Genomic DNA, 72,089 nt, shown 5'->3' on the forward strand with positions numbered 1-72,089 from the left:
CAGTTTGTACAACGCAACTGAAACCAGAGCATACTGGACCTATTTCCTCTCCATGACCCTGGATTCCTACATCAAGCTCTGAACCTTTTCACCTGGGTCATCGCAGCTAGCTAGCTGCTATCCAACTGAGTACTCCTGGCTAACGTCTGTCCCGAAGCAAGCCCCAATTAGCCTGGAGCTAGCCCATGCTAGGCCCATTCTCCTGGCTAGCTGAAAAGGCCCACCAGCCACTCCTGGGCTACAATACACGGACCCCTTCTACTGCCGGTACGGGCACGGAAACCCGCCGATCCTTCGCGACTGGACGTAATCTGCTCGAGGGGGTACTCATCTGGCCCCTAAGTCGCGACGTCCCCCGAATGCCCACCTACTAGCCTGCTAGCCGCGGCTTGCTAGCTGCTAGCCGCGGCCCGCTAGATATCTAGAGCATATTGGACTGTTAGCTGAATAGATCAATCGGCCAATTTCTTGGGCCACTATACCTATTTTGCCAATTGGACTTGGACGCCTCTGCTACTCAGAACCCTACTAATCCATCACAACTGGTCTATCGACCTCACCGCACGCGGAGGCTAAAACAGACTTCCTCCACCGCGACGTCCCTCTAAGGCCCTTCTGCTAGCTTGCTATCCCCGGCCTGCTAGCTCGCTAGCCCCAGCCTGCTAGCTGTCTGAATCGCCATGTCTCCAGCCAGCCCAACCACTCACTGGACCCCTATGATCACCCGGCTACGCATGCCTCTCCCTAATATCAATATGCCTCGTCCATTACTGTCCTGGTTAGGGATTAATGTCTTATTTCACTGTAGAGCCTCTAGCCCTGCTCAATATGCCTTAACCAAACATTTAGTTCCACCTCCCACATATGCGGTGACATCACCTGGTTTAAACGTCTCTAGAGACAATATCTCCCTCATCATTACTCAATGCCTAGGTTTACCTCCAATGTACTCACATCCTACCATACCTTTGTCTGTACATTATGCCTTGCATCTATTCTATCATGCACAGAAACCTGCTCCTTTTACTCTCTGTTCCGAACATACTAGATGAGTAGTTTTGATAGCCTTTAGCCATACTCTTATCCTACTCCTCCTTTGTTCCTTTGGTGATGTAGAAGTTAATCCAAGCCCTGCAGTGCCTAGCTCTACTCCTACTCCCCAGGTGCTCTCATTTGTTGATTTCTGTAACCGTAAAAGCCTTGGTTTCATGCATGTTAACATTAGAAGCCTCCTCCCTAAGCTTGTTTTATTCACTGCTGCCAACCTGGATGTCCTAGCCATGTCTGAGTCCTGGGTTAGGAAGACCACCAAAACCCCTGAAATTTCCATCCCTAACTATAGCATTTCCCAACAAGATAGAACTGCCAACGGGGGCGGTGTTGCAATCTACTGCAGAGGTAGCCTGCAGAGTTCTGTCTTACTAACCAGGTCTGTACCCAAACAATTTGAGCTTCTACTTTTAAAAATCCACCTTTCCAGAAATAAGTCTCTCACTGTTGCTATAGACCACTCTCTGCCCCAGCTGTGCCCTGGACACCATATGTGAATTGATTGCCCCCCCATCTATCTTCAGACCTCGTGATGCTAGGTGACCTAAACTGGGACATGCTTAACTTCTTCGAGATAGGGGGCGCTCTTTTAATTTTTGGATAAAAAACGTTCCCGTTTTAAACAAGATATTTTGTCACAAAAAGATGCTCGACTATGCATGTAATTGACATCTTTGGAAAGAAAAAACTCTGACGTTTCCAAAACTGCAAATATATTATATGTGAGTGCCACAGAACTAATGCTACAGGCGAAACCAAGATGAAGTTTCATACAGGAAATGCCCCAGATTCTGAAGGCGCTGTGTTCCAATGTCTCCTTATATGGCTGTGAATGCGCCAGGAATGAGCCTGCCCTTTGTGTCGTTTCTCCATGGTGTCTGCAGCATTGTGACGTATTTGTAGGCATATCATTGGAAGATTGACCATAAGAGACTACATTTACCAGGTGTCCGCCCGGTGTGCTGTGTCGAAATTATTGCGTAATCTTTAGGTCCATGCGCGTTCCATTTCTTCAGAAGAGAAAGTCAACTGCCACGATGGATTTATCGTCGATAGATATGTGAAAAACACCTTGAGGACTGATTCTTAACATCGGTTTGCCATGTTTCTGTCGATATTATGAAGTTAATTTGGAAAAAAGTTTGCGTTTTAATGACTTAATTTTCGTTTTTTTTCTTACCCAAACGTGATGAAGAAAACGGAGCAATTTGTCAACACAAATAATCTTTTTGTAAAAACTGAACATTTCCTATCTTTTTATTTATTTTACCTTTATTTAACCAGGCAAGTCAGTTAAGAACAAATTCTTATTTTCAATGATGGCCTAGGAACAGCGGGTTAACTGCCTGTTCAGGGGCAGAATGACAAATTTGTACCTTGTCAGCTCGGGGGTTTGAACTTGCAACCTTCCGGTTACTAGTCCAACGCTCTAACCACTAGGCTACCCTGCCGCCCTAACTGAGAGTCTCCTCATTGAAAACATCTGAAGTTCTTCAAAGGTAAATTATTTTATTTGAATGCTTTTCTGGTTTTTGTGAAAATGTTGCCTGCTGAATGCTAACGCTAAATGCTACGCTAAATGCTACGCTAGCTATCAATACTGTTACACAAATGCTTGTTTTGCTATGGTTGAGAAGCATATTTTGAAAATCTGAGATGACAGTGTTGTTAACAAAAGGCTAAGCTTGAGAGCTAGCATATTGATTTAATTTAATTTGCGATTTTCATGAATAGTTAACGTTGCGTTATGGTAATGGACTTGAGGCTGTAGTCACGATCCCGGATCCGGGATGGCTCGACGCAAGAAGTTAACACCCCGGCCATCCTACAATCTAAACTTGATGCGTTCAATCTCACACAAATGATCAATGAACCTACCAGGTACAACCTCAAATCGGTATAAACACGGGCACCCTCATAGATGTCATCCTAACTAATTCGCCCTCCAAATACACCTCTGCTGTTTTCAATCAAGATCTCAGAGATCACTGCCTCATTGCCTGCATCCGTAATGGGTCTGCGGTCAAACGACCACCCCTCATCACTGTCAAATGCTCCCTAAAACACTTCAGCGAGCAGGCCTTTCTATTCGACCTGGCCCGGGTATCCTGCAAGGATTTTGACCTCTTCCTGCCAGTAGAGGATGCCTGGTTATTCTTTAAAAGTGCCTTCCTCACCATCTTAAATAAGCATGCCCCATTCAAAAGATTTAGAACCAGGAACAGATATAGCCCTTGGTTCTCTCCAGACCTGACTGCCCTTGACCAGCACAAAAACATCCTGTGGCGTTCTGCATTAGCATCGAATATCCCCCGTGATATGCAACTTTTCAGGAAGTTAGGAACAAATATACACAGACAGTTAGGAAAGCTAAGGCTAGCTTTTTCAAACAGAAATTTGCATTCTGTAGTACTAACTCAAAAAAGTTCTGGGACACTGTAAAGTCCATGGAGAATAAGAACACCTCCTCCCAGCTGCCCACTGCACTGAAGAAAGGAAACACTGTCACCACTGATAAATCCACCATAATTGAGAATTTCAAGAAGCATTTTTCTACGGCTGGCCATGCTTTCCACCTGGCTACTCCTACCCCGATCAACAGCCCTCCACCCCCCACAGCAACTCGCCCAAGCCCCCCCATTTCTCCTTCACCCAAATCCAGATAGCTGATGTTCTGAAAGAGCTGCAAAATGTGGACCCCTACAAATTAGCCGGGCTAGACAATCTGGACCCTCTCTTTCTAAGATTATCTGCCGAAATTGTTGCAACCCCTATTACTAGCCTGTTCAACCTCTCTTTCGTATTGCCTGAGATTCCCAAAGATTGGAAAGCTGCCGCGGTCATTCCCCTCTTCAAAGGGGGAGACCCTCTAGACCCAAACTGCTACAGACCTATATCAATCCTACCGTGCCTTTCTAAGGTCTTCGAAAACCAAGTTAACAAACAGATTACCGACCATTTCGAATCCCACCATACCTTCTCTGCTATGCAATCTGGTTTCAGAGCTGGTCATGGGAGCACCTCAGCCACGCTCAAGGTCCTAAACAATATCATAACCGCCATCGATAAGAGACATTACTGTGCAGCCGCATTCAACGACCTGGCTAAGGCTTTCGACTCTGTCAATCACCACATTCTTATCGGCAGACTCAACAGCCTTGGTTTCTCATATGATTGCCTCGCCTGGTTCACCAACTACTTCTCTGATAGAGTTCAGTGTGTCAAAAGGAAGGGCCTGTTATCCGGACCTCTGGCAGTCTCTATGGGGGTGCCACAGGGTTCAATTCTCAGGCCGACACTTTTCTCTGTATACATCAATGATGTCTCTCTTGCTGCTGTTGATTCTCTGATCCACCTCGACGTAGACGACACCATTCTGTATACCTCTGGCCATTCTTTGTACACTGTGTTAACTAACCTCCAGACGAGCTTCAATGCCATACAACTCTCCTTCCGTGTCCTCCAACTGCTTTTAAATGCAAGTAAAACTAAATGCATGCTCTTCAACCGATCGCTGCCCGCACCTGCCCGCTCATCCATCATCACTACTCTGGACGGTTCTGACTTAAAATATGTGGACAACTACAAATACCTAGGTGCATGGTTAGACTGTAAACTCTCCTTCCAGACTCACATTAAGCATCTCCAATCCAAAATTAAAGCTAGAATCGGCTTCCTATTTCGCAACAAAGCATTCTTCTCTCATGCTGCTAAACATACCATCGTAAAACTGACCATCCTACCGATCCTCGACTTCGGCGATGTAATTTACAAAATAGCCTCCAACACTCTACTCAACAAATTGTATGCAGTCTATCACAGTGCCATCCGTTTTGTCACCAAAGCCCCATATACTACCCACCATTGCGACCTGTACGCTCCCGTTGGCTGGCCCTCGCTTCATACTCGTCGCCAAACCCACTGGCTCCAGGTCATCTACAAGTCTCTGCTAGGTAAAGCCCCGCCTTATCTCAGCTCACTGGTCACCATAGCAGCACCCACCCATAGCACGCGCTCCAGCAGGTATATCTCACAGGTCACCCCCAAAGCCAATCCCCCCTTTAGCCGCCTTTCCTTCCAGTTCTCTGCCGCCAATGTGTCACGACTCCCGCTGAAGTCGGTCCCTCTCCTTGTTCGGGCGGCGTTCGGTGGTCGACGTCACTGGTCTGCTAGCCATCGCCGCTCCACCTTTCATTTTCCAGTTGTTTTGTCTTGTTTTCCCACACACCTGGTTTACATCCCTCATTACTCTATGTGTATATTATCCTCTGTTCCCCCCATGGGGGAATATAATATATTATATATAATAATATATTATGTGTATATTATCCTCTGTCCCCCCATGGGAGAATATAATATATTATATATAATCATATATTATGTGTATATTATCCTCTGTCCCCACATGGGGGAATATAATATATTATATATAATCATATATTATGTGTATATTATCCTCTGTCCCCCCCGTGTCTGTGTATGGTTTTGTTAATTCGTTATGTGTGTGACGCTACAGGCTGGTTTTGCGCCAGGTATTGTTAACCCGTGGTTTTGTTATTTTGTACCATGTGGTGTGTTTTTGTGCGCTATCGCTTTTTGTTGCATCCGGCTGTTTTCCTCTGCCTGATTGAAGTGTGCCTGTTCACTCATCTCTGCTCTCACTGTGACACAATGACTGGAACGAACTGCAAAAATCACTGAAGCTGGAGACTCATATCTCCCTCACTAGCTTTAAGCACCAGCTGTCAGAGCAGCTCACAGATCACTGCACCTGTACACAGCCCATCTGTACATAGCCCATCAAACTACCTCATCCCCATACTGTATTTATTTATCTTGCTCCTTTGCACCCCAGTATCTCTACTTGCACATTCATTTTCTGCACATCTACCATTCCAGTGTTTAATTGCTATATTATATTTACTTCGCCACCATGGCCTATTTATTGCCTTACCTCCCTTATCTTACCTCATTTGAACATACTGCATATAGACCTTTTCTACTGTATTATTGACTGTATGTTTAGTTTATTCCATGTGTAACTCTGTGTTGTTGTATGTGTCGAACTGCTTTGCTTTATCTTGGCCAAGTCGCAGTTGCAAATGAGAACTTGTTCTCAACTAGCCTACCTGGTTAAATAAAGATGAAATAAATCAAATAAAAATAAATGTTTGAACAAGCCCCAGCCCAGCTCTACTAGTCTCTGCTCTACTAGCCCCAGCTCTACTAGCCCCAGCTCTACTAGCCCCAGCTCTACTAGCCCCAGCTCTACTAGCCCCAGCCCAGCTCTACTAGTCTCTGCTCTACTAGCCCCAGCTCTACTAGCCCCAGCTCTACTAGCCCCAGCTCTACTAGCCCCAGCTCTACTAGCCCCAGCTCTACTAGCCCCAGCTCGACTAGCCCCAGCTCGACTAGCCCCAGCTCGACTAGCCCCAGCTCTACTAACCCCAGCTCTACTAGCCCCAGCTCTACTAGTCTCTGCTCTACTAGCCCCAGCTCTACTAGCCCCAGCTCTACTAGCCCCAGCTCTACTAGCCCCAACTCGACTAGCCCCAGCTCTACTAGCCCCAACTCGACTAGCCCCAGCTCTACTAACCCCAGCTCTACTAACCCCAGCTCTACTAGCCACAGCTCTACTAGCCACAGCTCTACTACCCCAACTCTACTAGCCCCAGCTCTACTAGTCTCAGCCCCAGCTCTACTAGTCTCAGCCCCAGCTCTACTAGCCCCAACTCTACTAGCCCCAGCTCTACTAGCCCCAACTCTACTAGCCCCAGTTCTACTAGCCCCAACTCTACTAGCCCCAACTCTACTAGCCCCAACTCTACTAGCCCCAGCTCTACTAGCCCCTGCTCTACTAGCCCCAACTCTACTAGCCCCAACTCTACTAGCCCCAGTTCTACTAGCCCCAGCTCTACTACCCCATCTCTACTAGCCCCAACTCTACTACCCCAACTCTACTAGCCCCAGCTCTACTAGCTCCAACTCTACTAGCCCCAGCTCTCCGAGCCCCAGCTATCCTAGCCCCAGTTCTGCTAGCCCTCTCTCTCTTTCTCTCTCTCTTTTTTTCTCTCTTGCTCTCATATACACACTCACACTAGCGTAAACACAGATTTGTTTTGTATTGTGTTTATTTTCACAAACAACACAGAACAGATCCCAGAATGCAGCTCAAACCAAACCAGTTCAACAAAACTAACTCCTGAACATGTTTAAACACAATTCAAATCATTACACATGGAACCTGAACCCCCCAAAGTAAATATTGCCCTCATATTAGATCCAGGTGAAACACATCAGACTATGAAAATAGAAATAGACACACAGGCATCAGGGAAAGGCCACCTGATGGGACGAAGAGAACACACACACACGCACACACACACACACACACACACACACACACACACACACACACACACACACACACAGAGAAACAGGAGTTACACAACATAATGAACAATCCGTCAAACAAAACAATGTACACAGGTGCACATCTGGGACACACAGACAAGTACAACACACAGACAAGTACAACACACACACAAGTACAACACAAGCACACACACAGACACTGGAGTATGGTACATGACGTCATACAAAGCATCGTGACAGCATGGTGAGTCACAGCACCCTCGATCTTTCATCCTTCACTGTCCTCCTCTTCTCTCTCTCCTCTAGGCTGGCTGCTCTCTGTGGAGGAGTGTGTGTGTGAGAGAGAGAGAGAGAGACAGAGAGAGAGACAGAGAGAGAGAGAGAGAGAGAGAGAGACAGAGAGAGACAGAGAGAGAGAGAGAGAGAGAGAGAGAGAGAGACAGAGAGAGAGAGACAGAGAGAGACAGAGAGAGAGAGAGACAGACAGAGAGAGAGAGAGAGACAGAGAGAGAGACACAGAGACAGAGACAGAGAGAGAGAGAGACAGAGAGAGACACAGAGAGAGAGAGAGAGAGAGAAATTCAAAAAAAGAGATGTTAAATTCTACAACCACCTAAAGGGAAGCGATTCCCAAACCTTCCATAACAAAGCCATCACCTACAGAGAAATTAACATGGAGAAGAGCCCCCTAAGCAAGCTGGTTCTGGGGCTCTGTTCACAAACACAAACAGACCCCACAGAGCCCCATGACAGCAACACAATTAGACCCAACCAAATCATGAGTAAACAAAAGATAATTACTTGACACATTGGAAAGAATTTATAAAAAAACATAGCAAACTAGAATGCTATTTGGCCCTGAACAGAGAGTACACAGTGGCAGAATACCTGACCACTGTGACTGACCTTTGCTGAACCTTGCTATTGAAAAAGGCCACCGAAGGCAGCCCTAGCTCTCAAGAGAAGACAGGCTATGTGCACACTGCCCACAAAATGAGGTGGAAACTGAGCTGCACTTCCTAACCTCCTGCCAAATGTATGACCATATTAGAGACACATATTTCCCTCAGATTACACAGACCAAAAATTATTCAAAAACAAATTCACTTTTGAAAAATTGGGTAAAATACCACATTGTGACATCACAGCCGCAACATTTGTTACTTGATGCCACAGGAAAAGGGCAATCAGTGAAAAACAAACACCATTGTAAATAGAACCTAGAATTATGTTGATTTATTTTCCCTTTTGTACTTTAACTATTTGCCCATCATTACAACACTGTATATAGACGTTTATTTAATATCTATTTCACTTGCTTTGGCAATGTAAACATATGTTTCCCATGCTAATAAAGCCCTTAAATTGAATTGAAAGACATTAAAGTTCAGCCCACTAGACGTCACTGTGGAGAAAACACACACACACACACCTCTCTCTCTCTCTCTATCACCATATATTTCCCCCCCTCTCTCTCTCGCTCTCTCTCTCGCTCTCCCTCTCTCTCTCTCTCACATGCACAACCCTCCCCCTCTCACATAGGGTCGTAGGTGGCATCTTTCTTGAGGAAGCGCATGGTGAAGAAGCCCCCGGCCTGGACACACAACACCAGGATGATGCCTCCAATGAAACTGGACAGGTCAAAGCTGGCCTGAGAGAACTCTGACGGCTCTGCAGGAGACCCATCTGACACAGGGAAGATGGAGAGATATGGTGAGAGGGGGGAGAGAGAAGGGAGGGAGAGATATGGTGAAAGGGGAAGAGAGAGAGAGGGGAGAGAGAAAGAGAGCAAGAGAGAGAGAGGGTGAGATATGGTATGTGTGTGTGTGTGAGAGAGAGAGAGATGGTGAGAGGGTGGAAGAGAGGGGGAGAGTTACGGTGAGAGGGTGGAAGAGAGAGAGAGATATGGTGAGAGGGTGGAAGAGAGAGAGAGAGTTACGGTGAGAGGGTGGAAGAGAGAGAGAGAGTTACGGTGAGAGGGTGGAAGAGAGAGAGAGAGATATGGTGAGAGGGTGGAAGAGAGAGAGAGGGAGAGACATGGTGAGAGGGTGGAAGAGAGAGAGAGAGATATGGTGAGAGGGTGGAAGAGAGAGGGAGAGAGAGAGAGAGAGATGGTGAGAGGGTGGAGAGAAAGAGGGAGGGAGAGTTATGGTGAGAGAGAGGGAGAGATATGGTGAGAGGGTGGAGAGAGAGAGAGGGAGGAGAGAGAGAGGGAGAGTTATGGTGAGAGAGAGAGGGAGAGTTATGGTGAGAGAGAGAGGGAGAGTTATGGTGAGAGAGAGGGAGAGTTATGGTGAGAGAGAGGAGAGGGGACAAGATAAAGAGTGAGAGAGAGGGAGAGGGGGACAAGATAAAGAGAAAGTGAGAGAGCGGGGGAGGGGGACAAGATAAAGAGAAAGTGAGAGAGCGGGGGAGGGGGGACAAGATAAAGAGAAAGTGAGAGAGAGGGGGAGAGATTCATAATAATAGAAAGATCAATAAGGGATGGAGGGAGGGAGGAATGTTGAGGTTGAACTCACCTGAGTCCCCTTTCCCTTCTGCCTCGATCTCTATGACTGAAAACACGTAACAAACGTTAGTGTAATCCAGCAAACAGTTAGATTACATTCTCTATGTTCTGGAAAGTGTGTGTGCGTGTGTGCGTGTGTGTGCGTGCGTGCGTGCGTGCGTGCGCGTGTGTGTGTTACTCACCTGTACACATGTCTGGGTCACTTGTCACATTACAGTTCTGATAATCATCCTGATTGGACACACATCCAGTATCATTGCCTATGAGAGAGAGTGAGGGTGTGAGTGTGTGTGTGTGTGTGTGTGTGTGTGTGTGTGTGTGTGTGTTGGTCCGATCCTGACACACTAAATAATTTAATCATCTGGTAAAGACCTGGAGAGTTTTCTTACCTGCAGCTAGGGATCTAATTTCTATTATGTGTGTGTGTGTGTGTGTTTGTGTGTTTGTGTGTGTGTGTGTGTTTGTGTGTGTGTTTGTGTGTTTTTGTGTGTGTGTGTGTGTTTGTGTTTGTTTGTGTGTTTGTGTTTGTGTGTGTGTTTGTGTGTGTGTGTATGTGTGTGTTTGTGTGTGTTTGTGTGTGTTTGTGTGTGTGTGTATGTGTTTGTGTGTGTTTGTGTGTTTGTGTGTGTGTGTATGTGTGTGTTTGTGTGTGTGTGTGTGTGTTTGTGTTTGTGTGTCCTTTGTGGGCTTCATCAGGTGAGGGCAGTATAAAAGTACAGAGAGACTTTTTTAGAGGATATGTTTTCACTAAAACCCTTAGAATAGAAGCTAAGACTTCCTCTTATGCGTATTTCATCTGTTATTTCTCACCGTTCACGCAGACCCTCCAGACACAGCCAGTCAGGTTGAGGGTGGAGTCTCCAACGCACAGGTCACATGACTCAGCCTGGGCGCAGTCTATTGGAGGAGACAATTGTCAATCAATCAGCCACGGTAGACTAACACACGCCCTCTCAGGGATGACCTCTGCTTTCAAGATCAAACCTCATACCAGGAGCATCATTGAAGATTACTTGAACTTTTGTCACAAAAACCCTTTAGGCCCAATTTTTTTTAAATCATTCAACAAACACAACCAATATTAGATGGGACACAGATAAAAGCCAAATCAAAATGCAGAAAAAAATGTGTTTAGCCCACTGAGCTAATCTTTATTTTATTTATTTTACCTTTATTTAACCAGGCAAGTCAGTTAAGAACAAATTCTTATTTTCAATGACGGCCTAGGAACAGTGGGTTAACTGCCTGTTCAGGGGCAGAACGACAGATTTGTACCTTGTCAGCTCAGGGGTTTGAACTTGCAACCTTCCGGTTACTAGTCCAACGCTCTAACCACTAGGCTACCCTGCCGCCCCCCTCTCTAGGCATGTTGGGGGCTACAGTCCCTCAGGTATGAGCATTGTCGACTAAACTACCAATGCTACATTTGCTGACACATTTAATGTACTTTCAGATGACAAGTCATGAAGAAGAGGAGGCAAGGGAAGGAGTCAAGAAAAGGAGGAAACAACTGTAAAAGGAAGTGTGGCCAAAAAGAAGAGAGGGGTCCAAGTTGAGTGTCAGAAAGTCCATAGGGTGACAGACCACAAACATATACGACACACGCCTACCTGAAGAGTCCGACTGACAGGAAGTGGCGCTCACCACTGCAAAGACCAGCAATGCTGCACAGAGGGCCTTTAGCTCTAACCGTCGCATCTTGACCACTACAGACCAGTACAAACCACAAAAACCAGTTCAGACCAGTACAGACCAGTAGAGACAACAGACTAGTCGGAGAAAAGCGAAAAAAGTTGCTTCAGTTCCTCAGGTGGCTCCTAGTAGACGTCAACAAGGATCAGAAAATTCTAACGTTCTTCAAGGTTCTGGAAGGTTCTAGAGAGTTCCAAAAGGTTCCAAATGTAAGATGTAGTACTTTTCAGTTGGTTGTATATTGCTTCTCCTCGCAGAGGCCTCAAACTCCACCAAAAAATAAGAGATGGGTGTCTAGCTTTAGGAAAGAGCGGATGAGGTCGGAGAAAAGAGGTGCCTGCATTTGGGACAGGGAGAGACACAGGTGTAATTCAAGCCCTATTCTACCTGGTTACCTAGCAACCGCCATCCGCTTTGCCCCCAACCTGAAACACACACCACTGAGACAGTGACACCTGTTTACCTCAGAGCACTGACACTCTGACACACACATGCACACACTTAAACATGCATTCAAGCGCGCACAAAGGTACACAAACAAACACACACACACACACACACAGACACACACACACACACACAAGCTGATTAACATTCCCGACACAGATACTACAGATACTGAACAGACAGACTAGGACACGTACAGTGTGTTTTGTCAAATGCATATTTATTTGTGGAAATGTATGTGCTGTCAATTCCTATCTTTGCATAGATTTTTCGAACTGTATAAAGAACATACTGATTGACACACACAGCACATTGCAATGAATAATGCTTTATGTCACCTTCACCTCATAAAACCCTCTCTACTACATACACACACCCTACACCCTCTCTACTACATACACACACCCTACACCCTCTCTACTACATACACACACCCTACACCCTCTCTACGACATACACACACCGAACACAACCCAGCCTGCTCTCCTCCTCCCTACACAACCCAGCCTGCTCTCCTCCTCCCTACACAACCCAGCCTGCTCTCCTCCTCCCTACACAACCCATCCTGCTCTCCTCCTCCCTACACAACCCAGCCTGCTCTCCTCCCTACACAACCCAGCCTGCTCTCCTCCTCCCTACACAACCCAGCCTGCTATCCTCCTCCCTACACAACCCAGCCTGCTATCCTCCTCCCTACACAACCCAGCCTGTTCTCCTCCTCCCTACACAACCCAGCCTGCTCTCCTCCTCCCTACACAACCCAGCCTGCTCTCCTCCTCCCTACACAACCCAGCCTGTTCTCCTCCTCCCTACACAACCCAGCCTGCTCTCCTCCTCCCTACACAACCCAGCCTGCTCTCCTCCTCTCTGCTTCTGCTCTACATCATCGCCCTCCTCTCACACAAAACACACATGGATTTGTGCTGCAGAGTCAAAGTGTGTGTGTGTGTGTGTGTGTTCGGGGGAAGGACAGTGTGTGTGTGTATGTGTTGAGGGGAAGGGCAGTGTGTGTGTGTGTGTGTGTGTTAGATAACCGAGGAAAATCCGCAGTCACGGCACCACGAGCTGGAGCTTCCTGTTAACAGCTCATAAACGCCACCTGAGGGCAGCCAGTCGGTAATGAATAGATACGTCTCTTCTCTACAGTATCTTACTGGTAAATACACTATAAAACAACAGTTACCTTCTTCTGTCTAAAAGCCCATCAGGTGTAACAGGGGTGGTTCAGTCTTCTTCTGTCTAAAAGCCCATCAGGTGTAACAGGGGTAGTGTAACAGGGGTAGTGTAACAGGGGTGGTTCAGTCTTCCTCTGTCTAAAAGCCCATCAGGTGTAACAGGGATAGTGTAACAGGGGTGGTGTAACAGGGGTAGTGTAACAGGGGTAGTGTAACAGGGGTGGTTCAGTCTTCTTCTGTCTAAAAGCCCATCAGGTGTAACAGGGGTAGTGTAACAGGGGTGGTTCAGTCTTCTTCTGTCTAAAAGCCCATCAGGTGTAACAGGGGTGGTGTAACAGGGGTAGTGTAACAGGGGTGGTGTAACAGGGGTAGTGTAACAGGGGTGGTTCAGTCTTCCTCTGTCTAAAAGCCCATCAGGTGTAACAGGGGTAGTGTAACAGGGGTAGTGTAACAGGGGTGGTTCAGTCTTCCTCTGTCTAAAAGCCCATCAGGTGTAACAGGGGTGGTGTAACAGGGGTGGTGTAACAGGGGTGGTGTAACAGGGGTAGTGTAACAGGGGTGGTGTAACAGGGGTAGTGTAACAGGGGTGGTGTAACAGGGGTGGTGTAACGGGGTAGTGTAACAGGGGTGGTGTAACAGGGGTGGTGTAACAGGGGTAGTGTAACAGGGGTAGTGTAACAGGGGTGGTGTAACAGGGGTGGTGTAACAGGGGTGGTGTAACAGGGGTGGTGTAACAGGGGTAGTGTAACAGGGGTGGTGTAACAGGGGTGGTGTAACAGGGGTAGTGTAACAGGGGTGGTGTAACAGGGGTGGTGTAACAGGGGTAGTGTAACAGGGGTGGTGTAACAGGGTGGTGTAACAGGGGTGGTGTAACAGGGGTAGTGTAACAGGGGGGTGGTGTAACAGGGGTGGTGTAACAGGGGTAGTGTAACAGGGGTAGTGTAACAGGGGTAGTGTAACAGGGGTGGTGTAACAGGGGTGGTGTAACAGGGGTGGTGTAACAGGGGTAGTGTAACAGGGGTGGTGTAACAGGGGTGGTGTAACAGGGGTGGTGTAACAGGGTGGTGTAACAGGGGTGGTGTAACAGGGTAGTGTAACAGGGGGGTGTAACAGGGGTGGTGTAACAGGGGTGGTGTAACAGGGGTGGTGTAACAGGGGTGGTGTAACAGGGGTAGTGTAACAGGGGTAGTGTTACAGGGGTGGTGTAACAGGGGTGGTGTAACAGGGGTAGTGTAACAGGGGTGGTGTAACAGGGGTGGTGTAACAGGGGTAGTGTAACAGGGGTAGTGTAACAGGGGTGGTGTAACAGGGGTGGTGTAACAGGGGTGGTGTAACAGGGGTAGTGTAACAGGGGTGGTGTAACAGGGGTGGTGTAACAGGGGTGGTTCAGCGAACCACATTCACTGGATTTTTAGATTAATCTTGCCAGAAACCTGAATACTTGTGTTAGCTCCCCTAGTTGTTGCCTAGGCTTTAGCTCAGTGGGTTAGGTCTACTGTGATTTAGCACTTCATCCAATTATTGTTTTGTCCAAATGAATAAATAAAAACAAAGAGGGAGATGAATGAGGCAGCGTTTACTGCCTTTAACTAATTCTCTCTCTCTCCCTCTAACAGTTTTTCCCGGTAATGTGTAAATGACATAATGCTTTGTGAGGTATCGATCTTTTCTCTCCCAAAGAGAACCGGAAGTCAGTTTCCTTATATGGTTCTATGGCAACAACAGGACGAAGGTCTCCCTCTATGCGTAGTGCCGTGGCCTGTGCGTAACCACGGAGATACATTGCAGCAACCACTGCAGCCCACGCAAGCTGTGTTTTATTACCCGGGGAAACAGAGAATCCTCTCTACTACCTTCAGAAACTACTCAGACACCTTTGACTTTTTACACATTGTGTTACATTACAGCCTTATTCTAAAATGGATTCAAATAAAACAATTTCCTCTGTAATCTATACACAATACCCCATAATGACAAAGCAAAAACAGGTTTATAGACATAAAAAAAACAACTGAAATATGACAATTACATGACATCACTGCCAAAGATGCCTCAACAATAGCACTGAGTAAAGGGTTTGAATACTATTTCAGTTTAAAAAAATGTATACATTAACAAAAATTTCTAAAACCCTGTTTTCACTTTGTCATTATGGGGTATTGAGTGTAGATTGATCAGGGGAAAAAAGCAATTTAATCCATTTTAGAATAAGGCTGTAAAATGTGGAAAAAGTCAAGGGGTCTGTATATCTGTATATCATCCAGGACCGTGTTTCACCAATGTGTCGATCATTAATCTATCATCTGATATCCTACATCCTTAACCGATCAATAATCTATCATCTGATATCCTACATCCTTAACCGATCAATAATCTATCATCTGATATCCTACATCCTTAACCGATCAATAATCTATCATCTGATATCCTACATCCTTAACCGATCAATAATCTATCATCTGATATCCTACATCCTTAACCTATCAATAATCTATCATCTGATATCCTACATCCTTAACCGATCAATAATCTATCATCTGATATCCTACATCCTTAACCGATCAATAATCTATCATCTGATATCCTACATCCTGATATCCTAACCGATCAATAATCTATCATCTGATATCCTACATCCTTAACCTATCAATAATCTATCATCTGATATCCTACATCCTTAACCGATCAATAATCTATCATCTGATATCCTACATCCTTAACCAATCAATAATCTATCATCTGATATCCTACATCCTTAACCGATCAATAATCTATCATCTGATATCCTACATCCTTAACCAATCAATAATCTATCATCTGATATCCTACATCCTTAACCGATCAATAATCTATCATCTGATATCCTACATCCTTAACCAATCAGCTGATCATGATTTAAAATAGATAAATGACCTATTATTCTAATAGTAATAATAAATATTATACATTATACATTACTGATTTCATATCTTTCAAAAACCCTGGACATTGTAGGACTATATATATATATATATATATATATGCTAGCCTACTCACTTTTTTATCAAATAATAATGCATGATTCATCCGAGACAAACGGTGCTTAGCCAGTGACTCAGCTTGAGATTGAAGGGTCTATGTAGCCAGTGACTCAGCTTGAGATTGAAGGGTCTATGTAGCCAGTGACTCAGCTTGAGATTGAAGGGTCTATGTAGCCAGTGACTCAGCTTGAGATTGAAGGGTCTATGTAGCCAGTGACTCAGCTTGAGATTGAAGGGTCTATGTAGCCAGTGACTCAGCTTGAGATTGAAGGGTCTATGTAGCCAGTGACTCAGCTTGAGATTGAAGGGTCTATGTAGCCAGTGACTCAGCTTGAGATTGAAGGGTCTATGTAGCCAGTGACTCAGCTTGAGATTGAAGGGTCTATGTAGCCAGTGACTCAGCTTGAGATTGAAGGGTCTGTGTAGCCAGTGACTCAGCTTGAGATTGAAGGGTCTATGTAGCCAGTGACTCAGCTTGAGATTGAAGGGTCTATGTAGCCAGTGACTCAGCTTGGGACTGAAGGGTCTATGTAGCCAGTGACTCAGCTTGAGATTGAAGGGTCTATGTAGCCAGTGACTCAGCTTGGGACTGAAGGGTCTATGTAGCTAGTGACTCAGCTTGGGACTGAAGGGTCTATGTAGCCAGTGACTCAGCTTGGGACTGAAGGGTCTATGTAGCCAGTGACTCACCTTGGGACTGAAGGGTCTATGTAGCCTATTCATGCACCTTTTGCTTACTGAATGACATAAACACTTCAATTACACGTATGAGCTCCAATGTATTCGTATTGTATTATTTAATACCCACATAAAAACAATCAAACTATTGATTAAAACCATTTCTAGCATATAGCTGCGTTTCAGCACCTTGGACAGCTCCCCAAGGCGTAAGCCCTCTCTCCAAACCTAATTCATTCACATTGATCAGAATCTCTACTGTGGTGTGTGTGTGTGTGTGTATGTCGGAAAAAGTCTGCCGGGAATTATTTACGGGAAAGGTGCACACGAGGCAAGCCGCAGTGGGAGGGGCAGGAAGCTGTCGCATTTTTCTGAATGAAATTCCTCTACAGGAGTCCCCTATCACACCCCCCCGTCTCTCCTAGCACCTCATTGGCTGAAGCCCACCAACACTGACGTCAGTCAGACCTTCCTAGTGAAGGACCCTGCGTGCATCAGATCCAGCCAGTCATTCTGGCGTTCGCACCACCCGGAGAAACTGAGAATATGTTATTACTCTGATGGGGACAGTCAGACAAGCCTTTTCTGAGATATAACCAACCATCGATATACCGATACACCGAGACACAAGGACAGCATCACGGCATCACTGTCTCCTGAATACACTGTGAACAGAGCTGATTTGGAAGAATCGTGATCAAGGTATTTTTATCAATAGAAGGTAAGATATTTTGCAGTGTCTGTCTGTCTGTCTGTCTGTCTGTCTGTCTGTATGTGGTATGTAATGAGTAGATTTTGTAAACGTCAAATGATTTATCAGAGCCAGAGCATATTGACATGGTGTTTCAAGATGCTGGAAATCTGTTACAAAACACTCCCCACTGTACTATAGGAGAAGAGTGGAGAGGAGACACGAGAAGGGCTGCAGTCTTCTCCCCCTTCTCCCTGGAGTGTGCACTCCTTCACTCCCCCTCATGGATTAAAAAGCATTGGATGGACGTAGGCTAGACAGGGATTTTTCACCATATGTCTTACATTGCTTTCTATACCTTGTAAATCAATGAGGGGGGGGGGTGAACATTTCAGAGAGAAGAGTAGAGATCAGGCAATGGAATGGAATGGTCCCATAGAAATGGAATGAAATGGTCCCATAGCAATGGAATGGAATGGTCCCATAGCAATGGAATGGAATGGTCCCATAGAAATGGAATGGAATGGTCCCATAGAAATGGAATGGTCCCATAGCAATGGAATGGAATGGTCCCATAGCAATGGAATGGTCCCATAGCAATGGAATGGTCCCATAGCAATGGAATGGAATGGTCCCATAGAAATGGAATGGAATGGTCCCATATAAATGGAATGAAATGGTCCCAGAGCAATGCAATGGTCCCATAGCAATGGAATGGAATGGTCCCAGAGCAATGGAATGGAATGGTCCCATAGAAATGGAATGGAATGGTCCCAGAGCAATGCAATGGAATGGTCCCAGAGCAATGGAATGGAATGGTCCCATAGAAATGGAATGGTCCCAGAGCAATGTGAGGAGCACGCTGAGTCTCTCCTTTGAGAGAGCAGTTTGAGTTGGACCAGTAGTTCAAGTGCCCTTCCTCCTGTGTCATAAAGGCCCGGACCTATTGTGGCCGAAGACCCAGGAGAGGAAGCCACTGTAGACTATTGAGATGCAGCCCCAGCTCAGGGTTACTCACATGCAGGGAAGACAGAAGGAGAGGAAGAGCTGCTACTATTAGTACAGTAACAACGTGTATTAACATTTCTGTATCCTCTCTCTCTCTATCTGTCTGTCTCTCTTTCTCTCTCTCTCTCTGTCTCTCTCTGTCTCTCTCCTCTCTCTCTCTCTTAGGTGTGGTGTGTTTGACCCATAATGACCCAAAATGACTCTGACGTCTGGTTCGAGGAGTCTTCAGGTTCAGGGATGTCTTCACCTCTTTCCCTGCTGGACCAATCAGATCCCACGGCCGTGCCTGAGGCCTCTCCTCTCAGCCTATGGGGAGTGGCACTGTGCGTATCGGGAACTCTCATCGTGTCCGAAAACGCCATCGTAGTGGCTGCCATCTTGGCTACGCCTTCTCTCCGCGCTCCTGTCTTCCTACTCCTCGCAAGCCTGGCATTAGCCGACCTGCTGGCGGGCGTGGCCTTGATCCTCCACTTCCTCTTCCTGTTTTGTGTGGAGCCCACGGATTGGTCGGAGCTGATGACGTCAGGGTTGCTGGCGACATCACTGACGGCCTCCCTCCTCAGCCTGATGGGTGTGGCCCTGGATCGTTACCTGTCTCTAAGCCAAGCCCTCACCTACGGCTCCCGCCACTCGCGCCGCTGTGCCGCTGGTCTTCTGGCACTCGTCTGGCTGGGGTCTTGTCTGATTGGCTCGGGGCCGGTGCTGGGGTGGCACTGCCTCAATGACATCACATCCTGTTCCGTTGCGCGACCCCTGACCCGGACATACCTGTCGTTGCTCTGCGGCAGCTTCCTTCTGGTCGTCATGGTCACGCTGCAGCTGTACACCGGGATCTGCCGTGTCGCAAGGAGGCACGCCCACGCCATCGCCACGCAGAGACACTTCCTGCCTGACGACCAATCGTATGCCAGCAAGCACGGGGGCCGGGGTAAGGGACTCTCTCGGCTGTTGTTAGTCCTCGGAGTGTTCGTCAGCTGTTGGACGCCCTTCGCCCTCTACGGTTTGCTGGGCGACGCATCTAGCTCGCCCCTGTATACGTACGCTACGCTAGTGCCGGCGGCGGGGAACTCTCTGCTCAACCCTCTGCTGTATAGCCTGAGGAACAGAGACATACGACTGGTGCTACTGCATGCCTGCTGTCCTCACAGACACAACACACACAGGCCTGTTGATGTGTAGGATGGGGACACACACACACAGCTACATTGACTGCCCCATATACGTGAAAAATCAATAGAGAACATCATCATCACTTGCACTTCAGATAAGAAGCAATGAGAATGTACTGTTCCAGAAGACAGCCATCTTGGAATCAGCTGGAATCAAATGTGACGTACTGTATCATCTTAACATGTGCCTCATCCTCACCTAACATGTAGACCATCCAGTCTGATGCAATCACAGAGGTCCAACGTAATTCATCTGGATCCAACATACATGCTTTAGGAGCACGGGAAAGTGGGTCTATACAATGATACTATTATAAGATATTATATTATAAGCCTTTGGATGGTTTGTTGGGACTATATACTATGCTGCTGTCGGTGAACTCCAGAACACTTAGAAAGGGCACTGTCAAAGGCACTGTGACTATCTCTGAAAAGGTTTCAGTTTGCACAATGTTGTTTTTTTATCAAATGTACAAATGTTGTCTTTTTCTACTTCAAAATAAAAGCAAATTTATTTTGTATGCAAAAACTGAAGTAGGGTTTCCCTCATTTTACTCGCACACACACACGCACTCAACTGACTTAAAGGTCCAGTGCAGCCATTTTTATCTCAATATCAAATCATTTCTGGGTAACAATTAAGTACCTTCATCAGCAACGAGTGAGTTTCAATACACAATTAAGTACCTTCATCAGCAACGAGTGGGTTTCAATACACAATTAAGTACCTTCATCAGCAACGAGTGGGTTTGAAATGCGGGGAAGCTCATTTTCGACATATAAATTCACCTTTATAATAAAGCACCATTGTATTTTCAGACCGATGTAATATAACCTGCCATTTTTAATGTGATGAGTAGATCGGATAGTCTTAATTTAAGCTAATGTAACTGTTTGCGTGGCTCAACGTATATAGCGTAGAACCTGGGCGTTAGGCTATATCAGATACGATTCTTCTTTATTTTATGAATATATTTGGCGTAGTGGTCTAAGGCTCTGCATCTCAGTGCAAGAGGTGTCGCTACAATCCCTGGTTGGAATCCAGGCCATGATTGGGAGTCCCAGCGTCGTCTGGGTTTAGCCGGTATAGGCCTTCATTGTAAATAAGAATTTATTCTTAAAGGACTTGCCCAGTTAAAGAAAAGAGGCAATTCTACGACAAATGACAGCGTACCCTGTTGACGGCGTACCCTGATGACGGCGTACCCTGATGACAGCGTACCCTGATGACGGCGTACCCTGTTGACGGCGTACCCTGATGACGGCGTACCCTGATGACGGCGTACCCTGATGACGGCGTACCCTGATGACGGCGTACCCTGATGACGGCGTACCCTGTTGACATTGACAAACAGATCAATAAAGACAACTTCGTCCAGACACTATTAGAATATAAACTTCAGGAAATGATTGTCCAAAAACAAACTTTTAAGTGGCTGTAGGTAGGTTTCCACCCAAATGGTAATGATACCAAAGCTGTCATCAAGGCAAAGGGTGGCTACTTTGAAGAATCTCAAATATATTTGAATTTGTTGAACATTTTTTGGGTTACTACATGATTCCATATGTGTTATTTCATAGTTTATGTATTTGTTTTTATTCTACAATGTAGAAAATAGTTTTAAAGAAAAACCCTGGAATGAGTAGAACTTTTGACTGGTACTGTATATTAAACAGGAACATCTAAATATTCTGCACTGGGCCTTGAAGCACTTGAAGAATGTCCTACATCGCACTCAGTTCGTGCCAAGTTTCCACGTCACTCTTATTTCTGCCTGGACTCCTCTACTCCAGATGTTTCTGGGTCTCCCTGTTTCTTTCTGCCTGGACTCCTCTACTCCAGATGTTTCTGGGTCTGTTTCTTTCTGCCTGGACTCCTCTACTCCAGATGTTTCTGGGTCTCCCTCTGTTTCTTTCCGCTGGGGGTTCCATTTCAGGCACGTGATGCTGAAGGACAATTCTGAAAGGGTGTGTCCAATCCAACTCCACGTTCCTCTTTAGGAGGATCTCGAACATCTGGACTGAGAAAGAAAAACACATGGACAAAAACTGGACAGGAACTCACTGACACACAAACACTGTACTTCATCTTTATTATTCTGATAATCCTCACGGATAAAGTCGAGACAGACGGGACAAGCGGAAACATGTGGTTGGATAATAACATGTTCAGGTCTGATTGTGGCTTTACACTTTGGATTTAAAACAAACAGAAGGCACTTAAAACAGAAGACGATCAAGTTGTCTCAGACACAGATCTAAGATCAGTTACACATCATCCAATCCTATGGGGATGGGAACGAAAACAAACCTGACCCTAGATCAGTGTCCAAAGGTAACTTCATCCTCCTCGCACATAAACATGAAAAAGCAAAGGCACTTAAGGAGGGGCGGGACTAGGGCAAGAGAGGGATCACTTATTGGGCAGAGCATGTTTTGACTGACAGGGGGACATGGTTTTATTGAGCCAGAGCTGAATCAAAACATTTCAGAATGTTTAGAAAAGGGGGACATTCAGCTGAACCGATTTATAGATAAATACATTATATTTCTACCCCCCCCCCCCACCTGTTAATGAGTCCCTCCGTCACCTAGGTAACCATTCCCATGCCAACAATAGAGCGAAAGACAGGGGGAAAAAAACAAAAACTGCAATAAGAAAAACAACTTTTGGTGTGTCTTCTTTAGCACATCTATAACTATCATAAAGTAAAATATGATTCTTAACACAGTTCATCAGTTATACCATTATGGGACTGTTCGTCTGTATGTAAAGGATCAATATCTATACGGTATACTATGTTATCTGTGAGTATGATTCTCATTACCACACACACACACACACACTTTGGCCATGTGCCCTTCAGAAATAATTGGGTTTTTGATATTTGGACCGTTCTCCATACTGAAGTCATCGGCTATCAGTTAAGTTCAACAAAAAACATACAGGGAATGACTGGCACACGGGGGGAATGTGACTGGCACACGGGGGGAATGTGACTGGCACACGGGGAATGTGACTGGCACACGGGGGAATGTGACTGGCACTTGCACGGGGGGAATGTGACTGGCACACGGGGGAATGTGACTGGCACACGGGGGAATGTGACTGGCACACTGGGGGGAATGTGACTGGCACACGGGGGGATGACTGGCACACGGGGGGGATGGCACACGGGGGAATGTGGGGAATGTGACTGGCACACGGGGGGAATGTGACTGGCACACGGGGGGGAATGTGACTGGCACACGGGGGGGAATGTGACTGGCACACGGGGGGAAATGTGACTGGCACACGGGGGGGAATGTGACTGGCACACGGGGGGAATGTGACTGGCACACGGGGGGGAATGTGACTGGCACACGGGGGGGAATGTGACTGGCTTAGACAGAAGTGTGGAAGAGGACACACTTGTCTTTGGCCCTCTACTCCTCAGATCATTGGTTATAAAGAAGTAATGGCAAAAGAACATGATGCATTCTCTCTTGAGGAGGACTGAGGAAGACCACGATGGTGGTGGTGGTGAAGGAGGCCTCACTCGGACCAATCGTCATCGTCCAACTCCGAGGAGTCATCTTCGCTGTCGCTGCACTCCACAGCAATACGGCGAGACAAGATGGCCGCTACGTCGTTGCCATAGTTATCCTTCTTCTCCTGCTCTTTCTGTTCCTCCACTTTACGAAGGTTAAAACCTGCAAGAGAGAGCGGGGGGGTTTAGGGTGTGTTTATGTGTACTGGTATCTATCTATCTATCTATGTGTGTGTGTGTGTGTCGTACCTTGCCGGATAGCTGACAGCAAGTCATTGTGAGCGTCAGCGGGGGCTTCTGGCTGAACCTGGGTGGGCTTGAGAGGAGCCCCAATGGAGAAGGAGGGTGGGGAGGCCAGAAGAGGGGGAGGAGGGCCTGGAGGAGGCGGGGGAGGAGGAGGAGGAGGTGCGCCACCACCCTGGGGGAGAGAGGGGTGAGGAGGTGGAGAGATGGTGGTCTGGGAGAGAGGAGAAGTTGGGGCAGGGGAGGAGGGATAGGCAGAGGAGAAGAGAGGAGGGGAGCAGGGGGAGGAGTCAAATCCAGAGGGGGAGGGGGAGGGATCCCAAGCCAGAGGGGAGGGGGAGGTGGGGCAGGGGGAGGAGCCAGGTTGGGCCGGGAGCCACTGGAAGCAGAAGAGGTCATGGGAGGGGCTGGAGGAGGGTGTGTGGGGCTCAGAACGCTGGTGCGCTTCTGGGATGGTGCTCCGTACTGTCCGTCATACCTGCCAATGAGAACGCACGGGATGGATTAGGAACAGGGCACGGGATGGATTAGGAACAGGGCACGGGGTGGATTAGGAACAGGGCACGGGGTGGATTAGGAACAGGGCACGGGGTGGATTAGGAACAGGGCACGGGGTGGATTAGGAACAGGGCACGGGGTGGATTAGGAACAGGGCACGGGGTGGATTAGGAACAGGGCACGGGGTGGATTAGGAACAGGGCACGGGGTGGATTAAGAACAGGGCACGGGGTGGATTAAGAACAGGGCACGGGATGGATTAAGAACAGGGCACGGGATGGATTAGGAACAGGGCACGGGGTGGATTAGGAACAGGGCACTGGGTGGATTAGGAACAGGGCACGGGGTGGATTAAGAACAGGGCACGGGGTGGATTAAGAACAGGGCACGGGGTGGATTAGGAACAGGGCACGGGGTGGATTAGGAACAGGGCACGGGATGGATTAGGAACAGGGCACGGGGTTGATTAGGAACAGGGCACGGGGTGGATTAGGAACAGGGCACGGGGTGGATTAAGAACAGGGCACGGGGTGGATTAAGAACAGAGCACGGGGTGGATTAAGAACAGGGCACGGGGTGGATTAAGAACAGGGCACGGGGTGGATTAAGAACAGGGCACGGGGTGGATTAGGAACAGGGCACGGGGTGGATTAAGAACAGGGCACGGGATGGATTAGGAACAGGGCACGGGATGGATTAGGAACAGGGCACGGGATGGATTAGGAACAGGGCACGGGATGGATTAGGAACAGGGCACGGGATGGATTAGGAACAGGGCACGGGATGGATTAGGAACAGGGCACGGGATGGATTAGGAACAGGGCACGGGATGGATTAGGAACAGGATGGATTAGGAACAGGGCACGGGGTTCTCCAAAATGCTCTGTATCCAAACAATTCTGACCACTTGAGATGAAGGGTGTTGACTGGCGAGTAGACGCTAATGTTAGCCATGCTAAATTAGCATAAAATGTGTAAAAACTACAGTATTTGGTCAATTATGAAGTGCAAACACTGTTCCCCTCCATTCTCTACTTACGTCATGTCTGGGGGTGGTGGGGGCAGGAAGTCATCGGGAGCGGGTAGAGGGAGGGGGGAGCCGGGATCGAAGGCGTACGACCCTGTACTCTGGTCTAAACCATCAGGGGAATAACAGCCTTCTCCTGAACCAATACTGCCATTCAGACCCTCAAGAGATTCTCTAAAACACCAAGACACATGGGTGCACAGACAAAACAATAAACACAACAACAAAAAAAAAAGAGTATTTTTGATCAATGACAAGACACCACAATTAAACTGTTTAAAACCATTCTATAGGACAACCCTCTCCCCTACAGACTCAGAACCTGTTCTCACCACCTTCCGGAGACACCTGAAACCCCACCTCTTTCAGGAATACCTAGGATAGGATAAAGTAATCCTTCTCACCCCCCCCCTTAAAAGATTTAGATGCACTATTGTAAAGTGGCTGTTCCACTGGATGTCTTAAGGTGAATGCACCAATTTGTAAGTCGCTCTGGATAAGAGCGTCTGCTAAATGACTTAAATGTAAATGTAAATGTAACCTCCCTCCTTCATATTCTCTCTCTCTCCTTCTCCACTTCATATAGCCTCTCTCTCCCTGTTCTCATTCCCTCTCTCCCTGTTCTCATTCCCTCTCTCCCTGTTCTCATTCCCTCTCTCCCTGTTCTCATTCCCTCTCTCCCTGTTCTCATTCCCTCTCTCCCTGTTCGCATTCCCTCTCTCCCTGTTCTCATTCCCTCTCTCCCTGTTCTCATTCCCTCTCTCCCTGTTCTCATTCCCCCTCTCCCTGTTCTCATTCCCCCTCTCCCTGTTCTCATTCCCCTCTCCCTGTTCTCATTCCCCCTCTCCCTGTTCTCATTCCCTCTCCCTGTTCTCATTCCCTCTCTCCCTGTTCTCATTCCTCTCTCCCTGTTCTCATTCCCTCTCCCTGTTCTCATTCCCTCTCCCTGTTCTCATTCCCTCTCCCTGTTCTCATTCCCTCTCTCCCTGTTCTCATTCCCTCTCTCCCTGTTCGCATTCTCTCTCTCCCTGTTCGCATTCTCTCTCTCCCTGTTCGCATTCTCTCTCTCCCTGTTCGCATTCTCTCTCTCCCTGTTCGCATTCTCTCTCTCCCTGTTCGCATTCTCTCTCCCTGTTCTCATTCTCTCTCCATCTCTCACCCCATGTCATTCTTGGGTACCACAAACTCTTCCCCCATCTTGCGTCGTTCCCACTCATCCTTTCTGGTCTTGATCTTTCTGGGATTCAGAGTCCGCATATTTTGATTGTCCTTCTTCTCCTTCTACTCAGACAGAGAGAGAAAGAGAAAGAGAGAGAGAGAGAGAGAGAGGGGGGAGAAAGAGAGAGAGGGGAAAAGAGTAAAAAAGAAACAGAAAAGAGTGTTTAACTAAGCTAAGTACATTTCAATACTGTGTTTAAAGAAGTACATTTCCCAAAAGGCCAAAAACAAACTACTGTCAAATTGAAGTGTGTGTGTGTGTGTGTTACCCTGTGTTTGCGTCTCTCCTTCATGATGTCCTTGGTGTCCTGCAGCATCTTCTCCTTCCACAGCTCAAAGAAGTAAGACGGGTCGGTGTAGAACTTCAGAGCATCCTTCCCATCGTCCCTAATCATGACAACAGGCCAAATCAGTGTGTGTGTGTGTAGGGTCACTTAGGGCCCCCAACCCCCCCCAAAAAAAGAGTACGAATAGTAGAATAGACAAGGTGAAAGTTCGTCACTGAATTAGGCATGTCAGCTAAACATTTTAGAATGGTAGTCTAGCCAGCTACAGTGCCTTCAGAAAGTACACTACATACACAAAAGTATGTGGACACCCCTTCAAAATCAGTGGATTTAGCTATTTCAGCCACACACGTTACTGACCGGTGTATAAAATCGAGCATACCGCCATGCACTCTCCATAGACAAACAATGGCAGTAAAATGGCCCTTACTGAAGAGCTCACTGACTTTCAATGTGGTAACGTCATAGGATGCCACCTTTCCAACAAGTCAGTTCTTTACATTTCTGCCCTGCTAGAGCTGCCCCTGTCAACTGTAAGTGCTGAACGTCTAGGAGCAACAACGGCTCAGCAGTGAAGTGGTAGGCCACACAAGCTCACAGAACGGGACCGCCGAGTGCTGAAGAGCATTAACATTTTGTCCTTAGTGCCTCTGAAAGCAACGTCAGCACAAGCACTGTTAGTTGGGAGCTTCGTGAAATGGTTTTCCATGGCCGAGCAGCCTAAGATCAATGCCAACCTTGGCTGGAGGGGTGTAAAGCTCGTCCCCATTGGACTCTGGAGCAGTGGAAACGCGTTCTCTGGAGTGATGAATGACACTTCACAATCTGGCAGTCCGGCAGTCGAATCTGGGTTTGGCGGATTCCAGGAGAACACTACCCGCCCCAATGCATAGTGCCAACTGTAATGTTTGGTGGAGGGGGAATAATGGTCTGGGCTGTTTTTCATGGTTCGGGCTAGGCCCCTTAGTTGCAGTGAAGAGAAATCTTAACGCTACAGCACACAATGACATTCTAGACGATTCTGTGCTTCCAACTTTGTGGCAACAGTTTGGGGAAGGCCCTTTCCTGTTTCAGCATGACAATACCCCCATGCACAAAGTGAAGTCCATCCAGCAATGGTTTGTCGAGATCGGTGTGGAATAACTTGACTTGCCTGCACAGAGCCCTGAACTCAACCTCATCAAAGACCTTTGGGATGAATTGCACTCCGACTGTGAGCCAGGCCTCACATACATTTGGCCATGTAGTGACACAGACACATATACATATATATATATAAAATGAACTGAAAAAGTTAATGTGTTTGATACCATTCCATTCACCCCATTATTATGAGCCGTCCTCCCCTTAGCTGAGGTGTGTGTGTGTACCTGTACAGGCTGAGGTGTGTGTGTGTACCTGTACTGGCTGAGGTGTGTGTGTGTACCTGTACTGGCTGAGGTTGTTGAGTGGTGGAGGAGGATTGCAGGTCAGATAAGTCTCCTGTACAGGCTGAGGTGTGTGTGTGTGTACCTGTACTGGCTGAGGTGTGTGTGTGTACCTGTACTGGCTGAGGTGTGTGTGTGTACCTGTACTGGCTGAGGTGTGTGTGTGTACCTGTACTGGCTGAGGTTGTTGAGTGGTGGAGGAGGATTGCAGGTCAGATAAGTCTCCTGTACAGGCTGAGGTGTGTGTGTGTACCTGTACTGGCTGAGGTGTGTGTGTGTACCTGTACTGGCTGAGGTGTGTGTGTGTGTACCTGTACTGGCTGAGGTTGTTGAGTGGTGGAGGAGGATTGCAGGTCAGATAAGTCTCCTGTACAGGCTGAGGTGTGTGTGTGTACCTGTACTGGCTGAGGTGTGTGTGTGTACCTGTACTGGCTGAGGTGTGTGTGTGTACCTGTACTGGCTGAGGTGTGTGTGTGTGTACCTGTACTGGCTGAGGTTGTTGAGTGGTGGAGGAGGATTGCAGGTCAGATAAGTCTCCTGTACAGGCTGTGGTAGAGAGGGTCTACAGAATAACTGCTGGTCCTGAGTCAGATTACTATGAAAAGCTTTCTTCTGGGTGATGGCCTGCAGAGAGACTGGGAGAGAGGGATTGAGGGAGATAGAGAAGGAGAGAAGGAGACAGAGAGAGGGTTAGGGTTAGTATTTGTGAGACAGAAGCAAACGGTATCTGTTGCATTACATCTACTGAATTCTGACTTGAATACTAAACACAGGGCTGTTGTTATGTTTACTGGACATGGGTCGTGCCAGTTAGGAACTGAAAAATCACGTTCAATTAAGATTCCACATAGTTTTTTAGTCGCTTAAAACTGTCTGGGAAACCACCCTGTGGTTTATAATGAGGGAAGTGCATATTTCCCTTTCAAGACGGTAGGATACATATCTAGAGACATGGGCTCCGATACGATACGTTTTAGTTTGAAACGATTCGGTTTGATTAGAGGGACGAATCGATGCGATTCGGTTTGATTAGAGGGACGAATCGATGCGATTCGGTTTGATTAGAGGAACGAATCGATGCGGTTTGATTAGAGGGACGAATCGATGCGGTTTGATTAGAGGGACGAATCGATGCGATTCGGTTTGATTAGAGGGACGAATCGATGCGGTTTGATTAGAGGGACGAATCGATGCGGTTTGATTAGAGGGACGAATCGATGCGGTTTGATTAGAGGGACGAATCGATGCGATTCGGTTTGATTAGAGGGACGAATCGATGCGATTCGGTTTGATTAGAGGGACGAATCGATGCGATGCGGTTTGATTAGAGGGACGAATCGATGCGAGTCGGTTTGATTAGAGGGACGAATCGATGCGATTCGGTTTGATTAGAGGACGAATCGATGCGATTCGGTTTGATTAGAGGGACGAATCGATGCGGATTCGGTTTGATTAGAGGACGAATCGATGCGGATTCGGTTTGATTAGAGGGACGAATCGATGCGGTTTGATTAGAGGGACGAATCGATGCGGTCGGTTTGATTAGAGGGACGAATCGATGCGATTCGGTTTGATTAGAGGAACGATCGATGCGGTTTGATTAGCGGACGAATCGATGCGGTTTGATTAGAGGGACGAATCGATGCGGTTTGATTAGAGGGACGAATCGATGCGATTCGGTTTGATTAGAGGGACGAATCGATGCGATTTGATTAGAGGGACGAATCGATGCGGTTTGATTAGAGGGACGAATCGATGCGGTTTGATTAGAGGGACGAATCGATGCGATTCGGTTTGATTAGAGGGACGAATCGATGCGGTTTGATTAGAGGGACGAATCGATGTTCGGAGGGATTAGAGGGACGAATCGATGCGGTTCGGTTTGATTAGAGGGACGAATCGATGCGCGGTTTGATTAGAGGGACGAATCGATGCGGTTTGATTAGAGGAACGAATCGATGCGTCGGTTTGATTAGAGGGACGAATCGATGCGGTTTGATTAGAGGGCGAATCGATGCGGTTTGATTAGAGGGACGAATCGATGCGGTTTGATTAGAGGGACGAATCGATGCGGTTTGATTAGAGGGACGAATCGATCGATGCGGTTTGATTAGAGGGACGAATCGATGCGGTTTGATTAGAGGACGAATCGATGCGGTTTGATTAGAGGGACGAATCGATGCGGTTTGATTAGAGGGACGAATCGATGCGGTTTGATTAGAGGGACGAATCGATGCGGTTTGATTAGAGGGACGAATCGATGCGGTTTGATTGCGGTTTGATTAGAGGGACGAATCGATGCGGTTTGATTAGAGGGACGAATCGATGCGGTTTGATTAGAGGACGAATCGATGCGGTTTGATTAGAGGGACGAATCGATGCGGTTTGATTAGAGGGACGAATCGATGCGGTTTGATTAGAGGACGAATCGATGCGGTTTGACGGCCCCTGGGATGAATCGATGCGGTTTGATTAGAGGGACGAATCGATGCGGTTTGATTAGCAAAGGGACGAATCGATGCGGTTTGATTAGATTTCAATATTTTTGATTAGAGGGAGAATCGACGGTTTGATTAGAGGGAGATACCGATCGGTTTGATTAGAGGGCGAATCGGAAGGTTTGATTAGAGGGAATCGGGGTTTGATTAGAGGGACGAATCGATGCGGTTTGATTAGAGGGACTGGAAAATCGATGCGGTTTGATTGGAGGGAGAGTCGGTTTGATTAGAGGGACGAATACGAAAGGTTTGATTAGAGGACGAATCGATGCGGTTTGATTAGAGGGACAAAATCAGAATGCGGTTTGATTAGAGGGACAAAAGGCAGTTTGATTAGAGGGCCTCAAATCGATCGATGCTGTTTGATTAGAGGGACTAATCGATTCAATTAGAGGGCCAAATCGATGCATCGATGGGTTTGATTAGAGGGCTAATCGATGCGGTTTGATTAGAGGGACCTTTTAATCGATGCGGTTTGATTAGAGGGACGAATCGATGCGGTTTGATTAGAGGGACGAAGAGCGGTTTGATTAAGGGAAATCTGTTTGATTGTTCTTGCTGTTTGATTAGAGGGGCAATCTCGGTTTGATTAGAGGGTATAATCGATGTCGGTTTGATTAGAGGGACGAATCATTGCGGTTTGATTAGAGGACAATCGATCCATCGGTTTGATTAGAAAGAAACGATTTTGATTAGAGGACGAATTCGGTTTGATTAGATGGCATATTCCTTGGTTTGATTAGAGGGACGAATCGATGCGGTTTGATTGCCCAATTGCAATTTTGATTAGAGGGACTCGAATCGAAGCGGTTTGACAGAGGGAAAATTTCGGTTTGATTAGCATGGGACAATCGAGGGCATGCGGTTTGATTAGAGGGACGAATGATGCGATGCGGTTTGATTAGAGGACGTTAATCGATGGGTTTGATTAGAGGATAATGGAGCACGGGGTTTGATTAGAGGGACGAATCGATATCGGTTTGATTAGAGGGACGAATCGGTTTGTTTGATTAGAGGGACGATCGATTGGTTTGATTGCACGATCGATGGCGGTTTGATTAGAGGGAAATCGATGATTCGGTTTGAAGAGGAACGAATCGAAAGGTTTGATTAGAGGACTGATCGATGCGGTTCGATTAGAGGGACATCGAGGGTTGATTAGAGGGACGAAATCATTGCGGTTTGATTAGAGGGACGAAAATCGATGCGGTTTGATTAGAGGGATCATCATCGATGCGGTTTGATTAGAGGAGCCAAATGCGGTTTGATTAGAGTTCAAGGCATTTCGATGCGGTTTGATTAGAGGCTTAATCGATGGGATTTGATTAGAGGGACAGATCGATGCGTTTGATTAGAGGGACGAATCGATGCACAGTTTGATTAGAGGGAAAATAGGATGCGGTTTGATTAGAGGGACAATCGATGCGGTTTGATTAGAGGGACGAACCGGTGCGGTTTGATTAGAGGGACGAATCAATTTGCGGTTTGATTAGAGGGCTGAATCGATGCGGTTTGATTAGAGGGACAGTTTGATCAATTTGATTAGAGGACGAATCGAGCGGTTTGATTAGAGGGCTCAAACGACTTTGATTAGAGGGACGAATCATGCGGTTTGATTAGAGGGACGAATCCTGCGGTTTGATTAGAGGGACGAATCGATGCGGTTTGATTAGAGGGACACAGTGCGGTTTGATTAGAGGACGAATCGATGCAGTTTGATTCGATGCGGTTTGACTTTAGAGGGACAACCATGCGGTTTGATTAGAGGGGTAATCGATGCGGTTTGATTAGAGGGACAATCGATGCGGTTTGATTAGAGGGACAAATGCGGTTTTTGAGTTGAATCGATGTTTGATACTGAGAGGACTTAATCGATTTGATTAGAGGGACGAATCGATGCATTTGATTAGAGGGAAACAATGCGGTTTGATTAGAGGGCTCAATCGATGCGGTTTGATTAGGAGGGCGAATTGCGGTTTGATTAGAGGGACGAATCCGATGCGGTTTCTTAGAGGGACGAATCGAAACGGTTTGATTAGAGGGACGAATCGATGCGGTTTGATTAGAGGGACGAATCGATGCGGTTTGATTAGAGGACGAATCGATGCCCACGGTTTGGATTAGAGGGACAAATATGCGGTTTGAAAGAGGACGAATCGATGCGGTTTGATTTAGAGGGACGAATCAGATTCGGTTTATTAGAGGGAAAATTCGATGCGGTTTTGTTTCACTGCATCGATTACGGTTTGATTAGAACGAATCGATTGCTTTTTGATTAGAGGGACGAATTTATTCGGTTTGATTAGAATCCAAGGTTTATATTTTAAAAATCGATTTCAGTTGATTGGATGGGAAAATCTATTATTGGTTTGATTTGAGGGACGAATCGATGCCCACTTTTGATTAGAGGGACGAATCGATGCGGTTTGATTAGAGGGACGAATCGATGTTTCGGTTTGATTTAGAGGAAGAATCGATGCGATTTGATTAGAGGGACGAATCGATGCGGTTTGATTAGGAGGGACGAATCGATATCGGTTTGATTAGAGAGGGACGAATCGATTCGGTTTGATTAGAGGGACGAATCGATCCCGGTTTGATTAGAGGGACGAATCGATGCGGTTTCACTAGAGGGACGAATCGATCGGTTTGATTTGAACATTCGATGCGGTTTGATTAGAGGGACGAATCGATGTTTCGGTTTGATTAGAGCCCTCGAATCCACTTTTGACGGTTTGATTAGAGGGACGAATCGATGCGGTTTGATTAGAGGGACGAATCGATATCGGTTTGATTAGAGGGACGAATCGATACGGTTTGATTAGAGGGACGAATCGATGCGGTTTGATTAGAGGGACGAATCGATATCGGTTTGATTAGAGGGACAAATCGATTCGGTTTGATTAGAGGGACGAATCGATGCGGTTTGATTAGAGGGACGAATCGATGCGGTTTGATTAGAGGGACGAATCGATGCGGTTTGATTTTCGAATCGATGCGGTTTGATTAGAAGGACGAATCGATGCGGTTTGATTAGAGGGACGAATCGATGCGGTTTGATTAGAGGGACGAATCGATGCGATTTTTGATTAGAGGGACGAATCGATGCGGTTTGATTAGAGGGACGAATCGATGCGGTTTGATTAGAGGGACGAATCGATGCGGTTTGATTAGAGGGACGAATCGATGCGGTTTGATTAGAGGGACGAATCGCTGCGGTTTGATTTCATTTAATACCCGGTTTGATTAGGGGACGAATCGATGCGGTTTGATTAGAGGGACGAATCGATGTCGGTTTGATTAGTCTTTAATCGATGCGGTTTGATTAGAGGGACGAATCGATGCGGTTTGATTAGAGGGACGAATCGATGCGGTTTGATTAGAGGGACGAATCGATGCGGTTTGATTAGAGGGACGAATCGATGCGGTTTGATTAGAGGGACGAATCGATGCGGTTTGATTAGAGGGACGAATCGATGCGGTTTGATTAGAGGGACTAATCAATCGATGCGGTTTGATTAGAGGGATTAATCGATGCGGTTTGATTAGAGGGAAGAATCGATGCGATTTGATTAGAGGGACGAATCGATGCGGTTTGATTAGAGGGACGAATCGATATCGGTTTGATTAGAGGGACGAATCGATTCGGTTTGATTAGAGGGACGAATCGATGCGATTCGGTTTGATTAGAGGGACGAATCGATGCGGTTTAATTAGAGGGACGAATCGATGCGGTTTGATTAGAGGGACGAATCGATGCGGTTTGATTAGAGGGACGAATCGATGCGGTTTGATTAGAGGGACGAATCGATGCGGTTTGATTAGAGGGACGAATCGATGCGGTTTGATTAGAGGGACGAATCGATGCGGTTTGATTAGAGGGACGAATCGATATCGGTTTGATTAGAGGGACGAATCGATATCGGTTTGATTAGAGGGACGAATCGATGCGGTTTGATTAGAGGGACGAATCGATGCGGTTTGATTAGAGGGACGAATCGATGCGGTTTGATTAGAGGGACGAATCGATGCGGTTTGATTAGAGGGACGAATCGATGCGGTTTGATTAGAGGGACGAATCGATGCGGTTTGATTAGAAGGACGAATCGATGCGGTTTGATTAGAGGGACGAATCGATGCGGTTTGATTAGAGGGACGAATCGATGCGGTTTGATTAGAGGGACGAATCGATGCGGTTTGATTAGAGGGACGAATCGATGCGGTTTGATTAGAGGGACGAATCGATGCGGTTTGATTAGAGGGACGAATCGATACCGGTTTGATTAGAGGGACGAATCGCTACCGGTTTGATTAGAGGGACGAATCGATACCGGTTTGATTAGAGGGACGAATCGATGCGATTCGGTTTGATTAGAGGGACGAATCGATGCGATTCGGTTTGATTAGAGGGACGAATCGATGCGGTTTAATTAGAGGGACGAATCGATGCGGTTTGATTAGAGGGACGAATCGATGCGGTTTGATTAGAGGGACGAATCGATGCGGTTTGATTAGAGGGACGAATCGATGCGGTTTGATTAGAGGGACGAATCGATACCGGTTTGATTAGAGGGGAATCGAATCGATGCGGTTTGATTAGAGGACGAATCGATGCGGTTTGATTAGAGGGACGAATCGATGCGGTTTGATTAGAGGGACGAATCGATATCGGTTTGATTAGAGGGACGAATCGATGCGGTTTGATTAGAGGGACGAATCGATGCGGTTTAATTAGAGGGACGAATCGATGCGGTTTGATTAGAGGGACGAATCGATGCGGTTTGATTAGAGGGACGAATCGATGCGATGCGGTTTGATTAGAGGGACGAATCGATATCATGCGGTTTGATTAGAGGGACGAATCGATATCGGTTTGATTAGAGGGACGAATCGATATCGGTTTGATTAGAGGGACGAATCGATGCGGTTTGATTAGAGGGACGAATCGATGCGGTTTGATTAGAGGGACGAATCGATGCGGTTTGATTAGAGGGACGAATCGATGCGGTTTGATTAGAGGGACGAATCGATGCGGTTTGATTAGAGGGACGAATCGATGCGGTTTGATTAGAGGGACGAATCGATGCGGTTTGATTAGAGGGACGAATCGATGCGGTTTGATTAGAGGGACGAATCGATGCGGTTTGATTAGAGGGACGAATCGATGCGGTTTGATTAGAGGGACGAATCGATGCGGTTTGATTAGAGGGACGAATCGATACGGTTTGATTAGAGGGACGAATCGATGCGGTTTGATTAGAGGGACGAATCGATGCGGTTTGATTAGAGGGACGAATCGATGCGGTTTGATTAGAGGGACGAATCGATGCGGTTTGATTAGAGGGACGAATCGATGCGGTTTGATTAGAGGGACGAATCGATGCGATGCGGTTTGATTAGAGGGACGAATCGATATCGGTTTGATTAGAGGGACGAATCGATTCGGTTTGATTAGAGGGACGAATCGATGCGGTTTGATTAGAGGGACGAATCGATGCGGTTTGATTAGAGGGACGAATCGATGCGGTTTGATTAGAGGGACGAATCGATGCGGTTTGATTAGAGGGATCGAATCGATGCGGTTTGATTAGAGGGACGAATCGATGGTTTGATTGCGGTTTGATTAGAGGGACGAATCGATGCGGTTTGATTAGAGGGACGAATCGATGCGGTTTGATTAGAGGGACGAATCGATACCGGTTTGATTAGAGGGACGAATCGATGCGGGTTTGATTAGAGGGGACGAATCGATACGGTTTGATTAGAGGGACGAATCGATGCGGTTTGATTAGAGGGACGAATCGATGCGGTTTGATTAGAGGGACGAATCGATGCGGTTTGATTAGAGGGACGAATCGATGCGGTTTGATTAGAGGGACGAATCGATGCGGTTTGATTAGAGGGACGAATCGATGCGGTTTGATTAGAGGGACGAATCGATGCGGTTTGATTAGAGGGACGAATCGATGCGGTTTGATTAGAGGGACGAATCGATGCGATGCGGTTTGATTAGAGGGACGAATCGATGCGGTCGGTTTGATTAGAGGAACGAATCGATGCGGTTTGATTAGAGGGACGAATCGATGCGGTTTGATTAGAGGGACGAATCGATGCGGTTTGATTAGAGGGACGAATCGATGCGATTCGGTTTGATTAGAGGGACGAATCGATGCGATTCGGTTTGATTAGAGGGACGAATCGATGCGATTCGGTTTGATTAGAGGGACGAATCGATGCGGTTTGATTAGAGGGACGAATCGATGCGTTGTCGGTTTGATTAGAGGGACGAATCGATGCGGTTTGATTAGAGGGACGAATCGATGCGGTTTGATTAGAGGGACGAATCGATGCGATGCGGTTTGATTAGAGGGACGAATCGATGCGTGCGGTTTGATTAGAGGGACGAATCGATGGGTTTGATTGCGGTTTGATTAGAGGGACGAATCGATGCGGTTTGATTAGAGGGACGAATCGATGCGGTTTGATTAGAGGGACGAATCGATGCGGTTTGATTAGAGGGACGAATCGATGCGGTTTGATTAGAGGGACGAATCGATGCGGTTTGATTAGAGGGACGAATCGATGCGGTTTGATTAGAGGGACGAATCGATGCGGTTTGATTAGAGGGACGAATCGATGCGGTTTGATTAGAGGGACGAATCGATGCGGTTTGATTAGAGGGACGAATCGATGCGGTTTGATTAGAGGGACGAATCGATGCGGTTTTGATTAGAGGGACGAATCGATGCGGTTTGATTAGAGGGACAATCGATGCGGTTTGATTAGAGGGACGAATCGATGCGGTTTGATTAGAGGGACGAATCGATGCGGTTTGATTAGAGGGACGAATCGATGCGGTTTGATTAGAGGGACGAATCGATGCGAATCGGTGGTTTGATTAGAGGGACGAATCGATGCGGTTTGATTAGAGGGACGAATCGATGCGGTTTGATTAGAGGGACGAATCGATGCGGTTTGATTAGAGGGACGAATCGATGCGGTTTGATTAGAGGGACGAATCGATGCGATGGTTTGATTAGAGGGACGAATCGATGCGGTTTGATTAGAGGGACGAATCGATGCGGTTTGATTAGAGGGACGAATCGATGCGGTTTGATTAGAGGGACGAATCGATGCGGTTTGATTAGAGGGACGAATCGATGCGGTTTGATTAGAGGGACGAATCGATGCGGTTTGATTAGAGGGACGAATCGATGCGGTTTGATTAGAGGGACGAATCGATTTTCGGTTTGATTAGAGGACGAATCGATGCGGTTTGATTAGAGGGACGAATCGATGCGGTTTGATTAGAGGGACGAATCGATGTGCGGTTTGATTAGAGGGACGAATCGATGCGGTTTGATTAGAGGGACGAAATCGATGCGGTTTGATTAGAGGGACGAATCGATGCGGTTTGATTAGAGGGACGAATCGATGCGGTTTGATTAGAGGGACGAATCGATGCGGTTTGATTAGAGGGACGAATCGATGCGGTTTGATTAGAGGGACGAATCGATGCGGTTTGATTAGAGGGACGAATCGATGCGGTTTGATTAGAGGGACGAATCGATGCGGTTTGATTAGAGGGACGAATCGATGCGGTTTGATTAGAGGGACGAATCGATGCGGTTTGATTAGAGGGACGAATCGATGCGGTTTGATTAGAGGGACGAATCGATGCGATGGTTTGATTAGAGGGACGAATCGATGCGGTTTGATTAGAGGGACGAATCGATGCGGTTTGATTAGAGGCACGAATCGATGCGGTTTGATTAGAGGGACGAATCGATGCGGTTTGATTAGAGGGACGAATCGATGCGGTTTGATTAGAGGACGAATCGATGCGGTTTGATTAGAGGGACGAATCGATGCGGTTTGATTAGAGGGACGAATCGATGCGATTTGCGGTTTGATTAGAGGGACGAATCGATGCGGTTTGATTAGAGGGACGAATCGATGCGGTTTGATTAGAGGGACGAATCGATGCGATTCGGTTTGATTAGAGGGACGAATCGATGCGGTTTGATTAGAGGGACGAATCGATGCGGTTTGATTAGAGGGACGAATCGATGCGGTTTGATTAGAGGGACGAATCGATGCGGTTTGATTAGAGGGACGAATCGATGCGGTTTGATTAGAGGGACGAATCGATGCGGTTTGATTAGAGGGACGAATCGATGCGGTTTGATTAGAGGACGAATCGATGCGGTTTGATTAGAGGGACGAATCGATGCGGTTTGATTAGAGGGACGAATCGATGCGGTTTGATTAGAGGGACGAATCGATGCGGTTTGATTAGAGGGACGAATCGATGCGGTTTGATTAGAGGGACGAATCGATGCGGTTTGATTAGAGGGACGAATCGATGCGGTTTGATTAGAGGGACGAATCGATGCGGTTTGATTAGAGGGACGAATCGATGCGGTTTGATTAGAGGGACGAATCGATGCGGTTTGATTAGAGGGACGAATCGATGCGGTTTGATTAGAGGGAAGAATCGATGCGGTTTGATTAGAGGGACGAATCGATGCGGTTTGATTAGAGGGACGAATCGATGCGGTTTGATTAGAGGGACGAATCGATGCGGTTTGATTAGAGGGACGAATCGATATCGGTTTGATTAGAGGACGAATCGATGCGGTTTGATTAGAGGGACGAATCGATGCGGTTTGATTAGAGGGACGAATCGATGCGGTTTGATTAGAGGGACGAATCGATGCGGTTTGATTAGAGGGACGAAATCGATGCGGTTTGATTAGAGGACGAATCGATGCGATTCGGTTTGATTAGAGGGAAGAATCGATGCGATTTGATTAGAGGGACGAATCGATGCGGTTTGATTAGAGGGACGAATCGATGCGGTTTGATTAGAGGGACGAATCGATGCGGTTTGATTAGAGGGACGAATCGATGCGATGCGGTTTGATTAGAGGGACGAATCGATGCGGTTTGATTAGAGGGACGAATCGATTCGGTTTGATTAGAGGGACGAATCGATGCGACCGGTTTGATTAGAGGGACGAATCGATGCGGTTTGATTAGAGGGACGAATCGATGCGGTTTTGATTAGAGGGGTTTGATTAGAGGGACGAATCGATGCGGTTTGATTAGAGGGACGAATCGATGCGGTTTGATTAGAGGGCGAATCGATGCGGTTTGATTAGAGGGACGAATCGATGCGGTTTGATTAGAGGGACGAATCGATGCGGTTTGATTAGAGGGACGAATCGATGCGTTTGATTAGAGGGCGGTTTGATTAGAGGGACGAATCGATGCGGTTTGATTAGAGGGACGAATCGATGCGGTTTGATTAGAGGGACGAATCGATGCGGTTTGATTAGAGGGACGAATCGATGCGGTTTGATTAGAGGGACGAATCGATGCGGTTTGATTAGAGGGACGAATCGATGCGGTTTGATTAGAGGGACGAATCGATGCGGTTTGATTAGAGGGACGAATCGATGCGGTTTGATTAGAGGGACGAATCGATGCGGTTTGATTAGAGGGACGAATCGATGCGGTTTGATTAGAGGGACGAATCGATGCGGTTTGATTAGAGGGACGAATCGATGCGGTTTGATTAGAGGGACGAATCGATGCGGTTTGATTAGAGGGACGAATCGATGCGGTTTGATTAGAGGGACGAATCGATGCGGTTTGATTAGAGGGACGAATCGATGCGGTTTGATTAGAGGGACGAATCGATGCGGTTTGATTAGAGATCGGTTTGATTAGAGGACCTAATCGATGCGGTTTGATTAGAGGGACGAATCGATGCGGTTTGATTAGAGGGACGAATCGATGCGGTTTGATTAGAGGGACGAATCGATGCGGTTTGATTAGAGGGACGAATCGATGCGGTTTGATTAGAGGGACGAATCGATGCGGTTTGATTAGAGGGACGAATCGATGCGGTTTGATTAGAGGGACGAATCGATGCGTGCGGTTTGATTAGAGGGACGAATCGATCGGTTTGATTAGAGGGACGAATCGATGCGGTTTGATTAGAGGGACGAATCGATGCGGTTTGATTAGAGGGACGAATCGATGCGGTTTGATTAGAGGGACGAATCGATGCGGTTTGATTAGAGGGACGAATCGATGCGGTTTGATTAGAGGGACGAATCGATGCGCGGTTTGATTAGAGGGACGAATCGATGCGGTTTGATTAGAGGGACGAATCGATGCGGTTTGATTAGAGGGACGAATCGATGCGGTTTGATTAGAGGGACTAATCGATGCGGTTTGATTAGAGGGACGAATCGATGCGGTTTGATTAGAGGGACGAATCGATGCGGTTTGATTAGAGGGACGAATCGATGCGGTTTGATTAGAGGGACGAATCGATGCGGTTTGATTAGAGGGACGAATCGATGCGGTTTGATTAGAGGGACGAATCGATGCGGTTTGATTAGAGGGACGAATCGATGCGGTTTGATTAGAGGGACGAATCGATGCGGTTTGATTAGAGGGACGAATCGATGCGGTTTGATTAGAGGGACGAATCGATGCGGTTTGATTAGAGGGACGAATCGATGCGGTTTGATTAGAGGGACGAATCGATGCGGTTTGATTAGAGGGACGAATCGATGCGGTTTGATTAGAGGGACGAATCGATGCGGTTTGATTAGAGGGACGATTAATCGATGCGGTTTGATTAGAGGGACGAATCGATGTCGGTTTGATTAGAGGACGAATCGATGCGGTTTGATTAGAGGAAGAATCGATGCGGTTTGATTAGAGGGAAGAATCGATGCGGTTTGATTAGAGGGACGAATCGATGCGGTTTGATTAGAGGACGAATCGATGCGGTTTGATTAGAGGGACGAATCGATGCGGTTTGATTAGAGGACGAATCGATGCGGTTTGATTAGAGGGACGAATCGATGCGGTTTGATTAGAGGGACGAATCGATGCGGTTTGATTAGAGGGACGAATCGATGCGGTTTGATTAGAGGGACGAATCGATGCGGTTTGATTAGAGGGACGAATCGATGCGGTTTGATTAGAGGACGAATCGATGCGGTTTGATTAGAGGGACGATGCGATCGGTTTGATTAGAGGGACGAATCGATGCGGTTTGATTAGAGGGACGAATCGATGCGGTTTGATTAGAGGGACGAATCGATGCGGTTTGATTAGAGGGACGAATCGATGCGGTTTGATTAGAGGGGCGAATCGATGCGGTTTGATTAGAGGGACGAATCGATGCGCGGTTTGATTAGAGGGGACAAATCGATCGCGGTTTGATTAGAGGGACGAAATGCGGTTTGATTAGGGACGAATCGATGCGGTTTGATTAGAGGGACGAATCGATGCGGTTTGATTAGAGGGACGAATCGATGCGGTTTGATTAGAGGACGAATCGATGCGGTTTGATTAGAGGGACGAATCGATGCGGTTTGATTAGAGGGACGAATCGATGCGGTTTGATTAGAGGGACGAATCGATGCGGTTTGATTAGAGGGACGAATCGGCGGTTTGATTAGAGGGATCGATCGATTCGGTTTGATTAGAGGGACGAATCGATGCGATTCGGTTTGATTAGAGGGACGAATCGATGCGGTTTGATTAGAGGGACGAATCGATGCGGTTTGATTAGAGGGACGAATCGATGCGGTTTGATTAGAGGGACGAATCGATGCGGTTTGATTAGAGGGCGAATCGATGCGGTTTGATTAGAGGGGCGAATCGATGCGGTTTGATTAGAGGGACGAATCGATCGTCGGTTTGATTAGAGGGACGAATCGATGCGGTTTGATTAGAGGGACGAATCGATGCGGTTTGATTAGAGGGACTAATCGATGCGGCGGTTTGATTAGAGGGACGAATCGATGCGATTCGGTTTGATTAGAGGGACGAATCGATGCGGTTTGATTAGAGGGACGAATCGATGCGGTTTGATTAGAGGGACGAATCGATGCGGTTTGATTAGAGGGACGAATCGATGCGGTTTGATTAGAGGGACGAATCGATGCGGTTTGATTAGAGGGACGAATCGATGCGGTTTGATTAGAGGGACGAATCGATGCGGTTTGATTAGAGGGACGAATCGATGCGGTTTGATTAGAGGGACGAATCGATGCGGTTTGATTAGAGGGACGAATCGATGCGGCGGTTTGATTAGAGGGACGAATCGATGCGGTTTGATTAGAGGGACGAATCGATGCGGTTTGATTAGAGGGACGAATCGATGCGGTTTGATTAGAGGGACGAATCGATGCGGTTTGATTAGAGGGACGAATCGATGCGGTTTGATTAGAGGGACGAATCGATGCGGTTTGATTAGAGGGACGAATCGATGCGGTTTGATTAGAGGGACGAATCGATGCGGTTTGATTAGAGGGACGAATCGATGCGGTTTGATTAGAGGGACGAATCGATGCGGTTTGATTAGAGGGACGAATCGATACCGGTTTGATTAGAGGGACGAATCGATACCGGTTTGATTAGAGGGACGAATCGATGCGATTCGGTTTGATTAGAGGGAAGAATCGATGCGATTCGGTTTGATTAGAGGGAAGAATCGATGCGATTTGATTAGAGGGACGAATCGATTCGGTTTGATTAGAGGGACGAATCGATTCGGTTTGATTAGAGGGACGAATCGATGCGGTTTGATTAGAGGGACGAATCGATGCGGTTTGATTAGAGGGACGAATCGATGCGGTTTGATTAGAGGGACGAATCGATGCGGTTTGATTAGAGGGACGAATCGATGCGGTTTGATTAGAGGGACGAATCGATGCGGTTTGATTAGAGGGACGAATCGATGCGGTTTGATTAGAGGGACGAATCGATATCGGTTTGATTAGAGGGACGAATCGATGCGGTTTGATTAGAGGGACGAATCGATGCGGTTTGATTAGAGGGACGAATCGATGCGGTTTGATTAGAGGACGAATCGATGAGGGGTTTGATTAGAGGGACGAATCGATGCGGTTTGATTAGAGGGACGAATCGATGCGGTTTGATTAGAGGGACGAATCGATGCGGTTTGATTAGAGGGACGAATCGATGCGGTTTGATTAGAGGGACGAATCGATGCGGTTTGATTAGAGGGACGAATCGATGCGATGCGGTTTGATTAGAGGGACGAATCGATGCGGTTTGATTAGAGGGACGAATCGATTCGGTTTGATTAGAGGGACGAATCGATGCGATTCGGTTTGATTAGAGGGACGAATCGATGCGGTTTGATTAGAGGGACGAATCGATGCGGTTTGATTAGAGGGACGAATCGATGCGGTTTGATTAGAGGGACGAATCGATGCGGTTTGATTAGAGGGACGAATCGATGCGGTTTGATTAGAGGGACGAATCGATGCGGTTTGATTAGAGGGACGAATCGATGCGGTTTGATTAGAGGGACGAATCGATGCGGTTTGATTAGAGGGACGAATCGATGCGGTTTGATTAGAGGGACGAATCGATGCGGTTTGATTAGAGGGACGAATCGATGCGGTTTGATTAGAGGGACGAATCGATGCGGTTTGATTAGAGGGACGAATCGATGCGGTTTGATTAGAGGGACGAATCGATGCGGTTTGATTAGAGGGACGAATCGATGCGGTTTGATTAGAGGGACGAATCGATGCGGTTTGATTAGAGGGACGAATCGAATCGATGCGGTTTGATTAGAGGGACGAATCGATGCGGTTTGATTAGAGGGACGAATCGATGCGGTTTGATTAGAGGGACGAATCGATGCGGTTTGATTAGAGGGAAGAATCGATGCGGTTTGATTAGAGGGACGAATCGATGCGATTTGATTAGAGGGACGAATCGATGCGGTTTGATTAGAGGGACGAATCGATGCGAGGGCGGTTTGATTAGAGGGACGAATCGATGCGATGCGGTTTGATTAGAGGGACGAATCGATGCGATTCGGTTTGATTAGAGGGACGAATCGATGCGGTTTGATTAGAGGGACTAATCGATGCGGTTTGATTAGAGGGACGAATCGATGCGGTTTGATTAGAGGGACGAATCGATGCGGTTTGATTAGAGGGACGAATCGATGCGGTTTGATTAGAGGGACGAATCGATGCGGTTTGATTAGAGGGACGAATCGATGCGGTTTGATTAGAGGGACGAATCGATGCGCGGTTTGATTAGAGGGACGAATCGATGCGGTTTGATTAGAGGGACGAATCGATGCGGTTTGATTAGAGGGACGAATCGATGCGGTTTGATTAGAGGGACGAATCGATGCGATTTTGATTAGAGGGACGAATCGATGCGGTTTGATTAGAGGGACAAATCGATGCGATTTCGGTTTGATTAGAGGGACGATCGATGCGGTTTGATTAGAGGGACGAATCGATGCGGTTTGATTAGAGGGCGAATCGATGCGGTTTGATTAGAGGGACGAATCGATGCGGTTTGATTAGAGGGACGAATCGATGCGGTTTGATTAGAGGGACGAATCGATGCGGTTTGATTAGAGGGACGAATCGATGCGGTTTGATTAGAGGGACGAATCGATGCGGTTTGATTAGAGGGACGAATCGATGCGGTTTGATTAGAGGGACGAATGCGGTTTCGACGAATCGATACCGGTTTGATTAGAGGGACGAATCGATGCGGTTTGATTAGAGGGACGAATCGATGCGGTTTGATTAGAGGGAACGAATCGATGCGGTTTGATTAGAGGGACGAATCGATGCGGTTTGATTAGAGGGACGAATCGATGCGGTTTGATTAGAGGGACGAATCGTTTGCGAGGGACGAATCGGCGGTTTGATTAGAGGGACGAATCGATGCGGTTTGATTAGAGGGACGAATCGATATCGGTTTGATTAGAGGGACGAATCGATGCGGTTTGATTAGAGGGACGAATCGATGCGGTTTGATTAGAGGGACGAATCGATGCGGTTTGATTAGAGGGACGAATCGATGCGGTTTGATTAGAGGGACGAATCGATGCGGTTTGATTAGAGGGACGAATCGATTAGAGGACGAATCGGTTTGATTAGAGGGACGAATCGATGCGATTCGGTTTGATTAGAGGGACGAATCGATGCGGTTTGATTAGAGGGACGAATCGATGCGGTTTGATTAGAGGACGAATCGATGCGGTTTGATTAGAGGACGAATCGATGCGATTCGGTTTGATTAGAGGGACGAATCGATGCGATTCGGTTTGATTAGAGGGACGAATCGATGCGGTTTGATTAGAGGGACGAATCGATGCGATTCGGTTTGATTAGAGGGACGAATCGATGCGGTTTGATTAGAGGGACGAATCGATGCGGTTTGATTAGAGGGACGAATCGATGCGGTTTGATTAGAGGGACGAATCGATGCGGTTTGATTAGAGGGACGAATCGATGCGGTTTGATTAGAGGGACGAATCGATGCGGTTTGATTAGAGGGACGAATCGATGCGGTTTGATTAGAGGGACGAATCGATGCGGTTTGATTAGAGGGACGAATCGATGCGGTTTGATTAGAGGGACGAATCGATGCGGTTTGATTAGAGGGACGAATCGATGCGGTTTGATTAGAGGGACGAATCGATTCGGTTTGATTAGAGGGACGAATCGATTCGGTTTGATTAGAGGGACGAATCGATGCGATTCGGTTTGATTAGAGGGACGAATCGATGCGCGGTTTGATTAGAGGGACGAATCGATGCGGTTTGATTAGAGGGACGAATCGATGCGGTTTGATTAGAGGGACGAATCGATGCGGTTTGATTAGAGGGACGAATCGATGCGGTTTGATTAGAGGGACGAATCGATGCGGTTTGATTAGAGGGACGAATCGATGCGGTTTGATTAGAGGGACGAATCGATGCGGTTTGATTAGAGGGACGAATCGATGCGGTTTGATTAGAGGGACGAATCGATGCGGTTTGATTAGAGGGACGAATCGATGCGGTTTGATTAGAGGGACGAATCGATGCGGTTTGATTAGAGGGACGAATCGATGCGGTTTGATTAGAGGGACGAATCGATGCGGTTTGATTAGAGGGACGAATCGATACCGGTTTGATTAGAGGGACGAATCGATGCGGTTTGATTAGAGGGACGAATCGATGCGATTCGGTTTGATTAGAGGGAAGAATCGATGCGATTTGATTAGAGGGACGAATCGATTCGGTTTGATTAGAGGGACGAATCGATTCGGTTTGATTAGAGGGACGAATCGATGCGGTTTGATTAGAGGGACGAATCGATGCGATTCGGTTTGATTAGAGGGACGAATCGATGCGGTTTGATTAGAGGGACGAATCGATGCGGTTTGATTAGAGGGACGAATCGATGCGGTTTGATTAGAGGGACGAATCGATGCGGTTTGATTAGAGGGACGAATTGCGGTTTGATTAGAGGGACGAATCGATGCGATTCGGTTTGATTAGAGGGACGAATCGATGCGGTCGGTTTGATTAGAGGGACGAATCGATGCGGTTTGATTAGAGGGACGAATCGATGCGGTTTGATTAGAGGGACGAATCGATGCGGTTTGATTAGAGGGACGAATCGATGCGGTTTGATTAGAGGGACGAATCGATGCGGTTTGATTAGAGGGACGAATCGATGCGGTTTGATTAGAGGGACGAATCGATGCGGTTTGATTAGAGGGACGAATCGATGCGGTTTGATTAGAGGGACGAATCGATGCGGTTTGATTAGAGGGACGAATCGATGCGGTTTGATTAGAGGGACGAATCGATGCGATTTGATTAGAGGGACGAATCGATGCGATGCGGTTTGATTAGAGGGACGAATCGATACCGGTTTGATTAGAGGGACGAATCGATGCGGTTTGATTAGAGGGACGAATCGATGCGGTTTGATTAGAGGGACGAATCGATGCGGTTTGATTAGAGGGACGAATCGATGCGGTTTGATTAGAGGGACGAATCGATGCGGTTTGATTAGAGGGACGAATCGATGCGGTTTGATTAGAGGGACGAATCGATGCGGTTTGATTAGAGGGACGAATCGATGCGGTTTGATTAGAGGGACGAATCGATGCGGTTTGATTAGAGGGACGAATCGATGCGGTTTGATTAGAGGGACGAATCGATGCGGTTTGATTAGAGGGACGAATCGATGCGGTTTGATTAGAGGGACGAATCGATCGCGGTTTGATTAGAGGGACGAATCGATGCGGTTTGATTAGAGGGACGAATCGATGCGGTTTGATTAGAGGGACGAATCGATGCGGTTTGATTAGAGGGACGAATCGATGCGGTTTGATTAGAGGGACGAATCGATGCGGTTTGATTAGAGGGACGAATCGATGCGGTTTGATTAGAGGGACGAATCGATGCGGTTTGATTAGAGGGACGAATCGATGCGGTTTGATTAGAGGGACGAATCGATGCGGTTTGATTAGAGGGACGAATCGATGCGGTTTGATTAGAGGGACGAATCGATGCGGTTTGATTAGAGGGACGAATCGATGCGGTTTGATTAGAGGGACGAATCGATGCGGTTTGATTAGAGGGACGAATCGATGCGGTTTGATTAGAGGGACGAATCGATGCGATTTCGGTTTGATTAGAGGGAAGAATCGATGCGATTTGATTAGAGGACGAATCATTCGGTTTGATTAGAGGGACGAATCGATGCGGTTTGATTAGAGGGACGAATCGATGCGGTTTGATTAGAGGGACGAATCGATGCGGTTTGATTAGAGGGACGAATCGATGCGGTTTGATTAGAGGGACGAATCGATGCGATTCGGTTTGATTAGAGGGACGAATCGATGCGGTTTGATTAGAGGGACGAATCGATGCGGTTTGATTAGAGGGACGAATCGATGCGGTTTGATTAGAGGGACGAATCGATGCGGTTTGATTAGAGGGACGAATCGATGCGGTTTGATTAGAGGGACGAATCGATGCGATTCGGTTTGATTAGAGGGACGAATCGATGCGGTTTGATTAGAGGGACGAATCGATGCGGTTTGATTAGAGGGACGAATCGATGCGGTTTGATTAGAGGGACGAATCGATGCGGTTTGATTAGAGGGACGAATCGATGCGGTTTGATTAGAGGACGAATCGATGCGGTTTGATTAGAGGGACGAATCGATGCGGTTTGATTAGAGGGACGAATCGATGCGGTTTGATTAGAGGGACGAATCGATGCGGTTTGATTAGAGGGACGAATCGATGCGAATCGATGCGATCGATGCGGTTTGATTAGAGGGACGAATCGATGCGGTTTGATTAGAGGGACGAATCGATGCGGTTTGATTAGAGGGACGAATCGATCGGTTTGATTAGAGGGACGAATCGATGCGGTTTGATTAGAGGGACGAATCGATTCGGTTTGATTAGAGGGACGAATCGATTCGGTTTGATTAGAGGGACGAATCGATGCGATTCGGTTTGATTAGAGGGACGAATCGATGCGATTCGGTTTGATTAGAGGGACGAATCGATGCCATTCGGTTTGATTAGAGGGACGAATCGATGCGGTTTGATTAGAGGGACGAATCGATGCGATTTGATTAGAGGGACGAATCGATGCGGTTTGATTAGAGGGACGAATCGATGCGGTTTGATTAGAGGGACGAATCGATGCGATTTGATTAGAGGGACGAATCTATGCGATGCGGTTTGATTAGAGGGACGAATCGATGCGGTTTGATTAGAGGGACGAATCGATACCGGTTTGATTAGAGGGACGAATCGATGCGGTTTGATTAGAGGGACGAATCGATGCGGTTTGATTAGAGGGACGAATCGATGCGGTTTGATTAGAGGGACGAATCGATGCGGTTTGATTAGAGGGACGAATCGATGCGGTTTGATTAGAGGGACGAATCGATGCGGTTTGATTAGAGGGACGAATCGATGCGGTTTGATTAGAGGGACGAATCGATGCGATTCGGTTTGATTAGAGGGACGAATCGATGCGGTTTGATTAGAGGGACGAATCGATGCGGTTTGATTAGAGGGACGAATCGATGCGGTTTGATTAGAGGGACGAATCGATGCGGTTTGATTAGAGGGACGAATCGATGCGGTTTGATTAGAGGGACGAATCGATGCGGTTTGATTAGAGGGACGAATCGATGCGGTTTGATTAGAGGGACGAATCGATGCGGTTTGATTAGAGGGACGAATCGATGCGGTTTGATTAGAGGGACGAATCGATGCGGTTTGATTAGAGGGACGAATCGATGCGGTTTGATTAGAGGGACGAATCGATGCGGTTTGATTAGAGGGACGAATCGATGCGGTTTGATTAGAGGGACGAATCGATGCGATTTGATTAGAGGGACGAATCGATGCGATTTGATTAGAGGGACGAAATGCGATGCGGTTTGATTAGAGGGACGAATCGATGCGGTTTGATTAGAGGGACGAATCGATGCGGTTTGATTAGAGGGACGAATCGATGCGGTTTGATTAGAGGGACGAATCGATGCGGTTTGATTAGAGGGACGAATCGATGCGATTCGGTTTGATTAGAGGGACGAATCGATGCGATTCGGTTTGATTAGAGGGACGAATCGATGCGATTCGGTTTGATTAGAGGGACGAATCGATGCGTTCGGTTTGATTAGAGGGACGAATCGATGCGATTCGGTTTGATTAGAGGGACGAATCGATGCGATTTGATTAGAGGGACGAATCGATGCGGTTTGATTAGAGGGACGAATCGATGCGGTTTGATTAGAGGGACGAATCGATGCGGTTTGATTAGAGGGACGAATCGATGCGGTTTGATTAGAGGGACGAATCGATGCGGTTTGATTAGAGGGACGAATCGATGCGGTTTGATTAGAGGGACGAATCGATGCGATGCGGTTTGATTAGAGGGACGAATCGATGCGATTTGATTAGAGGGACGAATCTATGCGATGCGGTTTGATTAGAGGGACGAATCGATAGCGGTTTGATTAGAGGGACGAATCGATACCGGTTTGATTAGAGGGACGAATCGATACTGGTTTGATTAGAGGGACGAATCGATACTGGTTTGATTAGAGGGACGAATCGATGCGGTTTGATTAGAGGGACGAATCGATGCGGTTTGATTAGAGGGACGAATCGATGCGGTTTGATTAGAGGGACGAATCGATGCGGTTTGATTAGAGGGACGAATCGATGCGATTCGGTTTGATTAGAGGGACGAATCGATGCGATTCGGTTTGATTAGAGGGACGAATCGATGCGGTTTGATTAGAGGGACGAATCGATGCGGTTTGATTAGAGGGACGAATCGATGCGATGCGGTTTGATTAGAGGGACGAATCGATGCGATGCGGTTTGATTAGAGGGACGAATCGATGCGATGCGGTTTGATTAGAGGGACGAATCGATGCGGTTTGATTAGAGGGACGAATCGATGCGGTTTGATTAGAGGGACGAATCGATGCGATTCGGTTTGATTAGAGGGACGAATCGATGCGATTCGGTTTGATTAGAGGGACGAATCGATGCGATTCGGTTTGATTAGAGGGACGAATCGATGCGGTTTGATTAGAGGGACGAATCGATGCGGTTTGATTAGAGGGACGAATCGATGCGATTCGGTTTGATTAGAGGAACGAATCGATGCGGTTTGATTAGAGGGACGAAATCGATGCGGTTTGATTAGAGGAACGAATCGATGCGGTTTGATTAGAGGGACGAATCGATGCGGTTTGATTAGAGGGACGAATCGATGCGGTTTGATTAGAGGGACGAAGAGGGATAATCGCGGTTTGATTAGAGGGACGAATCGATGCGGTTTGATTAGAGGGACGAATCGATGCGGTTTGATTAGAGGGACGAATCGATGCGGTTTGATTAGAGGGACGAATCGATGCGGTTTGATTAGAGGGACGAATCGATGCGGTTTGATTAGAGGGACGAATCGATGCGATTTGATTAGAGGGACGAATCTATGCGATTTGATTAGAGGGACGAATCGATGCGGTTTGATTAGAGGGACGAATCGATGCGGTTTGATTAGAGGGACGAATCGATGCGGTTTGATTAGAGGGACGAATCGATGCGGTTTGATTAGAGGGACGAATCGATGCGGTTTGATTAGAGGGACGAATCGATGCGGTTTGATTAGAGGGACGAATCGATGCGATTTGATTAGAGGGACGAATCGATGCGATTTGATTAGAGGGACGAATCGATGCGATGCGGTTTGATTAGAGGGACGAATCGATGCGATGCGGTTTGATTAGAGGGACGAATCGATTCGGTTTGATTAGAGGGACGAATCGATGCGGTTTGATTAGACGGACGAATCGATGCGGTTTGATTAGAGGGACGAATCGATGCGGTTTGATTAGAGGGACGAATCGATGTCGGTTTGATTAGAGGGACGAATCGATGCGATTCGGTTTGATTAGAGGGACGAATCGATGCGATTCGGTTTGATTAGAGGGACGAATCGATGCGGTTTGATTAGAGGGACGAATCGATGCGGTTTGATTAGAGGGACGAATCGATGCGGTTTGATTAGAGGGACGAATCGATGCGGTTTGATTAGAGGGACGAATCGATGCGGTTTGATTAGAGGGACGAATCGATGCGGTTTGATTAGAGGGACGAATCGATATCGGTTTGATTAGAGGGACGAATCGATGCGGTTTGATTAGAGGGACGAATCGATGCGGTTTGATTAGAGGGACGAATCGATGCGGTTTGATTAGAGGGACGAATCGATGCGGTTTGATTAGAGGGACGAATCGATGCAGTTTGATTAGAGGGACGAATCGATGCGATTTGATTAGAGGGACGAATCTATGCGATGCGGTTTGATTAGAGGGACGAATCGATAGCGGTTTGATTAGAGGGACGAATCGATGCGGTTTGATTAGAGGGACGAATCGATGCGGTTTGATTAGAGGGACGAATCGATAGCGGTTTGATTAGAGGGACGAATCGATACTGGTTTGATTAGAGGGACGAATCGATGCGGTTTGATTAGAGGGACGAATCGATGCGGTTTGATTAGAGGGACGAATCGATGCGGTTTGATTAGAGGGACGAATCGATGCGATGCGGTTTGATTAGAGGGACGAATCGATGCGATGCGGTTTGAATAGAGGGACGAATCGATGCGATGCGGTTTGAATAGAGGCACGAATCGATGCGGTTTGATTAGAGGGACGAATCGATGCGGTTTGATTAGAGGGACGAATCGATGCGATTCGGTTTGATTAGAGGAACGAATCGATGCGGTTTGATTAGAGGGACGAAATCGATGCGATTCGGTTTGATTAGAGGGACGAATCGATGCGATTCGGTTTGATTAGAGGGACGAATCGATGCGGTTTGATTAGAGGGACGAATCGATGCGGTTTGATTAGAGGGACGAATCGATGCGATTCGGTTTGATTAGAGGAACGAATCGATGCGGTTTGATTAGAGGGACGAAATCGATGCGATTCGGTTTGATTAGAGGAACAAATCGATGCGGTTCGGTTTGATTAGAGGAACGAATCGATGCGGTTCGGTTTGATTAGAGGGACGAATCGATGCGATTCGGTTTGATTAGAGGGACGAATCGATGCGGTTTGATTAGAGGGACGAATCGATGCGGTTTGATTAGAGGGACGAATCGATGCGGTTTGATTAGAGGGACGAATCGATGCGGTTTGATTAGAGGGACGAATCGATGCGGTTTGATTAGAGGGACGAATCGATGCGATTCGGTTTGATTAGAGGGACGAATCGATGCGATTCGGTTTGATTAGAGGGACGAATCGATGCGGTTTGATTAGAGGGACGAATCGATGCGGTTTGATTAGAGGGACGAATCGATGCGATGCGGTTTGATTAGAGGGACGAATCGATGCGATGCGGTTTGAATAGAGGGACGAATCGATGCGATGCGGTTTGATTAGAGGAACGAATCGATGCGGTTTGATTAGAGGGACGAATCGATGCGGTTTGATTAGAGGCACGAATCGATGCGGTTTGATTAGAGGGACGAATCGATGCGGTTTGATTAGAGGGACGAATCGATGCGGTTTGATTAGAGGGACGAATCGATGCGAGTCGGTTTGATTAGAGGGACGAATCGATGCGGTCGGTTTGATTAGAGGGACGAATCGATGCGGTTTGATTAGAGGGACGAATCGATGCGGTTTGATTAGAGGGACGAATCGATGCGATTCGGTTTGATTAGAGGAACGAATCGATGCGGTTTGATTAGAGGGACGAAATCGATGCGATTCGGTTTGATTAGAGGAACGAATCGATGCGGTTCGGTTTGATTAGAGGAACGAATCGATGCGGTTCGGTTTGATTAGAGGGACGAATCGATGCGATTCGGTTTGATTAGAGGGACGAATCGATGCGGTTTGATTAGAGGAACGAATCGATGCGGTTTGATTAGAGGGACGAATCGATGCGGTTTGATTAGAGGGACGAATCGATGCGGTTTGATTAGAGGGACGAATCGCTGCGGTTTGATTAGAGGGACGAATCGATGCGGTTTGATTAGAGGGACGAATCGATGCGGTTTGATTAGAGGGACGAATCGATGCGGTTTGATTAGAGGGACGAATCGATGCGGTTTGATTAGAGGGACGAATCGATGCGGTTTGATTAGAGGGACGAATCGATGCGGTTTGATTAGAGGGACGAATCGATGCGATGCGGTTTGATTAGAGGGACGAATCGATGCGGTTTGATTAGAGGGACGAATCGATACCGGTTTGATTAGAGGGACGAATCGATACCGGTTTGATTAGAGGGACGAATCGATGCGGTTTGATTAGAGGGACGAATCGATGCGATGCGGTTTGATTAGAGGGACGAATCGATGCGATGCGGTTTGATTAGAGGGACGAATCGATGCGATGCGGTTTGATTAGAGGGACGAATCGATACCGGTTTGATTAGAGGGACGAATCGATACCGGTTTGATTAGAGGGACGAATCGATACCGGTTTGATTAGAGGGACGAATCGATACCGGTTTGATTAGAGGGACGAATCGATGCGGTTTGATTAGAGGGACGAATCGATGCGGTTTGATTAGAGGGACGAATCGATGCGGTTTGATTAGAGGGACGAATCGATGCGATTCGGTTTGATTAGAGGGACGAATCGATGCGATGCGGTTTGATTAGAGGGACGAATCGATGCGGTTTGATTAGAGGGACGAATCGATGCGGTTTGATTAGAGGCACGAATCGATGCGGTTTGATTAGAGGCACGAATCGATGCGGTTTGATTAGAGGGACGAATCGATGCGATGCGGTTTGATTAGAGGGACGAATCGATGCGGTTTGATTAGAGGGACGAATCGATGCGGTTTGATTAGAGGGACGAATCGATGCGGTTTGATTAGAGGGACGAATCGATGCGGTTTGATTAGAGGGACGAATCGATGCGGTTTGATTAGAGGGACGAATCGATGCGGTTTGATTAGAGGGACGAATCGATGCGGTTTGATTAGAGGGACGAATCGATGCGGTTTGATTAGAGGGACGAATCGATGCGGTTTGATTAGAGGGACGAATCGATGCGGTTTGATTAGAGGGACGAATCGATGCGGTTTGATTAGAGGGACGAATCGATGCGATTCGGTTTGATTAGAGGGACGAATCGATGCGGTTTGATTAGAGGGACGAATCGATGCGGTTTGATTAGAGGGACGAATCGATGCGGTTTGATTAGAGGGACGAATCGATGCGATGCGGTTTGATTAGAGGGACGAATCGATGCGATGCGGTTTGATTAGAGGAACGAATCGATGCGGTTTGATTAGAGGGACGAATCGATGCGGTTTGATTAGAGGGACGAATCGATGCGGTTTGATTAGAGGGACGAATCGATGCGGTTTGATTAGAGGGACGAATCGATGCGGTTTGATTAGAGGGACGAATCGATGCGATTCGGTTTGATTAGAGGGACGAATCGATGCGATTCGGTTTGATTAGAGGGACGAATCGATGCGGTTTGATTAGAGGGACGAATCGATGCGGTTTGATTAGAGGGACGAATCGATGCGATTCGGTTTGATTAGAGGAACGAATCGATGCGGTTTGATTAGAGGGACGAAATCGATGCGATTCGGTTTGATTAGAGGAACGAATCGATGCGGTTCGGTTTGATTAGAGGAACGAATCGATGCGGTTCGGTTTGATTAGAGGGACGAATCGATGCGATTCGGTTTGATTAGAGGGACGAATCGATGCGGTTTGATTAGAGGAACGAATCGATGCGGTTTGATTAGAGGGACGAATCGATGCGGTTTGATTAGAGGGACGAATCGATGCGGTTTGATTAGAGGGACGAATCGATGCGGTTTGATTAGAGGGACGAATCGATGCGGTTTGATTAGAGGCACGAATCGATGCGGTTTGATTAGAGGGACGAATCGATGCGGTTTGATTAGAGGGACGAATCGATGCGGTTTGATTAGAGGGACGAATCGATGCGGCGGTTTGATTAGAGGGACGAATCGATGCGGTTTGATTAGAGGGACGAATCGATGCGGTTTGATTAGAGGGACGAATCGATGCGGTTTGATTAGAGGGACGAATCGATTCGGTTTGATTAGAGGGACGAATCGATGCGGTTTGATTAGAGGGACGAATCGATGCGATTTGATTAGAGGGACGAATCGATGCGGTTTGATTAGAGGGACGAATCGATGCGATTTGATTAGAGGGACGAATCGATGCGGTTTGATTAGAGGGACGAATCGATGCGGTTTGATTAGAGGGACGAATCGATGCGATTCGGTTTGATTAGAGGGACGAATCGATGCGGTTTGATTAGAGGGACGAATCGATGCGGTTTGATTAGAGGGACGAATCGATGCGGTTTGATTAGAGGGACGAATCGATGCGGTTTGATTAGAGGGACGAATCGATGCGGTTTGATTAGAGGGACGAATCGATGCGATTCGGTTTGATTAGAGGGACGAATCGATGCGATTCGGTTTGATTAGAGGGACGAATCGATGCGATTCGGTTTGATTAGAGGGACGAATCGATGCGATTCGGTTTGATTAGAGGGACGAATCGATGCGATTCGGTTTGATTAGAGGGACGAATCGATGCGGTTTGATTAGAGGGACGAATCGATGCGGTCGGTTTGATTAGAGGGACGAATCGATGCGATTCGGTTTGATTAGAGGGACGAATCGATGCGATTCGGTTTGATTAGAGGGACGAATCGATGCGGTTTGATTAGAGGGACGAATCGATGCGGTTTGATTAGAGGGACGAATCGATGCGGTTTGATTAGAGGGACGAATCGATGCGGTTTGATTAGAGGGACGAATCGATGCGATTTGATTAGAGGGACGAATCGATGCGATTTGATTAGAGGGACGGACAAATCGATGCGGTTTGATTAGAGGGACGAATCGATGCGATGCAGTTTGATTAGAGGGACGAATCGATGCGGTTTGATTAGAGGGACGAATCGATGCGGTTTGATTAGAGGGACGAATCGATTCGGTTTGATTAGAGGGACGAATCGATGAGATTCGGTTTGATTAGAGGGACGAATCGATGCGATTCGGTTTGATTAGAGGGACGAATCGATGCGATTCGGTTTGATTAGAGGGACGAATCGATGCGGTTTGATTAGAGGGACGAATCGATGCGGTTTGATTAGAGGGACGAATCGATGCGGTTTGATTAGAGGGACGAATCGATGCGGTTTGATTAGAGGGACGAATCGATGCGGTTTGATTAGAGGGACGAATCGATGCGGTTTGATTAGAGGCACGAATCGATGCGGTTTGATTAGAGGGACGAATCGATGCGGTTTGATTAGAGGGACGAATCGATGCGGTTTGATTAGAGGGACGAATCGATGCGGTTTGATTAGAGGGACGAATCGATGCGGTTTGATTAGAGGGACGAATCGATGCGGTTTGATTAGAGGGACGAATCGATGCGGTTTGATTAGAGGGACGAATCGATGCGGTTTGATTAGAGGGACGAATCGATGCGGTTTGATTAGAGGAACGAATCGATGCGGTTTGATTAGAGGGACGAATCGATGCGGTTTGATTAGAGGGACGAATCGATGCGGTTTGATTAGAGGGACGAATCGATGCGGTTTGATTAGAGGGACGAATCGATGCGATTCGGTTTGATTAGAGGGACGAATCGATGCGGTTTGATTAGAGGGACGAATCGATTCGGTTTGATTAGAGGGACGAATCGATGCGATTTGATTAGAGGGACGAATCGATGCGATTTGATTAGAGGGACGAATCGATGCGGTTTGATTAGAGGGACGAATCGATGCGATTTGATTAGAGGGACGAATCGATGCGGTTTGATTAGAGGGACGAATCGATGCGGTTTGATTAGAGGAACGAATCGATGCGATTCGGTTTGATTAGAGGGACGAATCGATGCGGTTTGATTAGAGGGACGAATCGATGCGGTTTGATTAGAGGCACGAATCGATGCGGTTTGATTAGAGGGACGAATCGATGCGGTTTGATTAGAGGGACGAATCGATGTGGTTTGATTAGAGGGACGAATCGATGCGATTCGGTTTGATTAGAGGGACGAATCGATGCGATTCGGTTTGATTAGAGGGACGAATCGATGCGATTCGGTTTGATTAGAGGGACGAATCGATGCGATCGGTTTGATTAGAGGGACGAATCGATGCGATTCGGTTTGATTAGAGGGACGAATCGATGCGATTCGGTTTGATTAGAGGGACGAATCGATGCGATTCGGTTTGATTAGAGGGACGAATCGATGCGATTCGGTTTGATTAGAGGGACGAATCGATGCGGTTTGATTAGAGGGACGAATCGATGCGGTTTGATTAGAGGGACGAATCGATGCGGTTTGATTAGAGGGACGAATCGATGCGGTTTGATTAGAGGGACGAATCGATGCGATTTGATTAGAGGGACGGACAAATCGATGCGATTTGATTAGAGGGACGGACAAATCGATGCGGTTTGATTAGAGGGACGAATCGATGCGATGCAGTTTGATTAGAGGGACGAATCGATGCGGTTTGATTAGAGGGACGAATCGATGCGGTTTGATTAGAGGGACGAATCGATGCGGTTTGATTAGAGGGACGAATCGATTCGGTTTGATTAGAGGGACGAATCGATGCGATTCGGTTTGATTAGAGGGACGAATCGATGCGATTCGGTTTGATTAGAGGAACGAATCGATGCGGTTTGATTAGAGGGACGAAATCGATGCGGTTTGATTAGAGGGACGAAATCGATGCGGTTTGATTAGAGGGACGAATCGATGCGGTTTGATTAGAGGGACGAATCGATGCGGTTTGATTAGAGGAACGAATCGATGCGGTTTGATTAGAGGAACGAATCGATGCGGTTTGATTAGAGGGACGAATCGATGCGATTTGATTAGAGGAACGAATCGATACGGTTTGATTAGAGGAACGAATCGATGCGATTCGGTTTGATTAGAGGGACGAATCGATGCGGTTTGATTAGAGGGACGAATCGATGCGGTTTGATTAGAGGGACGAATCGATGCGATTCGGTTCAATGCGAAAGTATTCGACGCACTAACATTTGTTGCAAAATCACATTTATTTTCCATCATAAACCAAATCTGCTGCTGATGGAGCTCATGAGCTGGGCCTCGCCGAGCTGGGTGTGTGTGTATATATCTATAGTGTATGTGGGCACCAGACTGTTTCTCTTCTCCTCCCATAGGATCCCTGATGGCTAACGATAACATATCCTGACATAATGTAAATATGATACATTACCTTCTCACCATCAGTGAGTGACATATCCTGACATACTGTAAACATTATACATTACCCTCTCTCCCTCAGTGAGTGACATATCCTGACATAATGTAAACATGATACATTACCTTCTCACCATCAGTGAGTGACATATCCTGACATAATGTAAACATTATACATTACCCTCTCTCCCTCAGTGAGTGACATATCCTGACATAATGTAAACATGATACATTACCTTCTCACCATCAGTGAGTGACATATCCTGACATAATGTAAACATTATACATTACCCTCTCTCCCTCAGTGAAATGAATAAGTATATTTCAGAAATAAGAAATCAGAACCCATCAATATGTCTGTAGTGTGTGGGCACCTAAGTTTAGTCATATGGGAAATTGCCCCCCCCCATTTGAACTGGGGACCGATGCACTCATATCTTAATCATTTGAACTGGAGACCGATGCACTCATATCTTAATCATTTGAACTGGAGACCGATGCACTCATATCTTAATCATTTGAACCGGAGACCGATGCACTCATATCTTAATCATTTGAACCGGAGACCGATGCACTCATATCTTAATCATTTGAACTGGAGACCGATGCACTCATATCTTAATCATTTGAACCGGGGACTGATCGTTACATCCCTGTGTATAATGTCAGTCTCTTACCCTCCTCCTCTTTAGGGTCGAGCTGGGTGACTTTGACCTGTAGACGGTCCACTCTCTCACCCAGTGAGTTCACCCTGATAGCAAACGTCCCCGCGTGCACAAACAGCTCTCCAAACACATCCTCTGCATACTTACCTACACAAACAAATGGATATTTATAGCCTACATACACACATGATGACATAACAAGACACACACAATCATACTACAATACACATACATTTCATTGCATTAAGCATTTCCCTAGGTATAAACTCACATCACACACACAGAGAGACAGAAACTTACTGAGGCTGCCTAGCTGGCGTATGATGTTGGCGAGGCTGATGTTGGTGACACACTCCAGCTCACTGCGGATGGTGCTGGGGAGCACCTGGCGGCACACATGGCGAGGCTCGATGTTCCTCGTCACCAACGGCATTTTGTGACGGGAGGGGGGCGGTGGGCTTCCCCTGGAGGAGGAGCGAGGGGGGCATGTGAGAAAGACAGACGGACTGGTCTGATAGAGAAGACTTGACTGGTCAGATAGAGAAGACTTGACTGGTCAGATAGAAATGTGTTTTCTAGATCAGACATCGCACAGTGGGATTTTTTAAATCATTTTTATTACACCTTTATTTAACCAGGTAGGCTAGTTGAGAACACCTTTATTTAACCGGGTAGGCTAGTTGAGAACACCTTTATTTAACCGGGTAGGCTAGTTGAGAACACCTTTATTTAACCGGGTAGGCTAGTTGAGAACACCTTTATTTAACCGGTAGGCTAGTTGAGAACACCTTTATTTAACCGGGTAGGCTAGTTGAGAACACCTTTATTTAACCGGGTAGGCTAGTTGAGAACACCTTTATTTAACCGGGTAGGCTAGTTGAGAACACCTTTATTTAACCGGGTAGGCTAGTTGAGAACACCTTTATTTAACCGGGTAGGCTAGTTGAGAACACCTTTATTTAACCAGGTAGGCTAGTTGAGAACACCTTTATTTAACCAGGTAGGCTAGTTGAGAACACCTTTATTTAACCAGGTAGGCTAGTTGAGAACACCTTTATTTAACCAGGTAGGCTAGTTGAGAACACCTTTATTTAACCAGGTAGGCTAGTTGAGAACACCTTTATTTAACCAGGTAGGCTAGTTGAGAACACCTTTATTTAACCAGGTAGGCTAGTTGAGAACACCTTTATTTAACCAGGTAGGCTAGTTGAGAACACCTTTATTTAACCAGGTAGGCTAGTTGAGAACACCTTTATTTAACCAGGTAGGCTAGTTGAGAACACCTTTATTTAACCAGGTAGGCTAGTTGAGAACACCTTTATTTAACCAGGTAGGCTAGTTGAGAACACCTTTATTTAACCAGGTAGGCTAGTTGAGAACACCTTTATTTAACCAGGTAGGCTAGTTGAGAACACCTTTATTTAACCAGGTAGGCTAGTTGAGAACACCTTTATTTAACCAGGTAGGCTAGTTGAGAACACCTTTATTTAACCAGGTAGGCTAGTTGAGAACACCTTTATTTAACCAGGTAGGCTAGTTGAGAACACCTTTATTTAACCAGGTAGGCTAGTTGAGAACACCTTTATTTAACCAGGTAGGCTAGTTGAGAACACCTTTATTTAACCAGGTAGGCTAGTTGAGAACACCTTTATTTAACCAGGTAGGCTAGTTGAGAACACCTTTATTTAACCAGGTAGGCTAGTTGAGAACACCTTTATTTAACCAGGTAGGCTAGTTGAGAACACCTTTATTTAACCAGGTAGGCTAGTTGAGAACACCTTTATTTAACCAGGTAGGCTAGTTGAGAACAAGTTCTCATTTGCAACTGTGACCTGGCCAAGATAAAGCATAGCAGTGTGAACAGACAACACAGAGTTACACATGGAGTAAACAATTAACAAGTCAATAACACAATAGAGAAAATAAAGTCTATATAAAGTTTGTGCAAAAGGCATGAGGAGGTAGGCAATAAATAGGCCATAGGAGCAAATAATTACAATTTAGCAGATTAACACGGGTGATAAAAGAGCAGATGATGATTTGCAAGTAGAGATACTGGTGTGCAAAAGAGCAGAAAAGTAAATCAAATAAAAACAGTATGGGGATGAGGTAGGTAGATTGGGTGGGCTATTTACAGATGGACTATGTACAGCTGCAGCGATCAGATAGCTGATGTTTAAAATTGATGAGGGAAATTAAGGTCACAAAGGGATGCGTCTTTGTGATGCAGATTAGAGACGCTCTATTTCTATCCACGATTTAAAAGAGAAAAAAGTTTCGTTCCGTTCAATAAAGTACCATGTGACTGAGTAGCAGACAGACGACTAAAGCAGAACCAAAACCACAGCCTAGTTCTATTCTGGTCCTTCCCCTCTTCCCTTAACCCCTTTCAATGTGCATACATCTGAGAGGAGTGCAAACAATATGGAGGACTGGTGGGGGAGGATCAACACACACACATTTATAGATGGTAGGGACATGAATGGAACGCGACTCAATCAACCCCGGCACCATAATACTGTAATGTACCCAGCAGCCACACGGGGTCGCTCTAGTCAACACCAACTCCCATTAGAACAACCACAGCCCAAGTGAATTATCCTCGGCTTTTCCAGTCAACACTAATGTGCATTTGCTGTCTCAGCACTCTATAAAACTATAAAGCACTTCTATGGAGTTAAAACAATTAGCCAACTGTCTAGCAGGGTATAGTAGCTACTATGGTCTTCTTGGTCGGTGCATTTCACTTGACAGACAAGCTCATTTATCCCATTTGATTAATATTTACAGGTTGGTTACAAGCTTTGGGTATGACGTAAACAGACACAAAAAAAACTTCCCTGACTAAAACAGAATGTTATGAAGCCAGATGTCCCATCGCCCAAACGATCTACCATACAGTTGAGTGCATCAGTGTAGCGACAATGGAGCGCGCCAGTGTGTCATGACTTTTACACTGACACAAAAGCAAGACAGCCTATCCCAACTCTGTACCTGACAAATAATTTATTTCTCAACATAAAAACTATTCTGAAAGGAGCCCTGTTTTGAGTCCTAAACATAGCAACACACCCAGAAACTGCATTACAATAGTCACGGCGAGGGAAGTTGACATGAAACCTGGGCTCTCGGCCTTGTCAGTTTAGCAGGAAGTAAAATTGAAAGCGCCCCTCATTATGTCCGAAAATCGTCGGAGAAAACAATACTTCTATATTAACTTCAGAAAAACGCGATAAATAAACACTGATCGCTTACCGTTAAACGGCCAATTGTAGAATCTGTCAAATTAGTCTTGTTTCTACTTTTCGGAATCTTTCAGCAGCAACAAAAATGAAAGATTTACTGTAAACAGAGGGACTAAGGAGATCACAAGGAGAGGTCCCAAATTTGTGAACTTCTGATTGGACAAGGCTTCGACATTCCAGGCGCCGATTGGTTCCTCTCAATCGCAACCTGTGTCATCAGCGAGGACATGGCCATTTGGAAGTACTCTACGTAAACTCCACCAGTCTAGTCGTAAACATCTGTCCGCAGTTTGCGTAGCAGGGGTGGAGATATTAACGCACATTCCAGAGTATGCTCTCAGCGGGTTAGAACCAGGGGAGAATGACTGTCCCCTCCCATTGATCATTTTGAGTTGAAGGACGACCGCAGTACTGCCGGCATTGTTTTTCGAAAACAGCATCGATCCCCCATTATAGTGGAATGGGGAAATGGCGATCTTCGTAGTCAATATTCGTGGATATAAATATTTTTTCGAATACAGTTATTGGTACCAATAATTGCTTTTATTTCACCAGATGTGTGTCGTTGAACCGATTACTTTAAAGTCACACACAGACAAAGTTATAAGTATACTTTAGTTGCTAATGGAAGCCTGCAGTACCTCGGGTGGCCTTCAACTTGAGATACTCCATGAGAGGAGGCAGCACTGAGCAGTCCTGCAACGTCACTTCCTAGAGTAGCTCAAAATGTGCGTACAATGTTTCCAAAACTCCTCCATGTAGCAAGATTGCGACACGCTGAAAAGACACTTCCTGCTCATTTTAACAAGCTGAACATTCTCATAGGAAACAATGGGGTGACGTCATCGATGGCTTCTTCCATGCATTTCACGGTCTTTGGTTATAACACATCCCAGGAATGACTGGCATTTTGAGAGTGAATAGAAGCGTATTATGCAGAATAGGAGGTTATAAAGGTTTGTAACTACCGTGTCACCGTCATGTGTAGTATGCCATCTGTGAAATGTTCGAGTGTGATGAAAATTGTAAGTAGACTAGTACAATGGAAGATCACTAGATATTGCACTTATAAAATATGAAAACTTTGAAATCAATAAATGTCGTCACATTGTACTCGTCGTCAGATAATCAACCCCCCTCCAACCCAACTAAAAAAAAAACATTTTGACACTGAGCAAATTTCAGGGCTGCCTTTAGTATATAAACATTCAATAGAACAATAGAAAAGGGGCGTGTCTTTTTTTTTTGCTGACTTTTGTCATTTGAATAACATTTTTCAGCAGCTTGGTGGTAGTTGAACTAAATTCAAATATGTTTTACCTGTGTAGTGGTGTAGCTAACTACTGGAACTACACACTTCTTGGGTGAAGTAGGCACAAATGTACTTTTTTTCAGGCATCAGACCTGTTTAAATCTCACCTGAAACACCTTTTGTCTAATTCTCCATTTTTGTTGTGTTTATGTAACGGATGTGAAACGGATGTGAAACGGCTAGCTTAGTTAGCGGTGGCGCTAAATAGCGGTTCAATCGGTGACGTCACTTGCTCTGAGACCTTGAAGTAGTGGTTCCCCTTGCTCTGCAAGGGCCGCGGCTTTTGTGGAGCGATGGGTAACGATGCTTCGAGGGGTGACTGTTGTTGATGTGTGCAGAGGGGCCCGGGTATGGGCGAGGGGACGGTCTAAAGTTATACTGTTACATGTAGTCTGCTAAATTACACATTCTGTTAACATCTGACACTGTGATCTGTTGCAATTGTAGTCTATGATATTTCATATTTAGTTATGATAATTTTTCACTAAGTAGTTTGAATGTAGTGAACTACTTTTTCTAAGTGACTTTAACTAAGCTTAAGGTTAGCTTTAGTGTATCTTCATTTCTTGTAGTGTGAAATAATTGGTAGCTAGGTAAACCATATTTCCAGAGTAGCTTCCCCAACACTGGCCAATGTTCAAACGAACTGAAGTGCCGTGAGTAGTTGATTTTTCTCTAACCTACTTAGTTATTGTGCTCGCCCATACTAGCTACTTGTATTGCTTTTTAGGGGCATTTCCATCTCTGTGTGCTAGCTAGCTAGCTAGTTAGCTTCGGGTCTATTCCGTTACCTCAGAAGTTAGCTAGCTAAGTTAGCCAAACATAGCTACCATAGCTAGTTAGCTTGTTGACCAGTGGTGTCGTGCCAGGCCCTGCTTGACTGCCACACCAGCCCATTGATCCATCATTACCACTCCCTCGCTTGGAGTTATGCTGTGATCACAAATCTCAGTAGTGCTGTAAACTACCTGTCCTTGCTTAACCGAGTCCACCAATGCCAAGACTGACAGTCCACGCTTGACTGTGCCAGTCGGATAGCTTCATGTAGACGGCCGGTTCGAGCCCGGATCTTGATACTTATTTAGGCGGGATTCTTGACCCTGAAGCACGACGGGTCGGAGCCAAGGTTAGTATAACTTTCTCTCGAAGCATCCGAAGCTGATACGGAGGCAATCGAAGCATACACCGTGACACATCGAAACAGAAAGCTATTTTTTGTTTCATTTTTCATGGAACAGACTTCTCTTATGTGAAAATCCATTCTCTGCACACTGATTCAGTGGAGTACATGAATGTCGTGCCACCCATGTCAACAAGTGTGAAAAACAGCTCCCAGCCTCAGATGAGCACACACTTTGCGTTCTTTGCTTGGGAGTTGAACATGCTCAAGCGGCTGCACAGGCTAGCAGCTCTTTGCACTCACTGTCAGAAATTCAAAGCAAGAGAATTGAAATGTCAACTTGCACACATTGGGAGCGGAGCCTCCGGATTCTCATCCGTCTGCCACACAGATCAACGATCTTTCCTAATGCTCCAGGTCTATTGACAGGTCTCACTCCCCTCTTGATCCGCCGGTCCAATAAACGTCATCGCTCATCCTCGCCTGGGCACAAATCTCGACAGACTGAGATGCGCAAAGAGATTAAGTCACTGGACAGTCGTATGGCAACCACTGAGTCTGCCCTAGAGATCATCCTGGCCAGGCTTCCCCCGACACAGCTCTAGAATTGTTCAGTCCAGCCTGCCAGCCTTGCAACGATGTAGGGCATCTGATCGCTTGCTACGCAGAACACATGACAGCACTGCTTCAGCTGCTAGGCTTAGCCATTCAGCAGCCATACTATCAGAAGGAGCTGCAGGAACGCCTCTCCACAAATTGCTGAGAACACGACAAAACTGTCTACAGTTACAGACCTGCTCATCCAATGCCTTCGGGGCAATGCTCAGATGGTTGGGAAATCATTGGCAACACTTTGTGTTGTACGGCGCCACCTGTGGTTAGAGCAGTCCAATCTCCCAGAGAGGAGGAAAATACTGGTCAGCAGAGTGGAGGAAAATACTGGTCAGCAGAGAGGAGGAAAATACTGGTCAGCAGAGAGGAGGAAAATACTGGTCAGCAGAGAGGAAAATACTGGTCAGCAGAGAGGAGGAAAATACTGGTCAGCAGAGAGGAAAATACTGGTCAGCAGAGAGGAGGAAAATACTGGTCAGCAGAGGAGGAAAATACTGGTCAGCAGAGAGGAGGAAAATACTGGTCAGCAGAGGAGGAAAATACTGGTCAGCAGAGAGGAGGAAAATACTGGTCAGCAGAGAGGAGGAAAATACTGGTCAGCAGAGGAGGAAAATACTGGTCAGCAGAGAGGAAAATACTGGTCAGCAGAGAGGAAAATACTGGTCAGCAGAGAGGAAAATACTGGTCAGCAGAGTGGAGGAAAATACTGGTCAGCAGAGAGGAAAATACTGGTCAGCAGAGAGGAAAATACTGGTCAGCAGAGAGGAAAATACTGGTCAGCAGAGAGGAAAATACTGGTCAGCAGAGGAGGAAATACTGGTCAGCAGAGGAGGAAAATACTGGTCAGCAGAGAGGAAAATACTGGTCAGCAGAGAGGAAAATACTGGTCAGCAGAGAGGAAAATACTGGTCAGCAGAGTGGAGGAAAATACTGGTCAGCAGAGAGGAAAATACTGGTCAGCAGAGAGGAAAATACTGGTCAGCAGAGAGGAAAATACTGGTCAGCAGAGGAGGAAATACTGGTCAGCAGAGGAAGAAAATACTGGTCAGCAGAGAGGAAAATACTGGTCAGCAGAGAGGAGGAAAATACTGGTCAGCAGAGAGGAGGGAAATACTGGTCAGCAGAGAGGAGGGAAATACTGGTCAGCAGAGAGGAAAATACTGGTCAGCAGAGAGGAGGGAAATACTGGTCAGCAGAGAGGAGGAAAATACTGGTCAGCAGAGAGGAAAATACTGGTCAGCAGAGGAGGAAATACTGGTCAGCAGAGGAAGAAAATACTGGTCAGCAGAGAGGAAAATACTGGTCAGCAGAGAGGAAAATACTGGTCAGCAGAGAGGAGGGAAATACTGGTCAGCAGAGAGGAGGGAAATACTGGTCAGCAGAGAGGAAAATACTGGTCAGCAGAGAGGAGGGAAATACTGGTCAGCAGAGAGGAGGAAAATACTGGTCAGCAGAGAGGAAAATACTGGTCAGCAGAGAGGAGGAAAATACTGGTCAGCAGAGGAGGAAAATACTGGTCAGCAGAGAGGAAAATACTGGTCAGCAGAGAGGAAAATACTGGTCAGCAGAGTGGAAAATACTGGTCAGCAGAGTGGAGGGAAATACTGGTCAGCAGAGAGGAGGGAAATACTGGTCAGCAGAGAGGAGGGAAATACTGGTCAGCAGAGAGGAGGACAATACTGGTCAGCAGAGGAGGAAAATACTGGTCAGCAGAGAGGAGGAAAATACTGGTCAGCAGAGAGGAGGAAAATACTGGTCAGCAGAGAGGAAAATACTGGTCAGCAGAGAGGAGGAAAATACTGGTCAGCAGAGAGGAAAATACTGGTCAGCAGAGAGGAGGAAAATACTGGTCAGCAGAGGAGGAAAATACTGGTCAGCAGAGAGGAGGAAAATACTGGTCAGCAGAGAGGAAAATACTGGTCAGCAGAGAGGAAAATACTGGTCAGCAGAGGAGGAAAATACTGGTCAGCAGAGGAGGAAAATACTGGTCAGCAGAGTGGAGGAAAATACTGGTCAGCAGAGGAGGAAAATACTGGTCAGCAGAGAGGAAAATACTGGTCAGCAGAGAGGAGGAAAATACTGGTCAGCAGAGGAGGAAAATACTGGTCAGCAGAGAGGAGGAAAATACTGGTCAGCAGAGGAGGAAAATACTGGTCAGCAGAGAGGAAAATACTGGTCAGCAGAGAGGAAAATACTGGTCAGCAGAGAGGAAAATACTGGTCAGCAGAGAGGAGGAAAATACTGGTCAGCAGAGGAGGAAAATACTGGTCAGCAGAGTGGAGGAAAATACTGGTCAGCAGAGGAGGAAAATACTGGTCAGCAGAGAGGAAAATACTGGTCAGCAGAGAGGAAAATACTGGTCAGCAGAGAGGAGGAAAATACTGGTCAGCAGAGGAGGAAAATACTCCTCCTTGCTTTTCAATAACTGCTAGAAATGTACACGTTTTGCTCTTGTAGGAAGCAAACACTCCCCCATTGCTGACTAGAAATGATCTATAACTGGGATTTAACTCACTAACTAGCAAAGAATATGAACAAATGCGCACACTTGGCTAAATGCAGCTCTCGCTTTGATCTCAAAACAAGCACATCTACTGACGGCAGCTGGCGCTATAAACAGACAGAGTGGTTTAAGCAACCGACTGTAGTCAAAAACGGCATTGCTGCTCGGTCTCTGGTACTTTTTTATATCCGATTTCTGTTTTCGGTGTTTATAAAATATTTTTCTTTCTACTGTCGAAATAAACATGTCTCCGAGCCCTATATCATACACTGACAAACTGAAATCATATGTGTGTTCATTGTACAATCAATTAGTGAGGGAGAGCTTCAAATATCGCATCCATTTCTATAGTGTCTGTCCACTGTAGCCTGCTATATATGAATTGCTGCATATCTTTGGTTACGTTCCCGTGGGTCAAACAAAAAACACCCTAATGATTGGTTGACAATAGAGCCTTGCACAATGCAGGCGATGGCTGCAAGATGAAGTTGGTGAAGATCAACTGAAGAAACTTGCAGTCGACTGAAGTCAAAACTTAATGATCTTTGATCATCAGATTTTTGTCAAGTTCATGCAGTTGACATGTAGGCACACGTCAGACAATTTTTATCCCCATAATGCAACACACTTTGACGATGGTCACCGACTTGACAAAAAGGGACCCGCTCGAACGCGCCCACAGTCTAGTTCAAAGTGAATGGCACAGATCCATATATGGCAATGACCAATTTGCATATAGTATAGGCCTTCTGAGTGAGGGGGTGCCAAGATTCTCCCACAATGCAGGCGATGGCTGCTGGATGAAGCTGGCGAAGAGCAACAGCGGTCAAAACTTCATGACCTTTTGATCATTTTTGTAAAGTTCATGCAGTCGACATGTAGGCACAAGTCGGACAAAAATGTTTTGGCCCATAATGCAACACATTTTGAAAGGCGGTGACCATCTGACAAAGTGATCCGCTCAAACGCGCCCATTGCAATAGAATCCATGCACTCTGCCTAAAACAAAATATCTTGCACAGTTAGTTTTGCATACTAAGTCTGGCATAGTTAGTTTTGTTTCGGTATGTTGCATTGAAAGTGGCTCATATTTACGTCCACTGCCCAGATTGTTTTAAATCAAATCAAATCAACTTTTATTTGTCACATACACATGGTTAGCAGATGTTAATGCGAGTGTAGCGAAATGCTTGTGCTTCTAGTTCCGACAATGCAGTGATAACCAACAAGTAATCTAACTAACAATTCTAAAACTACTGTCTTATACACAGTGTAAGGGGATAAAGAATATGTACATAAGGATATATGAATGAGTGATGGTACAGAGCAGCATACAGTAGATGGTATCGAGTACAGTATATACATATGAGATGAGTATGTAGACAAAGTAAACAAAGTGGCATAGTTAAAGTGGCTAGTGATACATGTATTACATAAGGATGCAGTCGATGATGTAGAGTACAGTATATACGTATGCATATGAGATGAATAATGTAGGGTAAGTAACATTATATAAGGTAGCATTGTTTAAAGTGGCTAGTGATATATTTACATCATTTCCCATCAATTCCCATTATTAAAGTGGCTGGAGTTGGGTCAGTGTCAATGACAGTGTGTTGGCAGCAGCCACTCAATGTTAGTGGTGGCTGTTTAACAGTCTGATGGCCTTGAGATAGAAGCTGTTTTTCAGTCTCTCGGTCCCAGCTTTGATGCACCTGTACTGACCTCGCCTTCTGGATGATAGCGGGGTGAACAGGCAGTGGTTCGGGTGGTTGATGTCCTTGATGATCTTTATGGCCTTCCTGTAACATCGGGTGGTGTAGGTGTCCTGGAGGGCAGGTAGTTTGCCCCGGTGATGCGTTGTGCAGACCTCACTACCCTCTGGAGAGCCTTACGGTTGAGGGCGGAGCAGTTGCCGTACCAGGCGGTGATACAGCCCGCCAGGATGCTCTCGATTGTGCATCTGTAGAAGTTTGTGAGTGCTTTTGGTGACAAGCCGAATTTCTTCAGCCTCCTGAGGTTGAAGAGGCGCTGCTGCGCCTTCTTCACGACGCTGTCAGTGTGAGTGGACCAATTCAGTTTGTCTGTGATGTGTATGCCGAGGAACTTAAAACTTGCTACCCTCTCCACTACTGTTCCATCGATGTGGATAGGGGGTGTTCCCTCTGCTGTTTCCTGAAGTCCACAATCATCTCCTTAGTTTTGTTGACGTTGAGTGTGAGGTTATTTTCCTGACACCACACTCCGAGGGCCCTCACCTCCTCCCTGTAGGCCGTCTCGTCGTTGTTGGTAATCAAGCCTACCACTGTTGTGTCGTCCGCAAACTTGATGATTGTGTTGGAGGCGTGCGTGGCCACGCAGTCGTGGGTGAACAGGGAGTACAGGGGCGGCCCGTCAGGAAGTCCAGTACCCAGTTGCACAGGGCGGGGTCGAGACCCAGGGTCTCGAGCTTGATGACGAGCTTGGAGGGTACTATGGTGTTGAATGCCGAGCTGTAGTCGATGAACAGCATTCTCACATAGGTATTCCTCTTGTCCAGGTGGGTTAGGGCAGTGTGCAGTGTGGTTGAGATTGCATCGTCTGGAGTGGGTCTAGGGTGGAGGTGATATGGTCCTTGACTAGTCTCTCAAAGCACTTCATGATGAAGGAAGTGAGTGCTACGGGGCGGTAGTCGTTTAGCTCAGTTACCTTAGCTTTCTTGGGAACAGGAACAATGGTGGCCCTCTTGAAGCATGTGGGAACAGCAGACTGGTATAGGGATTGATTGAATATGTCCGTAAACACACCGGCCAGCTGGTCTGCGCATGCTCTGAGGGCGCGGCTGGGGATGCCGTCTGGGCCTGCAGCCTTGCGAGGGTTAACACGTTTAAATGTCTTACTCACCTCGGCTGCAGTGAAGGAGAGACCGCATGTTTTCGTTGCAGGCCGTGTCAGTGGCACTGTATTGTCCTCAAAGCGGGCAAAAAAGTTATTTAGTCTGCCTGGGAGCAAGACATCCTGGTCCGTGACTGGGCTGGGTTTCTTCTTGTAGTCCGTGACTGTTTTATTGGGCTGCAGGGAGGCTTGAAAGAGATTTTAGGTGAGGGACCCGCCTAAACCTTCACCATTTTCTAGTGACCCTTCAGGTGAACTGAACAATGTCTCTAGTCATAATCTAAAACTCTGACCCATTAAGGAGTGGTTCTGGTTGCAACCGACTAAAAGTACCCAAATCTTGACTCCTGACCCTCAGACTGGGAAACACTGGTGTAGATTTGTTTTTTCACCAACATGAGACAAACACTGCAGTGGAATATACTGACTGACCGACAGACAGGCTAAGAGAGAGAGAGATAGGCTGAGAGGCAGAGGCTGAGAGGCAGAGGCTGAGAGAGAGAGAGAGAGAGACAGGCCGTAGGCAGACATGGCTCTCAAGAGAAGACAGTGTGACATCAC

The 72,089-nt window shown here is 46.7% G+C and overlaps 3 protein-coding genes across 3 annotated transcripts; 1 reads left to right on the forward strand and 2 right to left on the reverse strand.

Annotated features, from left to right (window-relative positions):
* Positions 1–7,330: 7,330 nt before the first annotated feature.
* LOC115123050 (CD164 sialomucin-like 2 protein) lies at positions 7,331–12,002 on the reverse strand. Its single transcript, XM_029652341.2, has 6 exons — positions 11,545–12,002; positions 10,745–10,831; positions 10,117–10,194; positions 9,945–9,980; positions 8,964–9,111; positions 7,331–7,743 (listed from the first exon to the last, which is right to left on the reverse strand). The coding sequence occupies exons 1-6, from the start codon at positions 11,630–11,632 to the stop codon at positions 7,728–7,730; spliced, it is 453 nt and encodes a 150-aa protein (XP_029508201.1). The 5' UTR covers positions 11,633–12,002; the 3' UTR covers positions 7,331–7,727.
* A 6,439-nt stretch (positions 12,003–18,441) lies between these two features.
* On the forward strand, positions 18,442–20,343 carry LOC115123049 (G-protein coupled receptor 3-like). Its single transcript, XM_029652340.2, has one exon. The coding sequence runs from the start codon at positions 18,832–18,834 to the stop codon at positions 19,822–19,824; it is 993 nt and encodes a 330-aa protein (XP_029508200.1). The 5' UTR covers positions 18,442–18,831; the 3' UTR covers positions 19,825–20,343.
* Positions 20,344–23,002: 2,659 nt separating this feature from the next.
* LOC115123051 (actin-binding protein WASF2-like) lies at positions 23,003–60,315 on the reverse strand. Its single transcript, XM_065020186.1, is given in 9 exon segments — positions 23,003–23,507; positions 23,594–23,788; positions 23,791–24,065; positions 25,125–25,286; positions 26,272–26,393; positions 26,600–26,717; positions 28,526–28,679; positions 59,875–60,009; positions 60,163–60,315. Coding segments are annotated over 9 exon segments (1,452 nt in total). The 5' UTR covers positions 60,296–60,315; the 3' UTR covers positions 23,003–23,349.
* Between the last annotated feature and the right edge of the window lie 11,774 nt (positions 60,316–72,089).

The sequence above is a fragment of the Oncorhynchus nerka genome, linkage group LG7 (assembly GCF_034236695.1).
Source record: "Oncorhynchus nerka isolate Pitt River linkage group LG7, Oner_Uvic_2.0, whole genome shotgun sequence".
Classification (NCBI taxonomy): Eukaryota; Metazoa; Chordata; class Actinopteri; order Salmoniformes; family Salmonidae; genus Oncorhynchus; species Oncorhynchus nerka.

Excerpts from the sequence above, each read along its gene's own strand:
- LOC115123050 (XM_029652341.2), bottom strand. The coding sequence starts at position 11,632 with ATGCGACGGTTAGAGCTAAAGGCCCTCTGTGCAGCATTGCTGGTCTTT. Across the intron at positions 10,195-10,744 it reads CTGGAGGGTCTGCGTGAACG|GCAATGATACTGGATGTGTG; the intron begins GTGAGAAATAAC and ends TCTCTCTCATAG. Across the intron at positions 9,112-9,944 it reads AGAAGGGAAAGGGGACTCAG|ATGGGTCTCCTGCAGAGCCG; the intron begins GTGAGTTCAACC and ends TCCCTGTGTCAG.
- LOC115123049 (XM_029652340.2), top strand. The coding sequence starts at position 18,832 with ATGACCCAAAATGACTCTGACGTCTGGTTCGAGGAGTCTTCAGGTTCA.